General features: G+C 48.2%; 1 protein-coding gene across 3 annotated transcripts; it reads left to right on the top strand.

The window, feature by feature from the left end:
- Positions 1-47,141: 47,141 nt before the first annotated feature.
- On the top strand, positions 47,142-70,006 carry LOC136324842 (NEDD4-binding protein 2-like 2). 3 transcript variants are annotated; one of them, XM_066258264.1, is made up of 6 exons: positions 47,142-47,349; positions 48,538-49,754; positions 58,993-59,117; positions 65,969-66,057; positions 66,431-66,507; positions 69,639-70,006. In XM_066258264.1, the coding sequence occupies exons 2-6, from the start codon at positions 48,538-48,540 to the stop codon at positions 69,838-69,840; spliced, it is 1,710 nt and encodes a 569-aa protein (XP_066114361.1). In that variant the 5' UTR covers positions 47,142-47,349; the 3' UTR covers positions 69,841-70,006. The 3 variants fall into 3 exon arrangements, with proteins under 3 accessions (XP_066114361.1, XP_066114362.1, XP_066114363.1); XM_066258265.1 differs by lacking the exon at positions 47,142-47,349 and adding an exon at positions 47,632-48,051; XM_066258266.1 differs by lacking the exon at positions 47,142-47,349 and having other exon boundaries at positions 49,622-49,754; positions 58,993-59,067.
- Positions 70,007-70,819: the final 813 nt, after the last annotated feature.

Genomic DNA, 70,819 nt, shown 5'->3' with positions numbered 1-70,819 from the left:
GACTGCATTCAGTGCATATTCACATTACATACATAGGGCGTATGCATTCACATATACATGCATATTCATATATGTATTAGATGTACAGCATTGGGGGTCAACTATTTTTAGAGTCTTTTTGCCTGGGAGGGTTCTATGATGACAGCTGGGCAGCCTCATTCTCTGCCTCTTTCACACCCACGGGCAAAAAATGGACTATTACCTGGTAGGCATGGCTTGGCGCACAGTTGTCCCCAGGGACACAGGGTCTGGGAGTCCCTGGGACCTGGTGTTGGCAGTCCAGCAGTCCCAGGTGGGCAGAAATAGCCAGCAGGACATTTCCCCCATACCTGTCCACCTCTAACAGCCATGGAGAGGAAACAAGAATGACAAAACCAGGATGGAGGGCTGATTTGAACCTGGGACCCAGATGGTTTCACTGTGACCCACAGTGTTAAGTACCTTGGACCTGTGTCCCAGCAGAATGCAGCAATATACCAAGGACACAAGAGTACAAGATGAGACACTTCACTCAGTGGTAAAACGAGGCATGAGGCCCAAAGCTCCCCACCTGTGTGCCCTTTAGGAAAAGGTGGGTTCTGGAACTCCTTTTCCCTGAGTTTGTGGAGTTCAGTGGATAAAGAGCAGCCTTGGGGCTGCCAACAGCAGGACACGCCCCTCTGGAGGAGCCCATGGCCCTGCTGCCCCGCTGTGGGAAGGAGGGGAGAGGGGACCACGTTTCCACCTACTCCTGGAATTGCCCCAAGGAATGTCTGCAGCCTGCTGGGCCTGGGCTGTGAGGGCCTCAGTCTGACCCCCAGCTCTGCAGCATGAGAAGGCAAGGTATACTTAAAAGGTTGAACTACCTGAGATGAACCTCTAGGAGATTCCAAAAAACCCTCTGCTATCCCCCCCCCCTTTTTTTTCAGTAAGATACAGACAGACAGGAAGGGAGAGAAATAATAGGCATCAACTCATAGTTGTGGCACTTTTTAGTGTCCATTAGGAGGAGGGGCCTCCAGCTAAGCCAGTGTTTCTTGCTCAAGCCAGCAACCTTGGGCTTCAATCCAGCAACTCTTGGGCTCAATCCAGTGACCATGGGGTCATGTCGATGATCTCACACTTAAGCCAGCCACCCTGCGCTCCAGCCAGGTGAGCCAGCGCTCAAGCCGAAGACCTCAGGGTTTTGAACCTGGGACTTAAGCATACCAGGCCGATGCTCTGTCTACTGTGCCACCTCCAGTCAGGCTGCTATCACTTTTTAAGTAGAAAAGAATCTGCTTTGAAACAGGTTCATCTCTGCAGGAAATGCGAACCAACTTTTCTCTTGATGACTCAGTTCCCAGTCTCAGAAAACTAGTCTCATGTGCCTTCAGCAAGTGTTGGAAGCGTTCCTGCACCAGAGTCCCAGTGCTTTCTTTTTGTCTGGCTACCCTGGAGACTTGGGCCCTAGCCCTGCCCTTGGGCTTGAGAAAGGCAGGAAGCTGGGGAGTCCCCACCTAGCCCTGAAGGCTGTTGAGTCCCTGAATCCCAATTACCCGTGCTGCCTTGAGAACGTCCCCACTGCACAGGTGTGGAAGCAAAGCACAAAGCGCATACTGAGTGAGTGCAGAGTGTTTGGGTAGAATTTGGGTGCCTCAGGTCCTGCTGTCTGATGGTGCTGTTTAAAGGTACCATGTATGGTATCTCCAGCCCAACCCATTACAAAAACTATGTGTACTGTAGAAAATTCAGACATGGAGGTGGAAGGAAGAATGGGCTACCTTTTCTCCTGAGTGTATGTGCAGAACACTGGCATCACAAGGAATTCTGCCTGCTAGGGAATTAGGCTTTTGTAGACAGGGTGTGGCTGCCCAGGGACCCCAGCCCCTGAGGATTGGGGCTGTGTTTTCCCTCCATGACACATGTATGCACACTCCCTGGACACCCACTAGGAACCTGAGGTGAGCAGAAAGGTATAGACACAAGGCTGGTCATGTGAGGGAGGGTGCTGGCGCTGTGGGGGGCGGGTGAAGACGTGGCTCCTCAGCAGAAAAATTTCCATTCATACTGATCCTCCTTCAGTTTGTTAAAAATCTAGGTCTGCACTAACTGTTCTGGCTCTCCACCTCGTTGTCAGGCTTCTTCCTCCTTGTGCAGGCTAGTGTGTCCCGCGGGGCTGAGTTCATATAGCCCGTCCCTCACCCACAAGGTGGGGCCTCTTCTAGCAGAGGACGCAGTCTGACTGCGTCTGCCAGAAATGAATGACTGGGCTGTTACTGACCTGCAGTAATGGCCAGGGGGACAGACAGAGCAGTCCCCCTCTTCCCGGAGGCCCACTGTGTCCTGCGGAGTGAAGGTTCCTGGAGGACATGGTAGAGGGGACCACGTTCCTGTGGGAGAGAGGCAGCTAGTGAAGATGGACAGCCAAGAGCTGGGGTCACATCAGTGCCTGGACCTGCTTGGATGGACTCCCCCACAAAGGGCGTTCTGTCCCAGCTGCTCTGGATGGTGTGTTTTCTGTGTTGGGTTCTCAGAGATGATAGAGTGATAAAATGGTGGTGACCCAGTCTATCTCCTAAGATCATCATCCATTTACAAAAGAATAATCCCCTGGTGGAGGATTTTTGGACAGCAGTGAAGATGTTGGGAGAGGGGCCATCTATGTAGCCAGTGGGCTCAGTGAGGCTCGTACATTGCCAGCTCTCAGGCTGAGTTGGAAACAAGTTGGGTCCCCACTGAGCGCAACTCACTTGAGAGCCACCCTACTACCTGGCCTGGATGGTGGGGATGTGCCGGTGCCTCTTCCTCCAATATGCACCCCCACCCTATCCACTGCTCTGGTCGTCCTGGGGGCCTCAGCATTTCCTGGTGTGCGTGGGCTACAGGTAAGTGCCAGGTACACACCAACCAGTGTGCACACCTTCAGTGAGAAGGGAAGAAATCCGCAACAGGGCAAAGGGTTTAAAGGGAGGAGCTGGATCTACTGAAAAATAAATAAATAAATAAATAAATAAATAAATAAATAAATAAGTGTGAGTGTGTGTGTGTGTGTGTGTGTGTGTGTGTGTGTGTGTGTGTGTATGCCAGTATTAAGAGGCTGAAAGGTGCGAATTTAGTGAGAGGAGGTAGAGTGAGAGTCAGCACCTCAGCAAGGGGGGCCTGGGAGCCCAGGGGAGCAGTGCTTCCCAAAGAGGGGCCATGTGACCAATACAACACATTACCAACCACTGGGTCAACAGGCATAGGCTCTGAATTTGGGATATCTTTAATATTCTGGGGTAAAAGGACACTCATTTAAAAGGGGCACATAGATCTTTGACACCGTAGTCCTGGGAAGAAACATCCCCTGTGGATCAAACACGTGCAAAGGTAATGTACACACACGACCTAAGACAAGACAAAGACTCTGAGCACCTCTGTCTGCTAGGCTGTCTGGGGACCGCATATGTAAGTGTGTGTGTTTCTGTGTGTGCATTTGCCTATTTCTGTGTATAGTGTGAGCATGTTTGCACATCTGTGTGTGTGCACTTGCGAGTTTGTGTGTGAGGTGGGTTCATACCCAGTGTTTTCAGGGTGACTGGACTCAGACTCGTGGACAACAAACTCAGGGTCACAATGATACCACTGCCAGTTCTGACAGTTCTGCCCCTCCCAGTACCCCGATCTTACTACAGAGCCCTTCTCCCTGCAGTGTTCAGGGGTCCACTCCCAACCTGTCAATCCAGATTGCATAGGTAACACCACCTGTGTGCCACCACCTCTGGGGCATGTGTTCACCCTGGGCCTTAGGCTGGGTGTAGGGAAGAGCAGGGCAGTAAGCATGACTCAGAAAAGATGAAGAGAGGAGAAGCAGGGTGGGGTGGGCTGAGACAGGCATGGGGGAGGCGAGAGGTACTCAGAGGTTGTGAGCATGCTCGGCTCTGCTGGGGTTCCCAGTGTGAGCACAGAGCCCAGCATGCAGGAGGCACTCTATGGAGTTTGAATGAAAGGAACAGGGTGGTGTTGGAGAGAAAGAAGAGGGACTCTGGGCATACCAGCTGGGCAGTAGACGTGTGCTGGACAGAGCCTGGGCACTCTTGAGCCAGGATGCGGGCACTGAAAGCCAGGTGGACATGGGAAGCAGGTGTCTGAGCCAACAGAGGGCTGGTACTCCCCTCGGTGGCATGGGGCAGGCCAAGCAGCCCCTGGCTGGCAGAAGTGACCCTGGGCATTGAACACAAAGTGGCACCTCTGAGAGCCAGTCTGGGTGTGGTTGGAGTGATCAGGGGCTTGGGATGGTTGGTGTGTTGTCCTGCCTTCTGGCCGGTCCAGGCCATGGTGACTAGAGTGCAGGAGGCCAGGAGGCCAGGAGGCTGGGTGGGGCTATTAGGGAAAGAGTTGGGGCGGGGGGGGGGGGCGCTCCTGTGGGGCACTGAGAGCCAGCTTGAGACCCACAGCTGGAGGGTCCCGGGAACTGGGTTCCTTCCCACATCTCCTGGAGAAGTACCTCAGGGCAGGGAAGAGAGGCGGGACTGGAGGTAGTGAGGTCCACCGGACATTCAGAGCGCATCACACAGTATCCAGTGGGAGAGCTGAGGCCCAGGCTGGGGCAGAAGGAGCCAGCTGGGCAAGGCTCACAGCTCCCCTGAGAGATGCCACCTGGATGGGGAGGTGGAAGGGCACAGGCTCCATGTCACCACACTGAATTTCAACCCTGAGGCTGGGGATGTTTTCACCGCCTGGCTCACTGCTGTACCCCAGTGTCAGAATAAAGCCTGGGAACTATGTGCCTTGAATGAAGCAGCCACTGGTTAGGGACTCCTCAGGTTGTCTCTGCCTCAGGTTGCTCGGCAGCCTAGCTGGTATTTGCGGGCAGAGCCCTGCTTCTGGACCCGAGTTTACCCCAGTGGGAACCCCAGAAGCACTAACCAACAGAAGTTCCCCCTGTATTATTTGTGTCTATTCCCAGGAGCTGGGGTTGGATTTGAAGGCAGGAGGGGCCCACAGCTGGGAGTAGGGGTAGGCACAGGGCAGAGCCTCACCTGGGCTGCTCCTCATAGTCCCCAGGGGACAGGGCATAGGATGCCGTGTCCCCTGCAGACAGTAGTGGCCAACAGGGCAGGGTCCATTGTTGGGGAAGGCAGAGTTTCTCCTGGGAGTGGGGCTGGCCGCCCCCCCTTCACAATAATACCCAGCTGAGCAGAGTCCTTGGATGTAGAAAGACACAGACTTTCAGGGCAGCTGTCTGCACTGTGGGGACCCCTATCTTGCCCTCTTCTGTACTGTCCCCTAACCCCAGAGAGTCATGGAAATTAAAATAGGAAGAAGGAAAGTCTGGGAAACAAGGAATTCCTGAGCAGCTGGGGTCCATGGTCAGAGCCAGCCACTCCACAAGGAGCCTTGGGTGAGGGCCAGAACTAGCAGAACTCTGGGGGCCCTTTCTGGGCCCTGGGTACTGTTCTCAATCTGCATTCTCCATGGCAACTGTGGAGTTGGGGACTGTCACCACCTCATCTTATAGGGGAAAATTGAGGCTCCAGAGGACATGCAACTTGTTCAGGTCACACCTCTGAAGCTGAGGCCTCTTGGGAACTGTGGAGGACTGGGGTTCCCTGGAGGGAGCGGCAGGAGGCCAGACCAGGACTGGCCTGTGAAAACGGCCCTAGGGAAGCCATGCAGGGAGGCAGGGCAGCTCTGCTGGGTGCTGGTACCTACCCTCAGGCTGCCTATTGCCCTCTCCAGGGCAATAACTCCCTGCAGGGCAGAGTTGGCAAGCCCTGGGGCAGACAGCACCTTCCCGTGGGTTCAGGGTTCCCTCTGGGCAGGGAAGAGCAGAGGGTGACCCTGCTGGGCAGTAGTGACCTGCAATGAAGGCGGGATAGAGGGGCACTGAGCACTGGCTGCCCCTGCTTCTTAGATCCATACTTCCATCATTTATGGCCCAGGTGCCATGGCAGCCCTGAGGGGTGCAGAGGGCACAGCTGGAAGGCAGGGAGGTGGTAGAGGGAGGAGGCAAGGAGGGCTCAGAGTCCAGGACAGTGGAGGTGGGGCCTCCAGGGGAGGTCTGTCAGGGCAGCTGAGGTGTGCCTGTGTGCATGTGCCTGTGCACAGGGTGTCAGCACCGAGGTGGCAGAGTCCTTACTCAGGAGAGGTAAGTGACAGTTGTGCTATGGTTCATGGGGCCTCTGAGGTAGTGCTCTCACAGGTCCTCTGGTCTCGCTTTGTAGACAGGGTGTGGCTGTCCAGGGACCCCAGCCCCTGAGGACTGGGGCTATGTTTTCCCTCCATGACACATGTATGCACACTCCCTGGATGCCCACTAGGAACCTGAGGTGAGCAGAAAGGTATAGACACAAGGCTGGTCGTGTGAGGGAGGGTGCTGGTGCTGTGGGGAGGGGAGGGGCTCCTCAGCTGCTGGCACTGTTCTGGGGGGAGGGACGTGGCTCCTCAGCAGCTCCCCCCCAAACCCTCTGCGGCACAATCAGCTTCACTGCATAGGCAGGTCACGGATCTCGCTGACAGCGTGGAGTTCCAGGATGGAGCCCAGCCCAGGAATAGGCGGTACTGTCTAACCTGAGCCAGGAGGTGCATCACTCTGGTCATGCTTGATGTCCCTGTGCCCCTGAGAGCAAGAGAAAAGGCTGGCTTTCATTACCTTTAGGGCAGGTGGTGGGCTCCGTAGTGGCGGCCTTTGGGCAGTAGGTGCCCTCTGGGCAGGGCAGGCAGGTTTCAGCCCCAGACAATGGGCTGAAGGTGCCAGGCTCACAGGGCAGCTCGCTGTGGGCCCCTGGGGGACAGCGGAAGCCGGGAGGACATCTGTATCCGTGGGTACCATCAGAGGGTGAGGGGATGGTGCTGCCTTGCAGGCAGATGTACCTGAGGACATGAAGAGCTGTGGTAGAGTCTCCATGTGACCATGAGTCCTGGCCAGACAGAAGAAGGCAAGAGAGGGGTAGCTTTGCAGTCTGGTGACCAGAGTGTGCTGAGGGTAAGGCCAGTGTGACCACAGCCACAGGCTGTCCCTGTGATGAAAGGCCCTCAACTCTCAACCTACTTCTGGCCTCTTCAACAGGAAACTAAGTAAGAGGGGCTCAAGAAGACAGTCTGAGAAGGGGCAGTGTTCTCCAGAATAAACATGGCACCCCTCACACCCTCTATGTCCTCAGGGCCCCGGAGCAGATGGGGCAGGTCTTGTTTCACACAGGACCTGGCCGAACTCACTGCCCTTTCAACAATAAGGGAAAATGCAGCTGGTAGGTGGCTGGGATGCCTGCTGGCAGAGACATTGGCCCATGGGATATAGATCAAGGCCTGGCAGGGACTATAGAGGGTACAGAGGCCACCTTGGAGCCAAATGGGACCATGGGCTAGTTGGCACACTCAGAGCTTCTTGGGCTTGGAAGATCAGTGCTGGGAAGTCCTGTGAGGGTGTGTTTAGTTCAGTTCTGTATCAAAAGGATGGCACATGGAAGACCTACATACCTGGGGGTTCAGTCACTTTTGCTTGGGCTCCCTGGGAGTCTGGGAGAGACCCAAGGAGCTTAAGATTAGTCTGTGACTTGGGAACCCTGGTAGGCCTGAGCTAGGGACCCTCCTCTCTCCCCAGACCACCATAGGTCCCCTCACCCTGCATCGCAGAGTCCTGCCTCCAGGGTGTGGGACATTCCAGGGCTGTCGCAGTAGTGCCCTGGGGGGCATGGCTGGCACTGGTCCTCACTGGCCAGGCCTGGGGCAGCGGAGTAAAATCCAGGTCGGCATGGCACTGGGGTGCTTGTTCCCCTGGGGCAGAAGAAGCCAGGAGGGCAGATGTCATTCCCAGAAAGTCCTGAGGCCTCAACCTGTGTAGCCAGAGAGAGAAGAAAGAAAGTGCTTCAAATGAGAACCTCTGGCTGCAGACACTGGGCCTGGCACCTAGAGAGAGGACACAGCACTGATGTAGAATGAGGCTTCTGTGCAAGGAAGAGCAAAACGTGAAAAACTGCTCTGTTAATGTGTGCTCTGAACTGTGCCGCCTTCGGCCGGCAGATGTGGACCCAGTCCCCCCCCCCCCCACCTCTCTGTTTCTCATCTCCTGGCCCACTCTCCTTTGTGGCATCCACGTAGAACTGGTGACTTTCAGAGGAAGGGGCAGCCTCTGTGCTAAAAGGGAAGCTAAAAGGGATAAGAGGGCAAAGAGCATGTAAGTTCGAGCTCACACAGCAAGTCAAAAACAAAACGAGAGAGCCAATCATAAACCAATGCCCATCTGCTCCCCTGTCTGTCCAACACCCGTCTGTGAGTCCATCCACCCCGCTGACTCTCCACCTCCCTGCCCTACAGTATAATGAAGTCAATCTCTTGCCGTGTGAACTCAAGAAAGTTCATTAGCCCACATGTCCCTCAGTGTCTTCTTGTCTACAGTGGGTGGCTGTGGGGATGTTGAGTCAGTGTGCACAACATGATCTGAGTAAAGGCTCTGTGTGTTACCTGCTGTGACTGCCACATGTCATTTATTGAAAGGTACATGATTTCAAAGGAAAATTCACTGCTATTATGATGGCCAGATGCCATGGATTATAAGGTGCTGCCGATTTTAGAGATGTTAAATGTGAAAAAGATTCACACCCTAGAATCACTGAAATAAGCTATCACTGGGCCCCGTGCCAGGCCCTGGAGACACAAAAGTGGGAGGGTCTTGCCCTCAGGTCACTTCAACCCTGGTGATCAGCCCAGTGGGGCTCCAGCCACCTTTGTGCTGCACGTGGTACTGCAGCGCACACTCTTGTCTGGGGTGCCACACCAGCATCACTTACCTTTTGTTTGGTGGGAGTCGGAGACACTGTTCCCCCTGCACTGTAGTGGGTGGTGTGGCAGAGCCCAGATGGCTGAGACAACCCTTCCAGTGAGCAAAACATTCCTAAAGAAGCAGATTCAAGGGACAGGCGGCAGAGGGGCCACTTCACCTCCCTCCTGCTCTAGCACCAGCCCTGCCTCTCCTGGGTTACGTCCCTCCGTGCCTCCCCTCCCCTGGCTCTCAGACTAGCGCAGGGTGCTGGTGTGATGATGGAGTCAGGGAGTGAGGGGCGGGATGATCTACAGGACAGGGAGCTGCTCTGAGAGCAGTGCTCCCTCTCCAGCCACTCCTGCTCCATGAAGAAAACACAGATTTGGTCTTGTCTTGGGCCTCAGAGGTGCATGTGGGGGCCCTGGGACCAGGTGTGAGAGATTGCCAGGCCCTGGCCCCTGTGTGGATCTGACTTTCCTTTCCTTGACCAGCTGTTGAATTTCTTCCCTCATGGACCTGCTTGCTTTTCCTCATTCTCTCCTTAGCCTTCAGCCTAGGCTTCCTGAGGGCCCATGCCCAGAGTCCACAAACCTGCAGGGCATAGCTCACAGTCTAGCTTGTCAGCGCCCCCCCACACACACACCCGGGCCTGGGCCCAAATGTCCCCCGAGGGCATGGGTGGGCGATGGCTGAGTGGGAGCCAAGGGGACAGAAGTATTCCTGGAGACCCAGGCTAAGGTCAGTGGCCTTGGGGCCTAGGGGATAATGGCAGGGTCAGCCCGAGTTGGCAATGGTAGCCCTACCTGGACATCTGGGGGCTCTGAACCTGCCCTGCATCGTGCCTCAGTCAAAATGCTTTATTCTTTGCCTAATTCTGGACATTATGTCGGGAGGGGTCCCTCAATGGCTGACCATCTGCCACTGCAGTGGAAGGTATAATGCCCAGGAAACCTCTATGGCCCCTGTGATCTCCAGCCTCAAGGGCACTGGCTACTGAGCATAAAACTCCCTTCTCTGGGATGTGGCACCGTGCTGACCACACTAGAGCTATCACCTTTGGATTCACTCAGTGGCCTGCCAATCTCTCTTCAAGCCTCTCTGCTGGGATAGTAGAGATGGCCAAGGCCATCACATCTGTACCATGTACCTTGGGGAAACAGAGTCAGGCCACAACCAACTACATACAGGGCTCTGGATCTCAGCCTGTCCTGTCCTGCCCCTGAGCCACCATCTGGGCACTGGGTCCTGATGAGTCATTGTGCAATCCCTTCCTGGCTGAATCCTGACCTGCCCTCCCCTTGTACCTGGCTTGTTTCAGGGTCTCCTCTCTCCACTCTGCTAAGTTGTCAAGGGCTACATGTGTTTCATGACACTGAGGATGACAACCATGCTGCTGGCTTAAGAATTTCTGAGATACATTCTGAAGCCAAATTTAAGTGAATACGTACAGGGACAACAAGGGTCTCGTGTTACCCTGAGCCATCTCCCTGTGCTACCTCAGGGTGCTTTCTTCCCCTTCTCTCTGACAAGGTGGTGTTGCTTCTGCTGGGGACCCAGCACGCTGTGGGAGCCATATGCTCAGCCCCAGTGAGCCCACCTGTGTCCGAGGCTTTGCAGTAGAACCCAGCAGGGCATGGCTCACAGGACCCCTTTGCTTCCTGAGGCTGGAATGTTCCGCTTTCACAGGCCCTTGGCTGGGAAGATCCTTTGGGACAGTAGAAGCCACGGGGACACTGGAAAGATGTGGGGGTGGCTGAGGTCTGGCCAGGTGGGCAGTAATAACCTGCTGCACACGGCCCATCGGGGAAGCGTTTCCCGGTCCCTGTGCAGAGTGGTGGAGACAGTGAGCCTGGCTTCAAATGAGAAGGAAAGGGGGAAGGGGACATGGAAGTGCCTCACACTGTGCCCAAGCTTGGAGGCACAGCGTGGCACGGAGCTCAGAGCACAGGGCTCTGGAGCCAGACTGTGTGTCCCCTCCTGACTCTGCGGCTCACTATGCGGCTGTGTATTGGGCCTCTCTGAACTCAAACTTTTCATCTGTTAACAGTAGCTCTGTTGTGAGGATGAGTGAGTTTAGAGACCTGTCTGTCATAGCCTATGATCACGCAGAGCCAAAGCGAGACAGCACCAGCTTAAGAATCTAAAGACACCGGCCATGCTGTGGTGGTGGCCATGTGCAGGGCTCTGCTGCCCAGCCCGTGCCTCACAGCCCAGCCCTATGCTGGTGACACACATGCTCCTGTGGGGTCCCCGGGCACAGGGGACCATTTGGGGAATTCACACCTCCCCTCTTCTGCTCTCCAGCATCTCACACTGTCGACTCCTACCCAGCTGTATCTTGTTCTAGGTGATTTCCACTGATACGGATCAGGCAACTAAAGCTGGCCAGTGCATGTCCCACTCTCTCCTCTCTTGCATGGTCTCGTCCTTGGGGTCCTTCCTGGCAGCGTACCCTGCTGTCCTGCCCCGGCACCTCTAGATGGAGCTCCTGCTTCCTGTACAAGGCTGGGTACCTTTGAAGCCTGCAGCAAGTGCTCCAAGAAGTGCCCAGTCCACTTCCTAGGCCAGCAGAGACCCTGTCTGCCAGAAATCAGCCTGTGCCTGGCTGAAGCCTTCATGTTCTATCTGTCTTTCTACCCCCTTTCCCACAGTGAACTCACAGGCGTGGGCCAGGTCACCTTTGCTGACCTATATCCCCATGCTCACGCCTCAAGCAGTGTTCCCTATACGAGGTGAGGGACCTCAGATGTCCACCACATGACAAACGAATCAGTTATGCATCCTGCTAAATCCCAGAGAGAGAGGGCTGTTGTCACCTGAATCTGAGCAGAAATGTCCTGCGAGACAGGGCCTGCAATCCTCAGGGCTGTGTGCGCCAGGCCTCTCTCGGAAGGTGCCCCTGGGACACGGGTGCTGCGTGGGGGCCTGGGTACCCAAAGGGCAGTAGTAGCCAGCAGGACAGTCCACTGGCCAAATCAGCTTGGTTCCTGGTCCTTGCATCCCATTGGAACAGAACCTGTGGACACAGCCAGTGGGCGATCGGGACTGAAGGAGTCACTACTCCTCTACCCTCAGGCTTTCTAGAACATGAGGCTCCACCAGATGAAGAAAACTCCTGGGACAATGAGGATTTGGCCAGAAGCAAAACCCTCACAGGACCATGTGAAGTCAGAGGAAATGAATGCCAAGGTGGATAGTGCCCTCCTGTCTCACCGAGTCTTATGCATGATGCCCTCAGCCTCCCAAAGGCCCCTGTGTTGACATGAGCATGTTTGGTACGCTGGGCTCTGCAGGGCAGTGGGGGCCCACAGTGCTATAGTCACTGCTCCCTGCAACATGTCTGAGCCCCTTTGGCTGCAGTGGGGGGTAGGGTGGGCAGGAAAAGTCAGTCACCCAGAGAGAGAAGGTACTCAGCCCCAGCAATAGCTCCTCACTTTCCAGCTGGGCATATCTTGCAGAGAGTCTGTCCAGGTTCATCCTGATACCGACCCGGTGGGCAGAGCTCTGGATCCAGGCTGCCCTGGGGGCAGGAGTGCCCGATGGGACAGAGAGTGCCTGGAACAGCCAAGGGACACAATTTTAATTCCTCCTGGGAGACTCTCCCTCTCCTCCCAGCCAGAGCCCTGGATGACCACTTCTTTCTTCCTCCACATAAATATGACAGCGATAGGCTGTGTAGTTCATGGTGCCTGTGATGGATGACACACCCAGGCTATTTTGTTCTCAGCTTACAGCTGAGAACTGAGGCCCCCAAGACAGAATTGTGCCAGCTTTGCTCAGGGGAGCTCAGATGAACCCTTGTCCTTAGAGTCCGACCTTCTGTAGCTTCTCCCATGGGCCTCGGATTTCACAAGCAGGGTGAAGACCCATCCTGTCCCCTCACTAGGGGGCCTAATGTAGCCTGAGAGTACATTTATTCTCTCCCCTAAAGATCAGATTTTTATCTTTGTCTGGTTTTTTAAATGCTTCTTCTTTTATTCCTCTCACTCATCCCAAGCATTTCTGTCTCCCCTCTGAGCTCTCCACGTCCAAAGAGCCTGCCTTGCTAGCATGGTGTTTCAGCCCCTCCCCCCACCGGTCCAAACCACAAGGAACCCTGTCACAGCCGTAGGGCAACAGGAGCCTGGGTGCAGAGGGAGGGCCCACAGGCATGTCCCCCTCCAGGGCAGCCCACGGGAGGTCCCACAGCATCCATATGGGGAGGAGGGTCTGCCCTTACCTGGACTGTGCCCTGAGACAGAGGCCCTGGGGCAGAACCAGCCTCCTTCACAGGCAGCCTCGGGAGAGCTCAGGCCGGCCCGGGAGCAGAACCAGCCAGCTGGGCAGGGCTGGCAGTCATGCAGCGATGTGGCCCCAGGGATGGGCAGGAGAGACCCTGTAGGTCCATACACTGTGGCCACTGCCAGCAGGCCTCCCAGATAGAGACCCATGGTAGGCCATCTTGGATGGCAGAGCTGTGATCCCGCTCTGCCTGCTCAGCCTCACACGCCACTGACTGCAAGGCTCCGGCCTCCCAGGCCACCCTGTCACCTGGTATGCTGGAGCCAGGACTCAGCTGACTGCTGCGGTGTGTCTCATCCCCTCTCCACTACCAGGCATCACTCACTTCCTGCTGTGCCTCTGCTGTCCACCACCCCACCCCATCCCACCCCCATTTCCACCTCCAGCCTCACAGGACATTAGTGCAGGACGCATGTCAGGAGTTTCTTCTGTGTCCTTCCCTAGGGCTCCCAAGTCCATGCCTCTACTTCCTCCCCTCTCAAGAACCCAGAGCAGACCCTGCACTAGTGCTGCTCACTGATCAGTGAGTGACTCACCTGGGGGACACGGAGTGGGCCTGGAGCTTCCCTGGGGACAGAAGTAGCCTGGAGGACAGAGGTCTCCTGTGACCCCATTGGTGGGATTTGGGACAGACGACCCCTGAGTGCAGTGGAACCCTGCACTGCAGGGCCCAGACACTGCTGCTAGCCCAGGCACGAGACAGTAAGAGCCTGCAGGGGAAAGGAGAGAGAAGCTCTCAGGGCTTTGGGGGGCATGTAGAGGGATGGTAGCACCCCTGCCATCAGCAAATGTGGGTTGATCTGATGGGCACTGTGGGCTGTGGCTCAAGCACCTCCATCAAAGCCAGGCCGGAGTCCTGTCTTCACTGGCCAGGAGGATAAGGCGTAATGTCGCTGGGGCAGGGCTGTGTCCCTGCCCCCTTACCTGGCTCACAGGGAGTACAGTCTGACTGCTGGGCACCGCCACTCTGTGGCTTGTAGGTACCCCTGGGGCAGGGGAACTGAGAAGCAAAGGCGGTGGAGGCAGGGCAGTAGTGGCCAGCTGGACACTCATTCCCCACCACGGACGAGGTATTTGCTGGGCAGAAGAAGCTGCAGGGAAGATGAGTAGGGGAGAGAGGACTCAGAGTGGGGAGGAGATGGGTGCCAGGTCTGCCCTCGATCTCTGGCTCCAGAATTAGGCCAAGCTGGGGACACAGCTCTCCTGCAGCTCAGGCCGAAGGGAGGTTGTGTAAACAAGCTAAACAGCTTATATTGTAGCAAAAGATACCCAGGTTTGAGACTGGGACTGACTCTGAGACATCCAACACAGAGACTGAGAGACATAGAGAAGGGCGGCTGGAGGAAGTGGGGGAAGCTCTTCTGTGTCTTCTCAGTCACAGAAAACTCGGGTAGAAAGGAATCTTAGTGAGCGTCTGCTGTATCACCTCCAACAGCAGGATAGCAAACCTGTGCCCAGCTGGACACAGGGTCCCAATGGCCTCTTAGCACTCACCCCTCAGGACAAGGTTGACAGTGGCTATGGGCAGCCAGGCTGTTGTAGGTGCCTGCTGGGCAGGGCCTGGGGGTGACAGAACCAGGGGGGCAAAAGTGTCCTGAAAGGGAAGAAGACCAGACAGGTCAGGGCCACGGGGAGCCCTCTTCCCTGGCACCCTGAGTGGCCCCATGCTTAACTCAGTTCCTGCAGGGCCCAGGGGACGGCTGAAAACCTTCTGGTGGCCCTCAGCCCCTGGCCTGGTGGCAGCCTTGGAGCTTACTCATGCCCACCTCTTCAGGCTCCTCCTCAGGACACCCCCCGGGGGTACCTGCAGGGCACGGGCCGCTGGTCTGGTCTCCCAGTGATTCATTGGGAACACGGGCTCCACTGAGGCAGAAGAAGCCTGGACTGCAGAGCCCTGAAGGGCTGCTGAGGCCAGGGGAGGCGCAGTAGTGGCCGGGCGGGCATGGGGCGCAGGCAGCCTGCAGGAGACCCCCTGTTAGGGTGCAGCCCTCAGTTCCTGCTAGCACAAGGACGCAGGGCTCACAGCAGGGAAACTAAAAGGACCCCAGAAAGGAGTGTCATCTTAGCTCCTGTCCTTCCATCTACAACAGTGGTCCCCAACCCCCAGTCCGTGAAAATATTTTCTGACATTAAACCAGTCCGTGGCCCAAAAAAGGTTGGGGACCACTGATCTACAACACCTCTGACAGGCCTCACTGCATCTTGCTTGCTCATTCCCCAGGGAGGACGCATACAGCCAACGGGCTCCCAGTGATCAGGATTTGATTCTCCAAACACTCCAACACTTGCTGTTCCACTTGCTTTCCTCTCTTGGCTTCCCTGTCTTTTTGTAGTTTAACTGGTAACACCAGGGGACGCCTGTTATCCTGATTCCCCTCCAGGCAGGGGTGCGGCACCCCAGGCTGGGGCTCCTCTGGGCCTCAACAAGACAGTTTAGGGAATACTTCTTTCCCAGCAAGAGGGCCACTGCTAAGTGCAGCACAAGCCATCATTTGCAGGGGCTTGTGAACAGAAGCAGGTATTAAGCTGCTTTTGGAACCTGGCAGTTCCAACAGGATTTTGTACCGCTCATGGTGGCCCTTTATAAATGATAGATGAATATATATTATAAAGTAATGTCTCCTCACTCTTCTGCTCAGAACCCTCCTTTGGGCTCCATCTCACTCAGGTAGCAGCATCTGGTACCGCATAGCTGGCTCCTGGCTCCCTCTGCCCCAACCTCACACAGCCCCCTCCTTGGGCTCCCCACAGCCCCCAAAGTGCACCTGCTTCAGGAGGGTTTGCTGCCCCTCCAAGGTTCCAAAATCAGCTTGTACTAGTTATGTGTGTGTCCAATAAACACGTGCTGGAAGCCTGCTACGTGTGAGGCACCATTCTGACTTCAGAGAAGTGAGCAAAAACACAAACCCCCTAGCTGAATGTGTTAGGGAGGCATACAGAGTGTAAGTAAGGCCGAGAAGTAAAGCCCTTTGTCAAGCTGTGTTGTGCGCTAAGGAGGCCAGGGAACACCTCCCTTAGAAAGTAACTTTTGAGTCACGACTTGAAGGAAGAGAGGCAGCTGGCCAGGAGGTCTTGTTCTCCAATCCCCATGACAACCTTTGGCCTAGGGGTCTAGATGCAAACAGAGTCTTCTCCACACCCAGCCTTCTCCCTGGGCTGGGGTGTCCCTACCTCTGAGCCAAGCTTGATGTGTGAGCTGAAGGTGCCAGGTGGGCAGGGCTGCGGCAGGGCCGAGCCCCTGGGGCAGTAGTGTCCCTGAGGACATGGGCCAGCTGCCTCTGGAACCAAGAGACAAATTAGTCCTATCACTGGGAAGTCCAGAGTGAGAAGTGGGTGGTCGAGCAATCCCCCGTGTCCCTGTTACAAGCTGTGGGTACAGGAGAATTGGACAGCCAGCTCCCGAAGCACGCCTGTGAGATGCCCCTCCTGCAGCTGCACCCTCTGCTCCCACCCTGCACCACAGCCCATGCCACTGCCACCAATGAAAAGAGGTCAAAGGGAGCTTCTCTTGATGTGGGCAGTGGTAGCTGGAAGTGCCTAAGGAAGGTGCGATCCCTTTGGAAGGCTTAAACCTGGGCATGTAGGGGCAGGGGCTTGATGAGTGAGCCCCACTTTAACTCTTGCTTCAGAGGCCTTTGCAGACCTCCCTGTGCTGGCTCTTGGGCCAGCATCTCTGGAGCTGCTATCTGTGTTGTCTCTCCTGGCTTCCCTCATCTCACATGTGCCCTGCTCCAAGTGGCCTGCCAGCAGGGCTGTTTGGTCACTGAGGATGGGAGCTGGCCACTTCTGGGCTTTGCTGAGCAGATATGACTGTTGGAGCTGCAGTGAGGAGCTGTGCATCAGTGTCCCCACTGGCACCCAGGCCTCCCTGAGGCTGTTGTCACCCTTGGGGCTGAAGGGCAGCTGCAAAGTGACAGAATGCTAGACTGGGGTCAGTGAGCCTGGGCACCCAGTTTGTCTGTTAACTATGTGTCCTTACACAAAGAAGACCCTCTCCCCGAGCCTCAGTTTCCCTTTATGTCAGAGACAGAGGTTGGACTGGATCATGGAATTTTGTCCTTTGGGCCCAGGATTTCAAAAGGAGCTTGACCCTCAAAAGATGAAATCCCCTGGAATGATCCTTCGGCTGGCTATACATGAGAATTACTTGGGAAGATTAACACATTGACCAAAACTGGGCTAGTTCCCACGCCACACTGTCTGATTTCATGGACTGCCCCCTCCCCCAGCATCAGTATGTACCAGAGGACTTGAATGTGTGTTCCAGCCAAGAAATACTTCACTATCACCCCTACTGTCTACGGCCATACCACCCTGAACGCGCCCGATCTCGTCTGATCTCGGAAGCTAAACAGGGTCGGGGCTGGTTAGTGCTTGGAGGGAGACCCCTACTATGAGCTTCCTCAGGTTTGTCCTGAAATATGCCCTCAGCCTGGCCTGTTTTGGGTACAAGGATCCCTGAGAGTTCCACCTGGGATAGACAGTGGGCAGAGTTGACAGATGCCACCACACTGTTCACTGCCAGGCCATGGTGTTCTGCCCACCAAGCCAAGGAGCGCTAGAGCATGGTGGCTCAGAACAGGTGCCCGAGGTATCCCTGAGAAAACAGCTGTATGGGTCTCTCTGGTTGACCAGTGAGTGGTTAGAAGGCCCTGTCTCAGTTCCCCACCTCCCACTCGGGGGTTCAGGAAATGGGTCCAAGTCTCAGTGTGCAGAGGGAGGGAAACAGTACCTTCAGTGCCAGCCTCCGGGTTGGGCCGGGTGGACCCTGTAGAGCAGAAGAAACCCTCCCAGCACTGTCCACCTGCCTCTGTAGCACTGGCCCTGGGGCAGAATTTGCCACCATCACAGGCTCGACATCCCGCCAGGCTGCTCAGGCCAGCCAACTGGCCATAGGTGCCTGGGGGGCAAGGCTGCCATGTGAGACCTGAACCCTCAGGGCAGTAGAAACCTGTGAAGGTGACGGGCAGGGCCAACATTAGAGCCTGAGGAAGTGGGGGTGTGGGGGGAGGCAGAAAGGCCAGAGGCGGGAAGGCAGTGGGTGCTGAGCTAGAGTCTGGCATGGGGCCTTGCCTCTCTACTGCAGGGGCTCCTGCCCAGGGAATGTAAACACTCTGTAATGCAGGGCTACTGACCACAAATCCAAGCAGGCCTTTGAGTAAAGTGGGGGAGATAAGCAGGCCTGTTACCTGCCCTGCAGGTGCCTGTTTCCACCCTATCCGTCAGATCAGGCTGCTGGCAGGACACTAACCTCGTGGACACAGCTGTGGCCTCAGCCCTGGAATACAGTAGTGGCCACTGGGACAGATGTGACATTTTGTGATGTGGGTACTGGAGGTGTAGGAACCAGGCAGACATGGAGGAAGGTCAGCCATTCCCAGAGGATAGAAGTGTCCAGGCGGGCAAGATCTCACAGCGAGTCCTTCCATGGCGGTGGCAGGGACAGTCTCCCCAGGGCAGGAAACACTGGAAAAATGGGAGCCAAGAACAAGAGCCTCAGCTGTGGAGAGTCACTGAGGGACACACAAATGTGGGTAGTGGACAGACATGATGCTTGGGCCAGGGACTATCCCTAGCCCCTCACTCCTGACTCCTCCCACCTCAGGGTCTCCCATCTACCAGCCTGGCCTTGCTCAGGGGTGGGTGGGAGGAGATAATTCTGTCAGGTCTGGACACTGATGTCCTTCCCGTGACCTCTGCTGCAAAGCAGTGAAGTCCTTGCATCCTGCACCCAGCATGGCCCAACCCCTGCGTGTTTGCCAGTGGCCTGCAGATCTGTGGGGGTGGCTCCTCCCTAACAGGCAGGGCTTTCTCCCATTGCTCTCTGGCTGGTTCCAGACTCTGGAGGGGAGCCAGCTCTTCACTCTGTGGCCACCCGCTCCCTGTCCATCAGAAGAAACAAACTGTTTGCCCACCCTGGGGGGCAGGGCGCTGGCCAGATTGGTAGGTGGCTACCAGAGCAGAGCTGCCTTCTAGAGCAACCTTGGCATCCTTCTGGGGTTCTGTTCCCTTCCTCAGACCAGGTGCCAGATGGGCATGGGGCTGGGACAGCAGCTCCTGCAGAAGTCACAGCAATGGACGGAAGTCGCTTGGCAGTCTCGCTGGCTCCCAGGGCCCCAAAGGAGAAGCTGGACTGCACTAGGCTCCTACCCCTAGATCTCTGCCTCCTGCATACCAGATGAGAAGGCTGCCCCCTTTTCTGCTTCCAGAGGGCAGGGACCAGTTCACTTTTGGAATCCTGGGTCCACTTTATTGAACGAATGAAACACTTTACCTCCTGCAAGCAGGGACCAAGGTGGGGGAGGTGTGACCAGCTCTGAGGGGCAAAGGAGGAAGGGGCAGCCCTTCCAGTGAGGTTCCCTGAGGTCCAGGTTGGGAGTGGAGGGGAGGGGTGAAGCCTACTGAGCAGAATGGGCAGGGCATTGAGGGAAGATCCTGAGCTCAGCACCACTGTGGCCTGTGCTGGGAGGTGGACTCAAAGCCTGTGGAGACTCGTGCCTCATGAGGTGTGGCCTGGGAGGGAGTCAGCCTTCTCCTGCCCTACCATGGCTGGAGTGGCCTTGAAGGTGGTGAAGTACCTTTGAGGCAGTAGTGTCCAGCAGGGCAGAGGAAGCCAGGGGGGTCCTTCCTGGTGGCTCCACCCTTGCACCAGTGGCCTGCGGCACAGTCCCCTAGAAGAGAGGACTCTTGTCCAAATTCCTGCCACACCCCTCATTGGAGAGCACAGCGGGAGGCACAGGGCCACACCTTTGTCCCCAACCAGGGCCATGGGAGTCACTGAGCTAAAGCCAGGGAAGGACCCATGCCCTGGGACAAGGGGACCTGATCGGCCCCTCAATTCAGTACCAAGCTCTGGGGCCAAAGGGGCTGTAGGGTCTGGAGCAGTTTGAGGTCTGCCCTCCTCAGAGGCTGTCAGCTGCCAGGCCTGTTTTTCTTATGGATCAAAACATTTGTAGCCATTTCATATGGGAGCCAACCAAACACCCAAAGAAAGCAGCACCCTCCTTCTTTCCCCACCCAAACCAGCTCATGGGGTGGGGTGCAGAGGTGATGTAGACCTTCTGGAAAACTCCAAACCCAGTGCTGTGCAGGTGCGATGGCCTGTGTGCCTAGAACATTGGCTGGGCTATGGTCCCCCTGTGAGGCAGACGTGCCGAGTAAAGGAATTCTTACACTGGGTGATATCAGATCCACATGGACAGCTGGGGTGGGGACACTGTGCTTCAGACATAAAAGGGTCTTATTTCAGAAGGCAGTGGAAAGTCTCCCTGGGATTTCCTGGCTCCTAGCCTGAGCCCCTGCTGCTCTGCTCTGCTCCCATGTCGACTAGTGTCCCAGGTCTATTCACTTTCTTCCTGAAGCAGCTCCTCCTCAGCCTGGCCTGGGACCCACCAGTCAAGCCCACCAGCTGCCTAAGGCCTCTCTGCCCTCCAGGACATACCTGTTGGTGCCTTGAGCCCTGCCAGTGCACAGAATTTCCCAGCAGGGCACAGCTGGCACTCAGCAATGCTCCTCAGTCCCTTTCGAGAGCCGTAAGTGCCCACTGGGCAGCTGTGCTGTGTGGCCACAGCTGTGCCCAGGGGACAGTAATAGCCTTGAGGACAAAGGTACAGACTGAAGTCTTGGATGGGCCCAGCACTGGAGTCGCAGTAATAACCTGTCCAGGAGTGAGGAATGCTCAGGGTTGTCCCCTCCCTGAGTGTTTAGACCTCAGAGTTTCTACTGTGCTGCAAGGGCCCTCACTGGCCACCCGAAGGGGGCAAGTGTCCAGAGACCTGCGCTCCTTTGCCCACATCCTTGGGTCTTTGTTGCCTCTCACCTGCTGGGCACTGCCCACTGGGGGCTTGGAGACCAGCCTCCTTGCAGTAGAAACCACGTGGGCAGGCCTGGCATGCAGAGGGTACAGTCTGCTCTGGGAGGCCAGAGAAGGTGCCGATGGGACACCGCGTGGGCCTGTGTGATGCTGAGGCTGAGGGCACAGGGCAGCCACAAGTCTGGGGAGTGCGCACCTTGTGGGCAGCAGGTTCAGAACCAGCCTCAGAGACAGATGGGGTCATTGCAGCTCTGGCTGTAGGACCCACATCTGCCCCACCTCCCTGGGGACTTGCCCCTTCAAAACATGCAACGCCTGGAGAGATCCCAGACCAACCCACACCTGGAGCATCATCAGGGCTTGTGACACCAAGAGCTAATGAGTCTCTGGTGCAATAAGGCCACTGCCATTACCTCTCAGCTGTCCACACCAAACAACTCATATCGCAGTAGGTACCCCAGTGTATTTTGGCCCTGGCCTTCTGCAGTCCCTCTCAGCCTTTTGGGACCCCAGTGGCACCTCTTTTCCCTCTGGCTTCCTCCCAATCACCCAGGGTCTGAATGCACACTGAGGAATAAGCTTTGTCCCAGCCCAGAACAGGAGGGCAAGGTGGTCTGGGAGTAGGGCCCGAGGAGGCACTCACGGCAGAAAGTTCCCTGGGGGCAGCGGCCCCCTGTCACCCCATCCTCTGGAGTTGGGGACACTGCTCCTTCTGCACAGAAGTAGCCAGCCTGACAGGGTCCGCTGGGTGTAGAGAGGCCTGGAGGGGAGAAGCCAGACTGGGGCTGAGTTGGAGCGGGAAGGTTCATTATGAGAAGAGGTTGGTCCTTCAGGCGGGTGACCCATCATGTCAGGCTTGAAGGCAAGTCAGGAGGAGGTGGCAGTTCTGAGGTCCGAGCACAAGTTCAGGGACTCAGGCTGGGGTCTTGACCTTACACTCCACAGTCAGAAAGGGGGCCGAGAGCATCTCAGGGACGGGAAGAGTCTAGTTCATGTCTCGGACACCAGTGGCCGGTAGTGTCTAGCCACCTAGGTGCTCAGGAGGTATGGTCACAGACATGGGAGCAATGAGAGAGGGTGAGCAAGGGGTCCATGAGCTCTTCCCTCTTCAAAGAGTGTCCTTAACCTCCATATTATTCTGTGGTGGTGACTTACCTGTGTTTCCACTCAACGTGAAGGTGACAGTGCCTGTTTACATAGCACATAGACTGTTTTCAGCCCTGCCCATGAGGGAGCAAGCATACCACCCCTGAGGCAGGGACAGACATCAGATCTCTTTTGGGGGGAAATGGTGGCTGCAAGCCTGCAGTCACACAGCTGGTGCGGGCAGGCTGGGGCTCCCCTCAGTTCTCTCATGGAGCCTCACAGTAGGATGGCTGGAGAAAGCTGTGGTTTTTACCAGAGGAGGTGCAGAAAAAGCCTGGAGGGCAGGGTGTGGGCTCCGGGCTGCCTTTGGGGCAGAAGGAACCAGCTGGGCACTTCCCTCCTGTGGCTGTAGCTGGACACAGGCAGTTAGCGCTGGTGTAGTTGTCCAGGTCGAAGGGTCGGGGGGACCATGCTGCCAGCACGCAGAACCAGCCTGGGGTGGAGAGCAGCAGGGAGGGCTGGCTGGAGGGCTGGCCAGGTGGTTGGGAAGAAAGGCGGGCAGTGATCCCAAGGTCAAAGGCCAAGCTCACCCAGGCTTCAGGACCACCCCTCCCAGGAGACAGTCCAGGTCACCCCAGGTCTAGGCACAGGGGTAGGTGAAAGCCTCTTAGGACACTTTGGGAAACGCACCTGCATCACAGAGCCCAGAGGCCTGGGTCAAATTTTCCTGCCCGCAGTAATGGCCTGGGGGGCATGGCAGGCAGCTATCCAGGCTCTGGCTCAGTGGGTCTGGGTTGTAGTAGCCCCGAGGGCAGGGGAACTGGGTGGCGTACTTAGTGCCTGAGAAGTAAAGTCCAAAGATAGGAGCCCAGCGTGCTGGAGCCCAGCTGGGCAGGATACAGCCCAGCGGGCAGCTCTGGCACCCTCTGGCAGGGCCTGTCCTAGCAAACTTCTGGCCTCAGCCACAGAGCTACCACCTCACAGGTGGCACAGCAGACTTTCCAGCTTGAGTGGCCCTGGGCCTGGAGTCCACAAAGCCACAAAATAGGCAAAACTCATCTTCTGGTGGTCAACTTTACTGACAGGCATTGGGCCCCAGAGTTGCGATGTACTGGTAATTTTAAATCTTTCCCTTTTTCAGTTAATGTGGACATATTGTGGAATAGAAAGTGAAACTCATGAATTTTAAAGACAAAACAAAAGAGTTGTATGAAATTTGGTGCTCACAGCAGGCGGCTCTGGGCTCAGCACCTCTGGAGCCCCCCCCCTCCCCCGGGCCTTTGGAACAGGCGGTGGGAGAGTCTCAGAAGCTAAGGACACCATGCGCTCCTCAGTTGCCACAGCAGCTTGTAGAGCAGCCAGTACTCAGCCCCCAGCAGAGTCTGGAGCTCCTATGCCAGCTCCCATGCCAACCTCACTGCTGGGACTTGCAGCCCAAACACTCACCTCTGGGGCAGTAGAAGCCAGAGGGGCAAGGGTGCCCACTGTAGGTGGTGACAGCCTCAGGGCAATAGTAGCCAGCAGGGCAGGGGAAGCAGGACTCTTGGCCAGTTAGGTTATTATAGGAGCCAGCAGGGCAGGGCTGGGGGAGGCTGGTGCCCCTGGGGCAGAAGCGGCCTTGGGGACAGGGTCCCCCCAGCTCCACATGGCCTGAGGAGAGCAAGAAAGCTGAGTGAGAGGTCCAGTCACAGCAGAGTGTGCTAGAACCAGGGGTGACTTGTGTGGTACCAAAGATCAAATATGGACTTGGGTTTGAGTCAGATATTTGAGGGTTTTAGAAAGAAATAATGCCAATAAGGAACATTTGTATAACACCTTCAAAATCAAAACACATGTGCTCTACACACATGTTATTATTTTATTCGATCCTCAGAAATGATGGCCCAGTGTTACTGGGGATGCTGTCTTGAGACAGCAACGGACACGCCTGCCGGCGCCTCTCTGTGTTCTGCCTGACTCTGAGCCTGCTTATCTGGCATGCCCCCATTGCTTGTTCAAGGCTATGCTCTTTGATGGTTTACTTAATAAAACAAATTTAGATGTATTGCTTCCACGTGTGGCTGTACTGAACCAGGACAGCTGGTCCTACTTTTGGTGGCTTCATCTGGCTGACTAGCCCCTCTGTCTCCTCCTTCTCCCCAGCCCTGCCCTAGGGAAGCAGCTCCCCACCCAAATTTCTAGGACTTAGCCATCCATTTGGGAGCTGGCCTGTTGCCTCAGCATTTTCTGGACAAATATAAGTGTTCAAGAAGAAGAGGGTTTTACAGGCCCCGGCGGAAGCTGCAGCTGAGCACCGTGTGCCCCTAGGACAAGGCCTGCAGTCACTAGAGGGACCAGGACCCTGATGCTGCTCTGCACGGTATGGGGGTACAGGTGGTCTGCCCTGTCAGCATGGCCTTGCACCCTACCTCCCACTCACAAGATGAGGGCCACAATAAGCCTATCTCTGGGTGACCCCCAGGGCACCATTTGGGTACCTATCAGCTGGCCTCCAGAAACCCTGGTCTTCCCTGCTCACCTCCCCACAAATCTATGATGTTCCCATCTTTAGGCCAGTGGGGATCTGATTCAGGCAGGTGGGACTGAGGTGGGTTTGGAACTGCAGGTGTAACAAGAGCCAATGACAACAGTACAAGAGGGCAGTGAGTCACACTGAGGAATGCTGCAAGAGGATGAGAGGTCAGTGTGTCCAGGAACAGCAGTCGGGCCACTAAACACTCTGGGCAAGGATCATCTCCAGGACCCCTTGCTCACACACTTCCCCTCTGTCCTCAAAGTGTCCTACAGCTTGTAATTCCCATCATCAGAAGTCCATCTACCTCTGGCATCTGGCCAGTTCAGGGCCCACTCCTGTACTGAGGCCCCTTACCTGTTGGGGTCGGGGAAGTGACTCCTGCCAGACAGAAGTAGCCAGGGGAGCAGGGTCCGGAGGGGGCAGCGAGGCCAGACGCACCACAGAAATGGCCAGAGGGGCAGGCCAGGCACTCAGCAGCCATGGAGAGAAACATTCTGTGGAGACAGAGAGAAACCAGGGGATTATTGGGACCCGGAGGCTCTGAGGGCAGAGGGACCATGTCCTGACAAGGAACATGTTTTCTGGGGCTGCCTTTTCATTTATCCTGTTCTAGGTCCCCTGGGTTCCTACGGCTCATGCTGAGTCCAAGAAGAGGTGGCAGATAGGCACCTAGTCATAGCCTTTTCATCTTAATCAGTGGTCCCCAAACTATGGCCCGTGGACCGCATGCGGCCCCCCCGCCGCACTTCGGAAGGGGCACCTCTTTCATTGGTGGTCAGTGAGAAGAGCATAGTTCCCATTGAAATACTGGTCAGTTTGTTGATTTAAATTTACTTGTTTTTTATTTTAAATATTGTATTTGTTCCAGTTTTGTTTTTTTACTTTAAAATCAGATATGTGCAGTGTGCATAGGGATTTGTTCATAGTTTTTTTTTATAGTCCAGCCCTCCAATGGTCTGAGGGACAGTGAACTGGCCCCTTGTGTAAAAAGTTTGAGGACCCCTTATCTTAATCTTCAATTCAAACTCAGCTGTCTGGGTCACAGACACCTGGGTTTGGCAACTGCAGTCAACATTTAACAGCTTCATAGCTGTCCCCTTGCTCTGGGGTGTCCTCTTTTTGGAGGTTTCTACAGGTGGGGAGATGGGGCTCTGTTGTCAAATGAGACACAGGCAGACACATGGGATTCTTGATGGCTTTGGTTTCTTGGGCTCCCAGCAGCCCATATGACCTGCCCTTTTCTGGCCAGCTCTCTGCCCTCTCCTTCTACTCTGGTCAGGGGGCTTGTACCCTCACTGGCCAGGCAGGTGTCCTGCTCTCTAGAGCCCATGTTTCTTCATGGCAGTTGGTGATATGGTCAGTGTGGGAAGGAGGACCAAGAGGAAGACAGCTTGGGCTCACCCCAGGGGCCTGGGAACAGTTGTACTCACCGATCTGAGAAGGTTCCCACAGGGCAGGGGACGGGTATCCCAGTGCCCAGAGGACAGAAGTGGCCTGGAGGGCAGGGGCCCCCTGCCATGGCAAGAATCCTTCCATTGGGGTGGGTGGCCTCAGCCCCTGCCCAAAATCAGAAGTATGTGAGATCTCAGAGCAGCCCCTCGCTGGCCCGAAGCCAGCGGCCTCACCTTGCTTACCCTCTGCAGTAGGGCATCTCCCAGAGTAAGAGCTTGAAAGCTGAGTGACAGGGACCTCAACTACCAAGGCAGCTCTCAAGTCTAGGGTCCCATCCTACCCTGACCTCCACTGGGGTGGGGGTGGGACTCAGGGCTAAGGTTGGGCTCTGGAAATGTGTCCCCTTCTGAATTAATTAGAGGTTATCTTTGAAGGACTCTGTTTCGATCCCATGAAGGAGAAAACATGTGGGTGCCAGCTCTGGCCTATCCTGGGTGAGGTGGGCACAGGACAGGAAGGAGAGCTAGGGGCTCCAGGCCCAGCTCAGAAAGGCCTCTGGGATGTTTGTTATGAAAACTAGTTCCCATCTCAGTGAAGCTTGTTTTCTATTTGTTCACATCTCCCTGAAATGAGGCGGGACACAGAATAATTCAGAGAAGGAAGAATGAGTGGTGTGTGATCCATTTTTGTGACTTTTCTCAAAGCTGACATTTGTTTGTGGAAGCATGCATGTGTGCCCATCTGCACACATGTGAGTGTAGGAAATGTGCGAGCATCACACAACTGCGTGTTGTGCTTCCTTCCAAAACAGGCCAGCAGGGTGGAGGAAGAAGGCAAAGCAACACATTTTTTAAACATCTGTGCTTCTATAGCTTGTATGGAAGTCATCTCCACAACTCTAGGGGCACTGGTGTGACAAGAGGGAATATGAAAAGTCACTTCATGTCATGAGGCCTCTTGGGATGAGGAAGGGGGTTGGAAAATAGTTCTGTCAGCCTCTGAGGCAAAAACCTCCTCCCTACCCTGCCCTTATACTTGTCTGAGGGGCACAAATGCCACCTGGATGGCACTGAGGTACCACGGGCAGGACCTTGGGAGACACTGGGCCTTGGTAGGGTCACTCAGCCAGCCGGACGCAGTCTTGTCATTGGGAGAACACGGGGAAGTCCTGTTCCCTAAGGTCCTCCAGCCCAGAGCTTCTCCAGTCCATGATATCATGCTCCCCGCTTGCTTAGCTCTGCACTTAATGGCTCGCCCTCCAGAGAGTCCCCTGATGCTGGCCTGATAAGACCAGCATAGATGGGGGCTAAGGGTGGGTTGGCAATGTCCTCATCCTCTGATGAGGGAGCCAGGTTGCCTGCAGAAAGCCCAGAGTCACTAAGCGTGTGTCCTCAATCACCCAGGTCCATGCTGAGCCCCTTGTCTCCTCTACAGAATCTGTGTATGGCCACTCCTCCACCTCAGTTAGGGCAAGTGTTGATTTATTGTCCTCAATATCACCCACTCCTGTACTCCCAGTGTTCCTATTGGGCACCTGGGGAAACAGAGTGATTCCCCCAGTAGGGAGGGCAGTAATGATGGGGGGGGGCAAGTCCTCTCCTGGTGCCTTTCTTGGCCTGGAAAACAGAGTGGTGTTGGTGCCACTCGGCTTGCCCACCCCATACTCCACAATCTCCACAGCTCTGTTCTGATCTCTGTACCAGCCCAGTACCTGACTTGTTTCTGTGCTGCCCGGCAGGCAGGGCAGGGGCCACCACTGAGCCTTCAGGGCAGGCATGACCCCCAGGACCAACATCTCCCCACGGACCACCTAGGGGTCTCGGGGTTCGTGCTCCTCCTGGGCAGTAAAATCCTGGAGGCAGAGAAAGCACTCAAGCTGGAGCCCAGCTCCCTCCCTCTCTGTCCACAAGGGTCCAGCCACATCAATAAAAACTTTAATGGGAACAGGTTCCATGGGTGTCCCAGAGGGATTAACTTTAAGCCTCTTTGAACCTCATCCAAACTTCACTCCCCACTAACGCCTTGGATATCCAGGACCCTCTCATTCTGGAGGCCAGAAGGGCAAGGTCAGGGAGTTGTCCAATCACAGCCAAGGCAGTGCTCTCTTGTGAGGAGATGAGCCTTTATGGGCTGAGCAAGAGGAGTCTCTTCCTCAGCCTTTGGGACACTACAGCCCTCCCTTGTCCCCTGCCCTCTGCTCCTTCTCCCTCCCCCTCCAATCAGGGGCTGGGATCTTCCAAATGGTTGATGCATCCCCCCAGCACATTTTGAATCCCCACAGTGGCGTCCAACCTGACTCCCTCCTATTTGGACCAAGCCCAACCACACCACGCTGGACACACCTCCTGGGGCTCTCTCTATCGCCTCTCCTGTAAGCCTGAGAAGGTCAGGGCCAGAGCCCAGGTGGTGGATGGGGGAGACTCGGGGGCTCTCACCTGGTGCACAAGGGCCCCTGGGGACAGCCTGGCCCGCTGTGGCACAGAAAAACCCAGGTGGGCAGGGCAGGCACCAGCTCATGTCTGGTGCTCCTCTCTCTGAATTCCAGGTGCCAGCTGGGCAGGGCCTCTGCCTGGGGTCCTCAGTGCCGGCTGGGCAAAAATGGCCAGTGGGGCAGAGGTCACCAAAGGGGAGTCCCTCCTGGAGAGAGAGGGGCTTGTCAAGGTTTAAAAGTCTAAAGTAAGGGGTTCTCTTCACCGGTGCCCTTCCCATCCTCCCTCAATGCCTCCAGGAGGAAGCCTGTCCGGCTCAGCCTGGCCACTCCTGCTCCCTTCAGGCTTGACCTGCACTTGTAGCTCCCTTTGGGAACAGCTCTGGGAGTGTAACTTTTCAGACAAATCAAACAAAATTTAATATTAAGTAGCCAAATCAATCCCAACTCCCTGCCTATTTGCCAGAAATACTGATACACAGCTTTAATTGCAGTAAGGTACATCTATTGTCTATTATCTATTTATCTATCTATCTATCTATCTATCTATCTATCTATCTATCCATCCATATTTGTCATCTATTATCTCTCTGCCTATCTATACATATTTATTATCTAGCTATCTATACATAATTGTCATCTATTATCTATCTATCATCTATCTTCTCTCTCATCTATTGTCTATCAATCATCTATGTATCAGCACATGTATCTACTCGTCATTATTAACAGTTACCTAGCATCCTACTGGATCAACATGACATATTTCTACCTAGAAAGTTTTCTATTACTGGGTCTTTGTGGTGTTTTGTATTTGTTTTGGTGTTGCTATTAAAATTTGTGGTGTTTTGAACATCTTTACATAAGTAACTTTTTCCCAATGTTGTAGTTATTGTGTCAAAGAGCTTGAGCTGCCTGAGGCTCCTACTATGGAGAGACCACCCAGTGGGAATGGACTCTGTCCCCGGGCAGTGCCTTCTCAGGGCTTTCACAGCTGTTTATTCCTGACGTCTATGAGATGTATAGTGAACAAAAATGACTGCTTCACGTGTCCTTCCTTCATTGTCAGCCAAGCTGCACCTTTTCCTAGCTGATAGAAGTTGTATTTTGTCGGCCCTGGCCGGTTGGCTCAGCAGTAGAGCGTCGGCCTGGCATGTGGAAGTACCGGGTTCAATTCCCAGCCAGGCACACAGAAGAAGCGCCCACCTGCTTCTCTACTCTTCCCCTCTACTTCCTCTCTCTCTCTCTCTCTCTCTCTCTCTCTCTCTCTCTCTCTCTCTCTCTTCCCCTCCCACAGCCAGGGCTCCATTGGAGCAAAGTTGGCCCAGGCGCTGAGGATGGCTCCATGGCCTCCACCTCAGGCGCTAGAATGGCTCCATCCCCAATGGAACAATGCCCCAGATGGGCAGAACATCGCCCCCTGGTGGACATGCCAGGTGGATCCCAGTCAGGTGCATGCAGGAATCTAACTGCTTCCCCACTTCTAACTACAGAAAAATACTATAAAAAAAAAGTTGTATTTTGTTAATATATTAAATACTCTGGCCCTTTCTTTACTTGATCATGTTTTTATTGGCCATGTTTAATATTAAGATTCTACCAGCCTATCTCTATAGTATAGTTCAGTGGTAGCCAACCTGATCCCTACCGCCCACTAGTGGGCGTTCAGCTTTCATGGTGGATGGTAGCGGAGCAACCAAAGTATAAATAAAAAGATAGATTTAACTATAGTAAGTTGTTTTATAAAGATTTATTCTGCCAAACGTAGCGAAAATCCGACATAAAGTACTTGTTAGGAATTATTATTATATGCTTTAACTTGCTGTAACTCTGCTTTATAAATTTTATAAAGTAAAGTTACTTCCCTACTTTATAAATCACCATTACTATGGAACTGGTGGGCAGTTAGAAAATTTTACTACTAACAAAGATACAAAAGTGGGTGGTAGGTATAAAAAGGTTGACTACCCCTTATATAGTTCATCCCATCTTTGCTGGGAGTTCTCTGCCATCCCACTAGGCAGTGAGTCCCACAAGCCAGGCTCTGGGCCTTGGCATATCCACGAACACTGTTGTGTTCCTCCGACCCGGCCCAGGCCTCTGGGAGGCCCCGTGGGGCTTGCACTCACTGGGGAGGAAGTGTTGGAGCCAGGCCCACAGTGATGTCCAGCACGGCATAGCCCCTGGGGCTCAGCCAGGCCTTCTCTGCCACAGAAGGTCCCGGGGTGGCACACCTGGCAGTCCTCCACACGGGAAGCCCCTGGGACCTCTCGGAAAGTACCCTGGGCAGAAAGAAGCACATCGCCAAGGTCAAGATCCTGGAGGCCAGAGTGGGGCTCACCAGGAAGGGAACAGAGCTGGGTCCCTCTGCCCTTACCCGGAACAGATGAGCCAGGGAGAAGGAGGCATGTGGCTTGCTCAAGATCTGAGCCTCCAAGACTCTTGCAAGCATGAGTGGGGTTTTCTTTTACAGGTCAGAAGTGTCTGACTCAGAACACTCTCCAAATAAAGAATGTTGGAACTAGAACTTATTCACAGCAGATCTGATAGCAGGTCGGGAGAGAGCATAGAAGCCATCAGGTCATCCACAGAGCTGTGTGTGTATCCTGGGGAGAGGAGGCCAGGGCTGGGGGTGGGGAGAGTGGGAGAGAGGGGTTTCTGGAAGTTGGAGAACAAAGGCTGCACCCAAGCCCAGCCCTGCCTGGAGCTCCCCCTGAACCAGGGTTCCATAGTTCCCCAACTCCTCCTTCCTTCCCCCTGCTTCCCTCCCACCTCTACAAGCCTGGGTTACTTTGTCTCTTGTGGTTTTCTGGTCTAGCACCACTATCAGAAACCAGCTGCGGGGAAGTGGGTGGTCCAGTCCTCATCTGGGTAGGGTAGAAGGTCAAGGGCAGGGTGTGGCCATGTCACCATGAAGAGAGCTCACCCATCCAAACATGCAGGGGGCTGACGGCCCCAGAGCTTTCCTATGCAAAAGTGGGAGATGCCAAAATGATCAAGGGAGCTTCTTACCATGGGGCAGGGGATGGACAACAGGCCCTGGGCTGGGCAGTAGTGCCCGGGTGGACATGCTGTGGGGCTAGCCAGCTTTGTCTGGTTGCAGAGCTTTCCTCCTGGGCACTTCTGGCACCAGAGATGGCCAGGACCCTGGAAAGATGGTTTGTGGTAAGTCTGGTGTCTTTCTGTACCTCTAACATTTGGGTGGGTTTGGTGCACAGCAGGCCCTCAGGAAACACGCTGAATTGACTTGACATGGGAAAGCTGCTGGCCAGGCCCAGGGTCTGTGTGCGCACCTCTCCTCTCAGAAAGGCTAGGTGAGCGAGGGGCTCAGACAAGGCCCAGGCCAAGAGAAGCGAGGCGTTATCTGGCCCTCTGGTCTGGTCCACAGATCGTCAAAACCTGGAGGAAGGGACCTCCCCCCCCCTCCCCCAAGACGTTCTGGGCTCTCTGAGGAATGAAGTCTGCTCTGAGAACACTTACTGAGAAGCTGCCGGTGCCACATGGCCGTGGGGTGATGGTGCCCAGCTCAGGGCAGTGGTAACCAGCAGGGCACTGCACACAGGCCATGGCCAGCCTTGCACCGGGACTCTGGCGGAAGGTTCCCCTGAGGGAGAAGAAGAGTGTAGCATATGTGGAGCAGTGCATCAAAGGAAATTGCAGAAACAGGCTGATGGGGTAATGGTGCCACTTTTTAAAGTTGTCTGTTTCTTCACTTGGCTTATGTTTTTCTGTTGGTTCTCTCTCTCACTCACTCTCATTTTATCTGATGCTAAAATGGCTCTTTATATGAGACAGTAGTAAGTAGATGATGCTTAGCCAGTCATCGGTGTTGAAATTCCCTTCCTTTGCTGTTTGTGTTCCAACTTTGTTCCTGCTGTCTCTCTCTGAAGCACAGAAGTGTGAAACCCTGAGTTCAGATCCTGCTGTCCTTTCCCTGATGACTTCTGCCCTCATGTCATGCTTGGATTCTCCACATTCTCTCTGATTCTATAAATGTCCATTTATATTTTATTTTGTAATTTTATGTTTTAGTTTTTGAAACTGTAACCTGTATTTAATCTGAAATCTCTGTTGAGACCTTGCTGGAATTAGCTTTCAGACACTGGGCCTTCCCGGGGTTGGGGTGGCGGGAGTTACTCTGAAGCAGCTTCTTTCCTGGGGAGAGGGCATCTTCCCCACTGACTACAGCCCAGAGTGAGCTCTCCCTCTTTCAACAGCCAGACCTGTGGCAGGTGGAGGGGGTGCAGCTCCCGAGTGAGCTGCCACCCTGCTGCCCAAACCCTGGCACCTGCCTATTCTGTTTTGCTGTGTCTTTTCTCAAGGCCACCAGGCCCTGGAGGCAGGTCAGCACTTTGTCTCTACTGACCCCTCGGTACCCAGACCAGTGTTGGGTTCCAGCGTGCTCTGGGTAAACATATGGTAGCTTAACTTCAAGAACAGCTACCCCCTCAGCCTCCTTTACCGTGGGCAGAGCACAGGCTTGGGGGACCCACGGGGACAAAAGGTCCCTGCAGGGCAGCGCAGGCAGTCTTCCACCCAGCGGTTGCTTGTCCGAGAGCTGTAGGTACCTGCTGGGCAGGGGAACTGGGTGCCCCACTTTGTACCTGTTGCAGAAAGGAGGGGAAGAGTCTGAGGAGGACAGAGGGATGTCAAAGCCACCTCATCCAGACAGCAGCTTTTCACCCTGTTCCCTGGGAAAGCTCCTCAAGGGAGGTCATGGGGAAGGAGCAGGGAGTGGGGTGCCCCTCCCCCAGAACCCAGGCTTTGTCTGGATGAGGCCCCCGGGTACCCTAGGTAAGGATGTTCAGCAGCTAGCCAGCCCCAGCCCTTCTCTCAGGAAATTCTTCCTGACTTAATCAGGGAAGGCGGACATGGTGGCCCACAGCATTGCCTTGGCACTCACCTGAGATTTGGCCAGGACAGACTCTGTGTCCACTCACCATGTGGGCAGAAATGCCCAGCGTTGCATGTCCCTGAGGGCATCTGGGTTCCACTGACACAGAACCAGCCCTGGGGACAGGGCACACACTCCTTGCTCAAAGTCAATCTGGTTCGGTTACTCCAGGTGCCCGGAGGACACAGGAACTGAGTTGGCTGTTTGGTGCCCGGAGGGCAATAATGGCCAGCTGGGCAGGGGGTGGAGGGCCAGTTTGGACCCCTAGTTTCTGTAAACACAGTCCTGCACTAGACTTTCAGGAGCAGCAGCCTCTCTAGTCACAGTCTCCTGGCAAATGCCAGAAACAAGGCTGGGGCCTGGCACCAGGGAAGGAATCTCTGGGTTAACAGTGGCCCAGAGGCAGCCCCACTGAGGCAGAGTGAGGGTGAGGGTGAGGCCCGCCCCCCAGTTGGGTGCCTAAGGTGAGGTAGATCATGCTCTAGGTGGGGACAGAAGGGACTGTTTTATTGACCTCCCTGCCTTGGAGCAGAGCTGGTTCTTTGCCAGGGGTAGGGTCTGGCAGGCAGCGAGGTTGTCTTTCTGCCTCCGCACTCACCCCGAGGGCAGGCCAGTCCTGCAGGGCAGGTCTCACACTGCGACAGGGTGGAGAGGTTGCTGTGATTGCTGAAGGTCCCAGGTGGGCAAGCATGGGCGGGAGCATGGGGACTGGAGGAGCCCGCAGGACACACGTACCTACAACAACCAGAGTCTGTACCCACAAGGTGGAGCCAATGTCCTGGAAAGTCACAGTGAAATCCCACAGTGTCCAATAGCCCTGGTGGCTTCAGCATGGTATCATGGCCTCTCTGAGCTCCCTGCTCCTCATGGAAAAACCAGGATCTCCCCGCTGACTCTGAGCAAGCTCAGAATCCAGAGCTTCTACAGGGAGGTCCTGAAGCCAAGATAATGTAACACTGAGCCCTAATCTGGAGGCAGGGGCCCTCCCAAGACACTGGTGGGAAGGAGGCAATGCTTGGAGAAAACTCAACTGAACCTGAGGGTCTGACGCTCTACTGGTGGAAGACTCTGAGCCCCCATCCTATTATCTTATCATGGGGAAATAAAAGGTCCTTACCCTGGCGTGCACTCTGCATCTGGCTGAGTTAGCCCGGCCTGGGTGCAGGCCCTGCCTGCCAGGCATGGAATGCAGTCTGTGGCTTCATCCTGGCCTGGGTGGGGGCTGAATGTGCCTGGCCGGCACGGGATGGGGTAGGTGGCTCTGCTGGGGTAGAAGTGTCCCTCTGTGCACTGGAGACACTGGCTGAGAACTGTGGAGAGGACAGCCCACGTCAGTCTAGTTCTCTTTGACCAGCCTAGACTGCTGGCTTCCAAAGAAAAGCCCTTTCCAGGCCCTGGTGCATCTGACCCTGTTGTGGGCCTGGAAATGCAAGGGGCAGGGCCATCAGCACCATTTACCAGGAAGGGAGGCCCCTGAAGTTCAGGGTGGGGGCCTATGCCCTCATGCAGATGCAGCCACCAGTGCCACAGCCAGCAAGGAGAGCAAGTGGCCTCAGCAGCATAGCTCATGGATAGCAGTGACTGGGAGGCTTCCAACTTCTCAAGCCCTCATTTTTCCTTTTGTAAGATGGGGATCATAACAACATCACCCTCCAGGCTTACTGTGAGGACTGAATACAACATTTCCCAGCGTGACAGAGTGCCACACAGAGCCAGGCACATAGCAGCCTACGATGAGGGCTGCCACAGCCCTGGGGAAAGAAGCTTCAGGCCACTTGACCCACACCAGTCTGTGGTCACTGTCCATGGGGCCTGGGTCGCTTCTCAGCTCCTGTGTGTCTGCTGCTCTGGCCCAGCCAGGGAAAGCTGCTGGGCCACTCTGTCTGCAAGTAGGAACTGGCGCTTCTGTGGAGGAGCTAGTGTCACTCCACACGTTTCAACTCCCAGGACCTGTGGAGGTAACAGCTTCTTCCTGTGCACAGCTGTGTCCCGTAAGTGCTCAGCTGGGCCCTGTCCTTCAGGAGTTAGTCTGGTGGGGGCTGGCCTTGGCTACTGCCTGAAAAAGAGATGACTGCCCTCAGTGAAGCTCTGAGGGGCTCAGGGGATTGGTGGCTTCAAAACGAACAAGGAAAAGTAGCTGAGAGAAATCTGTTTCCTTCAACAACTTTCCTGGGACTAGGCCTAAGAATTGGGTAAAATAGAATCTCTGAGGAATTTGTCCCTGGTACCACTTCTGTTCCTTCCAAAGCCAGTCTAACACCTGTCCCCTGTTGGCAGAAGGACTTCAGAGCACATTGGTGTGTTGCAGAGTAATGGGACAGATGTGAATTTGCACTGTGACCTCACACTGTGCAACTCAAGCTCCTTAGTTGACTTCTGGAGCTTGGAGAGGATATGAGCTCCAGCTTCTGGGTGTGAGACAGTTTTACAATACCTAAGATATACTACAGGATTGATACCAGGTGTGGTGTGCAGCCTTATGCCACAGCTGCCTGGGGCCCTGTTCCATGCTCAGGGCTTTTCCTCACCTGCCAGTTCATACCTGTACCAGGTACATGAAGTCAAAGACTCAGCATATCAGAGCTTGGAGGGGCCTCAAAGGCTACCCAGCCCATGGCAGGTAAACTGGGCCTAGACTGTGCTAAGTTGTAGCAAACGAGAGCAGGAAGATGTTCTTGGTTGTTTATGTTTTCCTGGAGGAGCTTAGCCTCTATCAGTGGCCTTCAGAGATTTCACTGAAAGAATAACCTATGTGAAGATTGCAAGCAAGGGAGAGACCTCTTTTGGGCTGGGGGACAAGAACAGGGGCAGTGAGAGCCACTGTGTACAAAGAGCTGAGGCCTTGCACACAATGTCTGCCCAGCATCTGCTGCTGTGACCAAGGGAGGTGGCCTACCTCGAGCCCACAGCTGTATCAGTGGGACAGGTAGGGTCCTCCTGCCCTTCAGCCATGCCCAGAGCTGAGGCCAAGGAGCTCCAACCCTGCTCAGGTCTCAGGTCTTTGTTAACTCAACACCTAGGTTCTGTCCTGGCTTTGCCACCAAGTAGCTATATGATCTGCACAAGCCAGCGAGCTTACGTTTATTTACATGTATAGGGTGGACACCGCCCTCCTCCTCCACTATGGGGCTGCTGTGCTCTCCCAGAAGGTGTTCTGTGATCTTCCATGGGCTGCTGCGTCTGTTATCTCTTAGTGCTGAGACGCAGAGGGGGAGATTCCCTTAAGGAACTGGGTGCTCTCACTGAAGAGCCTCTTTTCCCCAAGACATGTTCTTCCAAGTTGGGAGGGGAAGTTGTGAAGGTGACAGCAGCTCTTCACTGAGCACTTAATATTGAATATATGCTAGGTTCAGTGGGAGCCCTTCACATGGACTGTCTTGTCTGAAGCCACCAGGTCTATGACACTGCTGTTACCACCTTTCTTGTGAAGACAAGGCTCCGAGACAGCAGGAAATTGGTTGGTGTTGCCAACCTGTGAGGAGCAGATCTGGGCCTCGCCTGGCACCAGGTCCTCTGACCCAGGCTCCTGCCCACCCAGGAGAGGCCTCCCTTGTGCTGTCACCACATGCTCTTCACTGCTTATTTGTTTTCCTCCATGTCCTCAGCCACATCACCCTTCTGTCTTTAGCTCTAAGTGGCATAATCCAGCTGCATTTGTACCTCCTGTGCAGATCCTGACTTTCCTTTTCCAGATTCAGAGCTGGGGCCTGAGGGGTCTGCCGCTCCCTGTGTCTACCCCTCATAGTCAGCCTCTGTTAGCCTTTGAATAAGCACCTACTTAACAAAGTTAGTAAAGTCATTCTTCCCATGGCGTTCAGAACTGAACTGCCCAGCAGAAGCTGGTGTGAGGGTGAGATGTTGCCCTTTTGCCCTCTAAGCTCCCTGCAAGGCATGGCCCAGTGGCAGCACTGTCTGGTCAGAAGTGGCCTGCACAGGGAAACTTCTTGATGGGTCCTGCCAGGGTGCAGGCTTCATCTGGGGAGGAGCCTGCAGGCTGAGGGAGGGTGAACTGGGGGCCCAGGACCAGGGCTGGCCTCTGAGGGGGTCTGGACCACCCCTGTAGCTGGACCCCACCCAGGGTCCTCGGGAGGTATCACTGCCAGGAGAGGTCAGAGCTCCAAAGGCTTTGCTCTCTGGTTCTCCAAAAAGCTGCTTCCTCTGCTTGAAGAGTTCTCTCTGCTATCCTGGCTTGACTGATGAAATGCTAGCATCTTCTAGGCCCATTTCCCAAATCTACTCAGAGAATACTTTATCTGACTGTAATGAAGTTAAAATACAAATCAGTAAGACAGCTAGAAAAGCCCCTAAATGTTTGAAAATTAAACAACAGATTTCTAAACAAACTATTGGTCAAAAATGTCACAAAATGAATTGGAAAATCTTTCAACTTGAATGATACTGAAAACCCAACATCATAAAATTAGTGGGATGTAACAAAAGAGTGCATAGATTCAAATTTACAGGTTTAAATTCCTATAAATATTAAATGCCTATTTTAGTAAAGGAGAAAGGTGTAAAATCAATAATCTGTTTCCACCTTAGGAAGCCAGAAAAAGAAAATCAAATTAAAGCCAAGCCAAGTAAAAGAAAGGATATAGTACTAGAAAGAATCGATAAAAGAAAAGAAGGGAAAAATCAATAAAACCAAAAGGTAGCTTCTAACTATATTGATCAAGAAAAGAGGAAAGAGCCTGACCAGGCAGTGGTGCAGTGGCTACAGTGTCAGACTGGGATGTGGAAGACCCAGGTTCAAAACTCTGAGATCGCCAGCTTGAGCATGGGATCATAGATATGAACTCATGGTCGCTGACTTGAGCAAGGGGTCATTCGCTCTGCTGTAGCACCCCAGTCAAGACATATATATGAGAAAGCAATCAATGAACAACTAAGGAGACTAAGGAGTTGTAAAGAAGAATTGATGTTTTTCATCTCCCTTCCTGCTTGTCTGTTCCTATCTGTCCCTCTCTCTGTCTCTGTCACTAAAAAGAGAGAGAGAGAGAGAGAGAGAGAGAGAGAGAGAAAGAAAGAAAGAAAGAAAGAAAGAAAGAAAGAAAGAAAGAAAGAAAGAAAGAAGCACATACAGTACCCAAGTCAGGAATAAAAAAGAAAAGTCACTACAGATGAGACAGTAAAATGATAGTAAAGGAATAGTATGAGGACACTGTTGAGAGTTGGGACCTCAGCTCAGGTGCTTCCTTAGCCAAATAGAGGCCCTAACCCAGGGGTCTCCAAACTACGGCCCACCGGCCTCATGCGGCCCCCTGAGGCCATTTATCTGGCCCCCGCCGCACTTCCAGAGGGGCATCTCTTTCATTGGTGGTCAGTGAGAGGAGTACAGGATGCATCTGCGCTTTGCGGCGCCGCCACGTACAGTACTACTTCCGTGATGCGGGACGCATGCGTCACGGCTCCGGAAGCACGTCACATCACTTGTTAGGGCTAGCAGTGACAAATATGGAACTGGACCTTGACCATCTCATTAGCCAAAAGCAGGCCCATAGTTCCCATTGAAATACTGGTCAGTTTGTTGATTTAAATTTACTTGTTCTTTATTTTAAATATTGTATTTGTTCCCGTTTTGTTTTTTTACTTTAAAATAAGATATGTGCAGTGTGCTTAGGGATTTGTTCATAGTTTTTTTTATAGTCCGGCCCTCCAACAGTCTGAGGGACAGTGAACTGGCCCCCTGTGTAAAAAGTTTGGAGACCCCTGCCCTAACCTCTGTCTCTCCAATTTCCTCTGTAAAAGAAAATCACACAGGCATTGCCTCCATGCTTTGTGGTGAGAAGGAATTAATCCTTATGATCCAGAGAGCTTCATGAGGGAAGGTCTGGCCTCTTCCTCCTCTGACTCTTGGTAGCACCTTAAGCTGTGGCTGTGGCTAGGGCACAACTCTGAAGGATGGCAGGCTCCTGGGAGACAGAGCCCTGCTTGATCCAGTCCTCCGTACTTTGGTGACACATGGTGGTACTGTGGCTGTTTGCTTCACAGTTCCATGGTTTCTACCTTAAATGCACATCATGCAGGAATAGTGCTTCTGAACCTCCCAACACTTTACATGCACTACCTCATATGATTCCCACAGTATTCTAGAGGTGGGTTATACTTGTTTCCAGGCTTGACTGGCTATGTCCATAAGGATGAGGCTTGTTTCTGACCTGATATAAGTGGCCTCTTCTGAAGATTTCCTGATAACCTGCACAAAACCCCTACCCAGGAATAGTTGAAAAAAGGAATGGTCCTCTCCCAGGCGTCACCTGGGAGTCTGCTTTCTGAGAGCCCTGGGAGCACATTTTAGGTCCTGTTGGGGTCTGGCTGCAGAGCTGTCCTGATATCCAGGTGGCTACAAATGCCAAAGGAAGCTGAGCAACTGAGAGTAGGCCCCACATGCCAGGGAGGTGCCCAGCTAGGGGACAGGTGGACCTCAATGGCAGCAGACAGTGCAGACCTTCACCCCTGGCCTGGGAAGGTGCCAGCCTCCCTCAGTGCTGCCCTTCCAGCTCTTTCCCTCCTCTCTTCCTGGGGTTCAAGTGTGTCTACTCCTTGCTAAAAGCCTGTGGGACACTGCAGGCAGCTCCAGCCACACAGTGCTGGTCTGGCAAGCAAATAACAAGGGACAGAAGGTAGCAATGGGCCCCACTGCAGGGAGAGAGGGTAGTTGTCCCTGCAGAGAGCAAAGGAGGAGAGGGTGGGGTAGGCATGAGAGTCCTGCTCCTATGGTCTCTGGCGAGCCCTCTGGAGCTGGGCCTCCTCGTGCAATGACGTCACTTCAGTAAAAGCCTACAATTACTAACAAACTCATGACAAACTTTGGTTACAAATGGGTCTTCACTGAGAACTGTGGGCATGGCAGCTGGTGCTGAGGATGATGATTCTTCTGAACACAGACAGTATGAGACATGGAAAGAGAAAAGCACAAAGACTATAACAGGGGCTGCAGGTTGCTGAGAGTCCCTGCCCACTGACCCCAGAAACCTGATGCTATGAAGAAGCCTCATGATTCTGTGGCCACCTTCACCTGCTAGAATTTCCAATCACTCAGAGTGTCCTGCCATCAGAATCATAGAAGAGCAGGGCTGACATTTCATCTGGTCAACCCTCTCATTTTACAGGTGGAGAAAGAAGCTAGGACTCAAGCAGGTTGCAGGACTGACCACTCCAATGCCCTGGGGGAGGCTGGTGTGGGCTGGTGAGTGGCAAGCTCCTGCCTGTGCCCCATTTGCAGATTCACAAGCTTGATGCGTGGCTTCTCCCTGTATTCTCTCCCCCCCCAAAGAAAACCCTGCTGGGCTAAAAACCCAAGGAAGGGTTTCCAGAGCTTTACCTCAAAACTGCTCAGCAAACTCTGATGGGGACCCCAAAAGGTGCCAGTGGGGAAGACACAGGCCTGGGGGACAGACAGACCTGGTTCATATCCCAGCTCATCCACCCACTACCAGTACGCAATATTTCTCCACCTCAGTTTTATCCTATTTTATTTTGACACAATAGCTACTTCAGAGAATTTTGGACAATAAGTGAAAGAGATTTGATATATGAGATTTATATATTAAATAAATAAATATACATATCTTGGATAAAGCGTCAACCTGGAAATGCTGAGGTCGCCGGTTCGAAACCCTGGGCTTGCCTGGTCAAGGCACATATATGGGAGTTGATGCTTCCAGCTCCTCCCCCCGTCTCTCTCTCCTCTCTGTCTCTCTCTCTCCCTCTCTCTCTCCTCTCTAAAATGAATTAAAAAAAAAACTCGCCCAAGATAAAACAGCTATGAGAATAAATATACATATCTTTATATATAAGAAATAAGATTATTTGATTTATATTTTAAACAAATATGTAAAAGATGTAAGACTATATATATACTGCCTGACCAGGTGGTGGCACAGTAGATAGAGCGTTGGACTGGGACGTGGAGGACCCAGGTTTAAAACCCCGAGAACGGCCTGACCTGCGGTGGTGCAGTGGATAAAGTGTTGACCTGGAAATGCTGAGGTTGCCGGTTCAAAACCCTGGGCTTGCCTGGTCAAGGCACATATGGGAGTTGATGCTTCCTGCTCCTCCCTCCCCCTTCTCTCTCTCTCTCTCTCCTCTCTAAAAAAATTAATAAAAAAAAGAAGGAAATCTTATCTTTAAAAATAAATAAATAAATAAATAAATAAATAAATAAATAAATAAAACCCCGAGAACGCCAGCTTGAGCGCGGGCTCATCTGGTTTGAGCAAGGGGTCACTCGGTCTGCTGTAGCCCCCTGGTCAAGGCACAAATGAGAAAGCAATCAATGAACAACGAAGAATTGATGCTTCTCATTTCTTTCCCTTCTTGTCTGTCTGTCCCTATCTCTCTCTCTCTATATATATACACACACACACATACACACACACACCTTTCACTTGATACAGCCAACTATAAGTACTCTGTGAGCCCCACTGTCCTTACCTGAAAAGCTAGTGTTAATTTTATATGTAAAGAGTTAACAAGAGGTCTAATAGGTAGAGGCCATGGGTCCCAGCACAAAACATGTACTCGATGCCATCATGGCTGTTATTTACTGATCTTGTTGTTGACTCACCTGCATTGATGGCGGCCAGTAGAGGGGCCAAGGTCACCCAGAACCCAGGCTGTGGCATGCTGGAGAAGTAAAGAATGACAAGGAAAGACTGGGCCAGAGAATATGCTGAATCCTTGGCCTGTCGAGGCTGGAGCATGTGACCCACGCTGCTGTAACCAGACTCTCTGCTGGTCCCCTGGGACACATAACCTCCCTGAAAGCATCAAATGAAGACAGGAGGGACATGCTCTTTGTCCAGCTTTCCTGCCTCTCTCCTTCCCAGTGGCAACAAGAAGAGCCTCATTGCCAGGCTCTGTGCTCTCATGAGACTTACCAGCTCTGAGATCATGGAAAAAATGTATTCTTTTTCCGACTCAACTTCCCTGTCTGTAGAACAGAGGTAGCGTGAGTTACCCAGGATTTCATTAGGGCTGAGGAGTCTCAGGGCATCCTCCGAGCAGTGCCTGTACACATGCTCCACATCATCAGTAATTCCTTTGAAATTCTGTGCATCTATTGAACAGTCACTGCTTCCCAGGAGCATACAAGGGGCAGAGAAGTGTAAATCCTGACTCCTGGCCCCAGGGCTTCACCTAAAGCTATGGGACTGGCCCACAGGAAGCAATCATAAACACAATCACTACAAACCAGTTAGCATTATATGGCCAGGTTTTGTTTTCTTTTCTCAGTAATCCTGCTACTGGGTGCAATGTTTACGGCTGTGATGGGAACAGTGATTTGCCTGAGGCGACCCACTCCAAAAATATGTGCTGTGTACAGTGATCTTCTTTCAAGGAAAGAAGTGTGTAAAGGAGGGAGAGGGTGGGAAGAATAACTTCTCACAGTGAGAAACCTGACAACAAAAACTTTAGCAAGTGATCAATGTCAATATAAACAGTGATAAATTATGTTGGTAGTATGCACTCTTGTAGTGATGTGATAAAAATGACACTTTGTCTTTGTGGTCTTCCTCTAAAAAAACCCATAATCTGCCTGACCAGGGGTGATGCAGTAGATAGAGCAGTGGACTGGGATGTGGAGGACCCAAGTTTGAAGCCCCGATGTAGCCAGCTTGAGCATGGGTTCATCTGGCTTCAGCACAGGCTCACACAGCTTGAGCTTGGGGTCACTGGCTTGAGTGTGGGATCATAGACATGACTCCATGATCGCTGGCTTGGGCCCAAGGTCTCTGACCTATAGCAAGAGATCACTCGCTCTGCTATAGCCACCACCCTCACCCCCCCCCCCCATCAATGCCCATATGAGAAAACAATCAATGAACAACTAAGGAGACTAAGGAGCCGCAAAGAAGAATTTTTTGTTTCTCATCTCTCTTCCTTCCTGCCTATTTGTCCCTATCTGTCCTTCTCTCTGTCTCTCCCTCTGACTCTGACACACACACACACACACACACCCCAAAAAACATAACCTCCATCTAATCATGAGAAAAGCATCAGATAAATTCTTCTAGGATGGCATTTTACCTGACCAGTTTTCCTAAAAAGTGTCAAGTTCATCAAAGACAAGTAGAGTCTGACACTGTCACAACCAAGAAGAGCTTAAGGAGAAATGATAACTACATGTAATTGGGATCCTGGAACAAAAAGGACATTAGGTAAAAACTAAGAAGTCTGAATAACTAGAGATTGTAGTTGATGTTAACATTATTAATATTGATTCATTAATCGTAACAGTGTATCATAATAATGTAAGATGTTAGTAATAAGGAAAAATATGTGGTGTGTGTGTATTTGCAGGGTTAAATGGGAATGCGCTGTACTATCTACTCAATTTTTCTGTGACTCTAAAACTGTTTTTAAAAAAGCCTAAAAAGAAATACGAACAGATAGCAATGGAGTAAAACTTCTTGAACAGAAATACATGAATTCATATTGATACTAAAGAAACAAATAAAGAGGATTATTTATAGCAATATGAAGACTAGTAAATGTGAAGGGCTTGAATGAATTAACGAAAAAAATCAATACTTTGTAACCATCAAGGTAAATATATTTTTTTAATATTTTATTTATTGACTTTAGAGGGGTAGGGGGAAAAACAAGAAGAATCAACTTCGGTTTATCTCACTTTAGTTGTTCATTGATTGCTTGTCTTGTCATCTGTGCCTTGACTGGGCAGGCCCAGGGTTTCAAATCACTGGTCTCAGCATTCCAGGTTGATACTTTATCCACTGTGCCACCATAGGCCAGGCCACCCTGGTAAATATTGGTTGTAGCAAGAATCATCAATGGAGGCTGCACCATAAGGAAGAGTTTGATCAGGTGCAAGATATTTTTGCTTGGTCTCAAAGTATCTCCTCACAGATCGCTCTTTAGCTGCAAGGAGGAAAATATACAGTGGAGAAACTGTTACTGGAACAAGTCCAAATTCATGCTGCCCTTTTAGCCAATTCACAAGAGACAGGAACTGAGTAGGTGTAAAAGTGCCTTTAATTCAAATTACCAGCAACCTGAGAAGGCAGGGGATTCATGTCCAGGTGAATTGCCTTTACAGTGTTGGCTGACTGGCCAGTTTATATATCTTGGGGAAGTTAGTAATTTATTACTGAGCATGCAGTTAGTCACACAGAGTGCAGGCAGCTGGGAACTGGTGTGCAGGAATGTCCTCCAGGCCTCTTGCTTACTTTGTCTCCAGGGTACTGGTGTCTTGAGTCCTTGGGAACCTATTTGAAACACAACTCCCTATGTTCCTTGGAAGGACAAAAGCAAAGATTATACGTTCATGAGATAGGCTATTTATTCTTGCTAAGAATTATTACTACTGAACCCTTTAAGACTTTACATTCCCCACTGTTAGTCATAGCTACATTATATCTATAAGATTAGTTTTACATGAAAGTAATTATTTTTCTGCTTTTCTGAGCCTGAGGCTGAAACACAACTGAGGCCTCGATGTTATTTCTAGGGGTTCAGGCTTAAGCCTGAAGGTTATTTTCTAACCTTGTGGTTTATTTTCCTTCCAAGAGCTGTTAGGCTTAAGTTGGCCCCTTTAATTTCACAGTTCCTGTAAAATTTAAATTCCCCTCACTCAACTTCTCACCAGGGCTCAAAACAGAACATTCTCATGCTCCACTGTAAGGTTGTAGTTAACTTGCTTGCTATTCTCTCTCTAAATGGCTTCCTAGTCTTCACTTTGAAATGTACCAAAAAGTTTACCTTCATAGGAATATCAGAGAAAGCTTGCACTGAGGAAGGACGTGACCCTTAGAGGAGTTTAAATCACAATAGCTGTTTGTGAAAGCCTCGTTAGAGGCTCAGGTCTCAGCTATTCCTGGGAGATTTTTGACCTCTTGGCTGTCTTCAAAATTTACCAAGGACACCAGAAAGAAAAAGAACTTGTGTTTCTGCAGCAGAATTTCCCTCCTGCTGATCATCAAATCAGTGGCCAAGGCCATAAACCCCAATATGCTAATCTGAGCATGGCCAGTTGCAGGAACCCCCATGCCAGCAAGTGCTCGCAGTAACCCCTGTATCTAATGCTTTCTTCCAGAGCTCAGGGCTGACACCCCTTTGCTGGTCTCAGTCTGCTTACCCCTAAGCACTTTTTTAAAAAAAATTTTTTTTATTCATTTTAGAGAGGAGAGGGATAGACAGAGAGAGAGAGAGAGAGAGAGAGAGAGAGAGAGAGAAGGGGGGGAGGAGCTGGGAGCATCAACTCCCATATGTGCCTTGACTAGGCAAGCCCAGGATTTTGAACCGGCGACCTCAGCATTTTCCAGGTCGATGCTTTATCCACTGCGCCACCACAGGTCAGGCACCACCCAAGCACTTTTAAAATTTAAACTTTCCTTTTGGAACACACTAGCCTCGTGTTCTCGGTTTGTCCCATGGTTTCTGCCTTCCAAGAGCTTTGACCTGTATAACTAGGAATATACTAGTGGAGGAAGGTGTACTTTGGGGACAAGGTTTTTGTCTTCCTAGTTTTGCCTACCGCTAGACACTTGGGACTTTTTGACTTGGTGATCTCCTATGCCTGGCCAAAAGTTCTTACTCTACTACAAAACTGGATAACACCTTGATCAGGTGATAAGAGATTAAGATCGCCTTTATAATGGACATCCTGTGCCTCCAGATGTAATATCCTGCATTTCATTTATGCAGCTGTTTCAAGGAAGAATGCATAACTTGAATCTAATCAGGTGGAAATGTCAGACGAATGTCAATGCGGGAATTTGTATTTCAGGAAAATTCTTTGTAAAAGAATGTATTGCTTTGCTGAGCCCTCTTGGTCATAAGGCTGTTAAATAATCAAATGCAAACATTCCATACTGTGATTTTAATTATTATAAATTAAAATACTACTTCAACAAAGATTTAACTATAAAGAGATTAGCAGTTTCCTTGGGAGCAACAGGAAAGAATGAGGGACAGGGAACAGGGACCCTGCATTGACAGTATTTCGAATTTAACAAACAGCCCTTATTTTTTCCCGGGCGCTGTTCACATACTGACTTTTAATGGGAAAATTCAGTAATGTCTTCATGTCCCAAAACAAAGCACAGGTATGACACTACGTAATTCTCTCATACACATTTTTATATTGTCAAGGTTCTGCGGAAGCAATTTTTTCCTTCGGCGGGATAACATGAACTTATAATTACTGAGTGGTTTTTCGTAAAAACATGGGCAGCCCTACTTTGGATTACCAAACATTGAGTTCCATGTGAAAAACCAGATTCTTTGTTAAAAAACCTTTAAAGCACCGAGAACTACTTGCGTATATTTTGGGGGTACCTTCTTCTTTCCTCTAGGTCAGGGGTCCCCAAACTACGGCCTCCTGAGGCCAGCTATCCGCCCCCTCCGCACCTCCGGTAGGGGCACCTCTTTCATTGGTGGTCAGTGAGAGGAGCACAGGATGTGGATGCTAGAGTACTGTATGTGGCGGCGCCGCAAAGCGCGGTGTTGCCACGTGCAGTACTCCGGTGACGCCGGACGCATGCACCACGGCTCCGGAAGCGCATCATATCACTTGTTATGGCTAGCAGTGACAAATATGGAACCAGACATTGGCCATCTCATTAGCCAAAAGCAGGCCCATAGTTCCCATTGAAATATTGGTCAGTTTGTTGATTTAAATTTACTTGTTCTTTATTTTAAATATTGTACTTGCTCCCATTTTATTTTTTTACTTTAAGATAAGATATATGCAGTGTGCATAGGGATCTGTTCATAGTTTTTTTATAGTCCGGCCCTCCAACAGTCTGAGGGACAGTGAACTGGCCCCCTGTGTAAAAAGTTTGGGGACCCCTGATCTAGGTGTTAATCCCAGAAAACCGCGCTGCCAAAGTTAAAGTCTAAACAACGGCCCCCACTGCAATTCTAAGAACCAATTCCGGGTAAAGTTTGTTGTTAAATCAGTGCGTCTATGAGGCAATGGATTCTGGGAGACCAGTCCTGGTCTACAGAGAGAGGAGATCAGCGAGAGGTCGGACTTCAATTCCCACAATCCCCGGCGCGAATTAGCAACTTTTCCCGGGTTAGCGTGAGGTGGCCGCCATCTTGTGCCGAGGTGGCTCATCTCCTGGATCCTGAGGGCGGGTGCTTCATTCTCTCCAGGTCTCTGCTTTGGGCCCGCGTTTCCGCGTTTCTTTCATCGTATTACAGGCCTGTGTCTGTCAGAAAACGGTTTTATTAGGAGGCGAAGGTCAATGCAGAGCTGTCGGGTAAGGTGAGTAAACACCTCATTTCAAGTGTGTGTTTATATGTGTGCGTTTAGCGGAGTGGTGGTGAGTTTTCCGGTTTCTGCCTTTTTCCGTCGGCGACTGGGATTCTCGCCGGCACTTGATCTGACCCTCCCGTTAGCCATAAACGAAGTCTCAGTAGGACCCCAACGGGACAGAGGAACAGAGAAAGCCGGGATGCGTATCTGCGCGACTGGGAGGTCTGGGGCTCTGGTGGCGGGCGTGACCACGCCCCCAGCCTTTTCCGGCTTTTCTTGAAGTTTCCGGTCAAGAAGCATGCCGGGTGGTGGCCGGGTTGGGGCTGTTTCCCGAGTTTGGCGTTCTTCTGGGTTGTCTTCCTCGGCCTCTTTGCTGTTTCCTTTTTCTTCGTGTCGGAGAACACCAGAGCGGAAGGACGAAGACCGAACAAAGCTGGCTTCCGATCGTGTTTCTGAAGGCCCCTCGGAAGTGCTGGGCGAGCAGAGGCACCCACAGTCTGGAAAAGAGGAACGCTTTGATTTGGGGAGTTGCCACAGGCTCTTTGCTAAGGAAAAATGATCTGTTTGCGTCATGTACAGAAAAGCTGAAGCATTTTTTTTTCCTCTAAATGAGTGCAGAACAAACGTTTGGAAACCACTTTTACACTGCCCGCAGGATAGGAGCCCACGAAGACGGGCGTTTCCGTGAACCGGTCGTCGGATGGCTGAGTTGTGCGTGTCTGAGGTCGGAGAGCCGATCCATTCACTCTGAAGGACATGGTGGTTTTGTATAGAAGACGTCCGTGATTCAATTTATTGTAGCCAGTTTGGATATGTGTCAGTTTGGTTGACAGATTTACTCTCGTTAGTATACAGTAGTGTGTATCATCAAAATGAATATTATTAACTCACTTTCCTGACTTACTAAGTTTTTAAAGTTTTCTTAATTCAAAGTGCATCATTTAGAGTGAAGGTGAGGTGTATCTTTTTTGATAATGACATTTCAGTGAAACCTCTCTCGTAAATTATAACAATACTTAAATATATAGTAAGTGGCTATAAAATTACAATTATATAATTTCTGTATTTTTGGAAAAATGTTACTGTTTGTTGTCACAAACAAATGTGGGTTTTTTGGTTTGTTTTCTTTTTTCTGCAGAAACTTGTCCATCTTTTTTAAATATTAGCTATTAATTGTGTGATTAATGTGCTCCTCAGATGCCTTATGGTGAAATTGAAGCTATATCCTTGGGACATGAGGAACTAACAAGTGAACCGTGCTATAAAAAATTGAAGTCAACTGAAGAGTCTCTTGTTTTCCCCCAGCATGGTATTTCTGATTTTCACAGAGTCCCAGAGAAAACTGGAAATGATTGGGTCCCTGTGACCATCATTGATGTCAAAAGACATAGGTCTCAGGACAACAAAGCCAAGACTACAAATTTGCTGAAACCTGTGCCTAATGAGATGCTTGCTAATAGACCAGCTGTTATTGAGTCCGTTGATTCACAAATCTTACAGGCTGCAAGTCTTCCTTTGGTATCCACAGATGATGAGATATATAGCACAAGTAAAGCATTTATAGGACCCATTTACAAGCCTACTGAGAAGAAGAAATGTAGTGAAAGGAGGAATCCGGCAGACACTGTCAGTAATATAGATGGCAAAGGAGGACGAGAAGAGAAACAGAAACTTAACTGCAAAAAATCAGAGATTGATAATGAATTATTCCAGTTTTACAAAGAAATTGAAGAGCTTGAAAATAATGATATGGAAGGCAGTTGTAAGGAACTCAAACCCTCTGAAGAACAATTTATTTCATATTATCAGAGCCATAATAATGATCTCAAATATGAAGAAGAAAAGAAACAAGATCTCAGTAATGCCCTTCAGTTACATTGTGGTTATCAGCAGTACTTGGGGAATGAGCCCGGCAAATATCCTTGTCACAGACAAGTAATACCTACATTTTGTGACTGGTCCTTTACTTTCAGGCCTGAATGGCAATCAATGCATTCTTTTATAGTACCCCGAAGCCCTCTTCCCATTTCGAACTATCATTTAGATATTCAAAGATTCAATGCTCTACCAAGTCCACCATCAAGTATTTTCCATGCTCAAGCTAGCTCTCAGATTCGAAATGGATATTATGTAAATAGTTTGACTTTTGATCAGAACAATGAATATACTGACAGTAGTGAAAATATCAGTAGTGATTTTCCCTATGGACATGGCTACACTGTACAAGATGGATATGTGAGTCAAGGTTTCTGTGAAACCAGTGAAGGATGCTGGAAAGATCCTTTTATGGACAAGCATAATAGAACAGAGAGGTTTATGAACCAGCAGTTTCAAGAAGAAAAGTTAAATAAATTACAGAAGTTACTTATTCTTTTAAGAGGCTTGCCTGGTTCTGGGAAAACAACTTTATCTCGGTAAGGAAAGGATACCAAGTAAATACTTGATAATTCATTACTTTAAAATCATAATTACTAGTTGTAATCAGTGGCAAATGCTTTCATGTTTTTAGTAGAAATTTTTTGTTAATAGTTGAGAACGGCATCTGACAGTGTAAATATTTGAAAAGATGTTTTCTGATAAAGGGAGGGTGAACTGGCATATCTGCATTAAGAATTTGCTAAGGCCTTTAAAAATAGCTACAGCATGTATTATTAAGACAGTGGTGAAAGAAAATGCTATTTGAGAATTGTGCTGGTCTTTTAAGTCAACAGTTTAAGAGGAGTTGGGCTCTGACTCAAATTATTTGTTTAAGACATTGGACAGGTTTTGTTGTCTGTTAGTAGAGTAATACTTGAGAAGCAAATGAGATAACCCAAAAAAGGAATTTTGAGCATATTTTAAGCATTGTGCCTTGTTCATAACATTGACTGGCAGAATGAAACCTTTTTTAGGGTCTTTAAGTGAGGAGTTGAGCAATGCGAATGTTTATTCTTGCATTAATATTTGTTAATTATTGTATTATTATCCACAAACAACTGTAAACCTACTTTTGCGAACCCCATATGAATTAATGGAGTTAGAACTGGTTATGTTTTCTTTATGATAAAATATTTCAAATTCATGGTTTCGTTTACATTTTTTAAAAAGAATATTGTTGCATGTAAATATATTCGGGCAGTTGTGAAAAATATCACAAAGAAAGGCAATACAAATTCTTTGCAGTTTATGTAGGATAATAGAAGATCTATGCTAGATACAGAGTAGAAGAAACTTTATGTGGTATTTTTGGGTGAGGATAAAAAATTCCAAGGAACAATTTTGTAAATGTTTTATATTTACCTGCAAAGCAATCTAAGCAAAAGTTTCATTAGAAGCAAGAAATTAGAGAAAGATTAAATTTATTATACAGACATTTTAAACTAAGCTATGATTGTTTTAAATTAATTTAGTTTAGGTCATTGTATTTTGATTCCATCTACTTTAGTGAAGATTTTGTAAAGATGATGAAATTTCAGCTCTTTGGAAAGGGTAGAAATAAGAGTGAAGTCACAAACAGGTAATTTTCTAGATTAGAATACAATATCGAAGTACTAGTTGAAACTTGGAAATTTGATCAAGTGATTGCCTAGCTAGGAACAGCTGATTAAGATTTAAAATAACCAGCCTGACCAGGCAGTGGCGCAGTGGATAGGGCCGTTGGACGCGGAGGACTCAGGCTCAAAACCTGGAGGTCACCAACTTAAGCCCGGGCTCATCTGGTTTGAGCAAGATGCACCAGCTTGACTCCAAGGTCGCTGGCTTGAGCAAGGGGTCACTTGATCTGTTGTAGCCATCAAATGAGTGTCTCTCTCTCTCTCTCTCTCTCTCTCTCTCACACACACACACACACACACACACACACACAAGATTTAAAATAACCATTAGAAAGAAAGATTAGGTTTGGAATAACAGATTGGAGTATGCTGAAACAAGTTGAATGGAGTAGTGGTAATTCAGTATAACTCTAGGGAGATTGTTGTCATGGGAGATGATAGAAGGGGTAATATGTCATATATACGTATCTTTTTTATTTGAGGGATTAGGTATATAAGAATGGAAGTTATAGTAGCAATCATCATTTATGTCCCAATTTGCATAGTACTTTTATATATAAAAATCTTGTGAGATGGGTTGTATTCTTTTCATTTTATAGAAGAAGCAGAGGCTAAAGAGAATAAATTCAGCTTAAGGGATTTGGGAGATTTTCTAAAACTGATAAAAGAGCAAACTAGGGATATATGATATAGTGTTTCTTCCCTGCTCTTTCATTTTACTGTATAATGTGTGAGTTGCCCTGTGCATGACACCTGCCTTGGAGGAGCTTGGTTAAAGTAGCAGGAGTATCTTTGGGTCACCAGTTTTTGAATGAAGTAGGATTGTTTGTTGGGATTGGATATAAAGCCACATACTCTCTGGTGAGGGATGGTTTCACATGGGAGTTAGCTTTCAAAATGAGCATTGAAGAAAGAAAGGAAGCAAAGGTTTGGTAGATCAGAGTTGAGCTGATTTGGGGCACCAAATTAAAAAATAGTATTGTTTCATATTCATTATGAGTGTAAGGAGTTAAAGTTAGGATTCTTTGGGGTATATTTGTCAAGCCCTCTTCTTCCTTAAATTTAGTCCTTACCACCCTCTTGTCTTCTTACCTGCTCTCCATTGCAGGAGATGATACTTGTCCATTCATTGTTCTTAGGATTTTGCTTAGTCAAAGGTTCCCTTAAATGCGTCCACTTTGAGAGGTTTTGGCTTATCTCAGCCCACAGTAATCCTGAACTCTCAGTATTTGCCTTTACCCCTCTGCATTTAGCATAAGCTGCACAATACCATCTTTCTGTTAGTTGATAATCGGCCAAAGCCACTTGATTATACGTGGCTGAAGCTTAATCATTTATCCACAACTTTGCTAACACATTTTAATGAAAACAGTTTTAGATTAAATTCTAACACAAGTACATACTTTAAATATTCATGAGTAAGCTACTGCAAAATAGTTCACACAATCTTTTTTTTTATTTATTTTTGTATTTTTCTGAAGCTGGAAACGGGGAGAGACAGTCAGACAGACTCCCGCATGCTCCCGACCGGGATCTACCCGGCACGCCCACCAGGGGGTGACGCTCTGCCCCTCCAGGGCGTCGCTCTGTTGCAACCAGAGCCACTCTAGCACCTGGGGCAGAGGCCAAGGAGCCATCCCCAGCGCCCGGGCCATCTTTGCTCCAATGGAGCCTCCGCTGTGGGAGGGGAAGAGAGAGACAGAGAGGAAGGAGAGGGGTAGGGGTGGAGAAGCAGATGGGCGCTTCTCCTGTGTGCCCTGGCCGGGAATCAAACCTGGGACTTCCGCATGCCTGGCCGATGCTCTACCACTGAGCCAACCGGCCAGGGCCCACACAAACTTTATAGGTAAGATAAAGTGCCAGTTTTGTCCATTTAGGTAAACTGACAGCACTTTAATGAAAGGTTCGTTTGAGTTGATTTTAGCAATATTTTAGAGCTAGAATTATTTTACAATAGTAGTTGGCAACAGCCAAGCAGAATCTTATGACTCAGCAGATAGACACATGACCATTTAGGGATCAGTCGTTGAGAGTCATTTCCAGGGGTATGGGCTCTAGATTTTGCTAGCTTCTTATTATCCTGTTCATGCAAGGAGGAGGGATGAACCTAAAATATTTTAGCTAACCTACATATTTTATTCTCTACTCATTTCACCAATAAGAGTGTATTTTCACAAGCAAGGCACTAATTTAATTATAAATATATTAACAAAATGTCTAGAATTGATCAGAGAAAAAAGATAGTTGAATATTTGTCAGAGAAGACAAGAGATGTTACACTGCTGCCTTTGAAGATGGAAGAAGGGCTTTGATCCAAGATACTTAAGGTGGACTTTTGGAGCTGGGAAGAGCAAGAAAACAGATCCTCTTTGAAGGCCTCCAGGAGAATGCCAGCCTGCCACACCTTTATTTTATCCTAGTGAAACTGATTTCGGACTTCTGACCTTCAGCACTATAAGATAGATCTCTCTTGTTTTAAGCCACTAGATACATGGTGAATTGTTATAGCAGTGTGGGAAACTACTACATTTATTGTAGTTCAAAGAGAGATGGAGTTTTTGTTACCTTGCTGCTTGGGGGCGAGGCCTTGGTTTAAACTCTAGAGGAAAGATTGATCTTTCCTTATGTAGGTCTCTATTCAAGGAGTGTGAAGTCCCAAGTAAAGTGGTCTTTGTAAGGCCACTCAGTAGATAAGGAGGTAAAGGGTTCATGAAGTGTCAGCTTTACTCAGATTTTTCTGGAAAAAACGCTTTTATTTTTAAATGTGCATGGGTATATCTTAAGAAAATAACATACAGCCTGACCAGGTGGTGGCACAGTGGATAGAGCATCAGTCTGTGACATTGACCCAGATTCCAAACCCTGGGGTTGCTGGCTTGAGCACAGGTTTATCAAGCTTGAGCATGGGGTCACAAGCTTGAGTCCAAGGTCACTGGATTGAGCCTTCCAGTCAAGGCACATATGAGAAAGCAATCAATGAACAACTAAGGTGCCCCAACAAAGAATTGATGCTTCTCATTTTCTCCCTTCTTTCTGTCTGTTCCTCTATCTCAGGGATCCCCAAACTTTTTACACAGGGGGCCAGTTCACTGTCCCTCAGACCATTGGAGGGCCAGACTATAAAAAAAACTGAACAAATCCCTATGCACACTGCACAGATCTTATTTTAAAGTAAAAAAAAACAAAACAAAATGGGAACAAATACAATATTTAAAATAAAGAACAAGTAAATTTAAATCAACCAACTGACCAGTATTTCAATGGGAACTATGCTCCTCTCACTGACCACCAATGAAAGAGGTGCCCCTTCTGGAAGTGCGGCGGGGGCCTGATAAATGGCCTCAGGGGGCCGCATGTGGCCCAGGGGCCATAGTTTGGGGACCCCTGCTCTATCTGTTTCTGTCTGTATCTTGCTAAATAAATAATTTTAAAAAGAAAAAGAAAATAACATACAGTTCTTAGAAATTTCAAAAATAAACCATGAAACAGCTCTAATGGTAGGCCATTTTGGAGAATGGGTTCCCAAAACAGGGTTCAAGGAACAGTATTGTTCTTAAGTGGAGAAATATAAGCACTTAGTGCATTAGTTATCTATGGCTGTGTAACACATTTTTCTAAAACTGAGTTAAAGCAACAACCATTTATTGTCTCATAGTTTCTGAAGGACAGGAATCTGTGTGCAGTTATCTGGGGGCCTCTGGTTCATGGTCTTTAATATGCTGTGATCAAGATGTTGGCTAGGGCTGTGTGCTGGTCTGAAGGCTTATCTTGGGAAGAATCTGCATGGACAGGCTCTCACGAGGTTGTTGACAAGACTCAGTTCCTTGTGAGCTTTTGGATTGACGGCCTCAGTTCCTTATTGGAAGTAGGCTGGAAACTCTGGTCTCTTCATTCACAGCTTGATGAAAGAAAGTGAGCCAGACTTGAGCCCAAGACAGAAACTATTTTTCTTGAGTAACCTAACCTCCAAAGTGACATTTCACCACCTCTGCCATATTCTGTTAGAAGCTCTAGTCACTGACAGCAACCTACACTCAAGGAGAGGATTATACCAGGGTGTGAATACCAGGAGGCAGGGATAATTGCGAGCCAAATGGTTTGGCTCTCCCACCACCATTTTTGTAACTCTTGTGGCCTGGTTTCTGAAATTCTTTTTTTTTTTTTTTTTGGTGACAGGGACAGAGAGAGACAGAGAGAGAGACAGATAGGGACAGACAGACAGGAAGGGAGAGAGATGAGAAACATCAATTCTTTGTTGTGGCCTCTTAGTTGTTCATTGATTGCTTTCTCATATGTGCCTTGACCGTGGGGCTACAGCAGACTGAGTGACACCTTGCTCAAGCCAGCGACCTTGGGCTTAAGCTGGTGAGCTGTGCTCAAACCAGATGAGCCCACGCTCAAGCTGGCGACCTTGGGGTCTTGAACCTGGGTTCTCTACATCCCAGTCCGACACTCTATCCAGTGCGCCACCACCTGGTCAGGCTGAAATTATTTTCTTTTCTGATTTGTTTCGTATCAAATTAGCAAGGTTATTGTGAGAAGTGAATGAGGTCATGTGTGTGTGTGTGTGTGTGTATATATATATATATATATATAGAGAGAGAGAGAGAGAGAGAGAGAGAGATAAGTAAAGTGTTTGGCACATTGTCTCAAAGGCTTTTTTGAAAAAATATAAATTGGCCCTGGCCGGTTGGCTCAGTGGTAGAGTATCGGCCTGGCGTGCGGGAGTCCTGGGTTCGATTACCGGCCAGGGCACTCAGGAGAGCCAGGGCACACAAGAGAAGCGCCCATCTCCTTCCGCTCTGTCTCTCTCTTCCCCTCCTGCAGCCAAGGCTCCATTGGAGCAAAGTTGGCCCGGGCGCTGAGGATGGCTCTGTGGTGTCTGCCTCAGACGCTAGAATGGCTCTGATTGCAGCAGAGCGACGCCCCCTGGTGGGCAGGCCGGGTGGATCTCGGTCAGGTGCATGCGGGAGTCTGTCTGATTGCCTCCCCGTTTCCAACTTCAGAAAAATACAAAAAAAAAAAAAATACAAATTGAGTGGCCATTGGGCCCACATCTGATTTTTTTCTTAATTATTTGATTTTTCAGAGTTCTAAATTTTGACATGCCAAGGATTTTAGTATTTGACTTGTAAGAATTCTGATAGAATCTGACTATAAGAATTTTGAAAATACTAATATTCTTAAATAATTTATTTTTTGTTCAAATGGTTGACATGACATCTGATATATTCAGATTGATTTAGGCATTTTTGAAATAGAAGTCCCCAAAATAAGCTTCATAATTTAAGATAATTCAGGGAATTTTAAAAGGATGTACATATGAGCAGTCTACACTGGGAAGAAGTTTTTCCAGGCTGAAATTATTTGCTATAATTATGATTTAGATATTTAAGATGTTCTGCATAAAGGTTTATTCATGTTTGATATATTGATTTCATTTAATGATGTAAAATAATTTACTGTATCCCCCTTCTTTTTAATTTGGGAGAGGTTAAAACATTTCTTGGACACAAAAGCCACGATACTCTCGTAGTATGGTATTAAGTATTAACATCTGAAAAATCACTTGCTAATCAAGTCATAGAACAGAAAAAAATAAGTAAAATTAGGTATTATATAGTTGCTCAAAATCTTTTTAGAAGCCCTGGCCGGTTGGCTCAGTGGTAGAGCATCGGCCTGGCGTGCAGGAGTCCCGGGTTCGATTCCCGGCCAGGGCACACAGGAGAAGCGCCCATCTGCTTCTCCACCTCTCCCCCTCTCCTTCCTCTCTTGTCTCTCTCTTCCCCTCCTGCAGCCAAGGCTCCACTGGAGCAAAGTTTGCCCGGGTGCTGAGGATGGCTCTGTGGCCTCTGCCTCAGGCGGGAGAATGGCTCTGATTGCAGATGCCCCAAAATGGGCAGAGCATTGCCCCCTGGTGGGCATGCCAGGTGGATCCCGGTCGGGCGCATGCAGGAGTCTGTCTGACTGCCTCCCCGTTTCCAGTTTCGGAAAGATAAAAAAAAAAAAAATCTTTTTAGAAGATTGAGCTTTGGTTGGAATGCTAATATTGTAGCATTTTTATGTTTCCAGTTATCTGTATAAGCAAATAAGATGCCATATATCTTCTTTAGGAAAAATTATGGTTGCTTAAAAAATCCAATACCAGCTTCCCAAACAAATTCAATCCATGTACTTTCATTTGGTTTGTTTGAAGTAATTTGAACTATAATTCTATGAGTGAAAATGCATATTTAAAAATTATTTATTTTTGATGTATGCAATCCTTTTTTATTATAAAATATATACAATTTTACTATACACTGAGGAAAGGAGAGATGACATGTTTATCATAATAGTTGAAACCTTTTCTTACTTTTTATTAGGACACACATATTCTCAAATCATCCCAGGACAATATTATTTACTCTCAATCCCTTCTACCACTTTCTATTTCCTTCTTCCTTCCTCTCAGAAAATTATAGAACTATATCCAGTTGCTTAATGGTTGAGGGAGAGGATAGAAATATCAAAATACTTTTGTTATTGTTGGATCCTAATCATTTTCTTATGGTGTGTTCCCTTTTCTCAGCATATCCCATCTTTTTCATGAGTCACTAGTTATGGAAATTTTCTGATACTCTTTTTTTTTTTTTTTTTTTTTTGTATTTTTCTGAAGCTGGAAACGGGGACAGACAGACAGACAGACTCCCGCATGCCCACCAGGGGCCACACTCTGCCCACCAAGGAGCGATGCTCTGCCCCTCCTGGGCGTCACTATGTTGCGACCAGAGCCCCTCTAGCGCCTGAGGCAGAGGCCACAGAGCCATCCCCAGCGCCCGGGCCATCTTTGCTCCAATGGAGCCTTAGCTGCGGGAGGGGAAGAGAGAGACAGAGAGGAAGGAGAGGGGGAGGGGTGGAGAAGTAGATGGGCGCCTCTCCTGTGTGCCCTGGCCGGAAATCGAACCCGGGACTTCTGCACGCCAGTCTGATGCTCTACCACTGAGCCAACCGGCCAGGGCCATTCTGATACTCTTAAATGCTTATTAATCTTGCTGCTCAGAAATTTAAGGTGATAATACAGGGTGGAGCAAAAGTAGGTTCAGCTGTTTGTATGGAAAAAACAGTAATTAATAGATAATACAAGCATAAATTCTATGTTTTGCATAAAACTTACAACTGTAAACCTACTTTTGCCCAGCCCTGTATTGTGAGAACAGCTCAATTGCCATGGACTTTTTCTGAGAGTGTGTTGTTTTTTAAGTGAGAGGAGACGAGATAGAGAGATAGACTCCAGCCTGCCCCCTAACTGGGATGCATTCGGCGATCCCCACCTGGAGCAGATGTTTGAATCAACCGAGCTATCCTCCGCACATGGGGCCTATGCTGGGACCAGTTGAGCCACTGGCTGAGAGAAGGGAAGAGAGAGAGGAGGAGGAAGGGGATGATATGGTTGCTTCTCATGTATGCCCTGACAGGGGATTGAACCTGGGGCGTCTGCATGCCTGGCAGATGCTTCTATCCACTGAGCCAACCAGACAGGGCCAAGAATGTGTTCTTTATTTAGTGTTGTTATTTAGTTTAGTAATTTAATCTCTTAAAAGTCTCAAATTCGATTATACTGTGGAGGATCACAGGTTGTTTCACTTCCTGAATCCTCAAGCTATTTCTGACTCCTGCTTGCTGATTTTAGGTTTGTGCTTTATGGAAATGAGTTTATCCAAGCCTCTTGTTTTAAATATAGTTTTCCACCAGTGGATAGCTTGCTTAGGCTTTCTTTCCTTTTAGGTTACCTGCTGCACTAAATGTAGTAGACAATTTTAGACACCAAATATACATTCACAAACTTAAAACATGGACAGCAGTTGACATAATTTTGGGATTCGTTTCAAGAGTGTTTTGACAGTTTTAATACAAATGTCGCTTTAAAAATGTTCTTGATACTGGCTATAACTGAAGATTTAAGTGTGAACTGATATTAGAAATCTGAAAACTTGTTAAGCTTTAGCTCCTCTGCTATTCTATTTGCAATATACTTAAAATATGTACTTGAAATTCATTCAATAAGCTTTCCTGTGTGGCTTATTTCTGATGGCGATAGATTTTATAAATAGCACTTTATGATTTCTTTTATTAACAGAATTCTGCTTGGTCAGAGTCGTGATGGCATTGTGTTCAGCACTGATGACTATTTTCACCATCAAGATGGGTACAGGTATAATGTTAATCAACTTGGTGATGCCCATGACTGGAACCAGAACAGAGGTTTGTTTTGGGCCAAGTCTCCTGGGATAGAATATCTGACAGGGAATCAGAGGACCTGGGTTTTTATTCTCAACTTGACTCTTACCAACTGGACAACTTTCACAAGTCATTTCAACAGCTTTGAGATCCATTTTTTTTCCATCTGTTAGAAGCAGTGATACTTGCAAGTTTGTTGTGAAAATCAGAGAATTTAGGTAGAATATTTTATGAACTATAAATAATGTACCAATATAAACTGGTAAAATAGAGAGGTGGGATATTTTGGTAGGTTTTATACTGTATCTTGAATAAATTCAGAGAACTCTGATAGTATTGTTATGTATTCCTAAAAGTTATGTCTTTTAAGCATAATGGTAATGCTTTCTAAGGCTTAATATAATGCCTGTGAGTATTAAAATTTTTTCTCATATGAAAAATCTGTTTAATACATTTTTTTAGAGTCACATGGGTCAGTTTCACCTTGGAATAATAGTTCTCAATCTTGGCTGCCCATTTGAATTACTTGCAAATTAAAAAGAAAAAAATTTATGCCTGAGTCAGCCCCAAAGATTCTGGTTTTGCTGGTCTGTGGTGGACCTAAGCATTGGTATTTTTCTTGAAAGTTACACAGATATTCTCATGTTGCAGTCAGATTGAAACTTGTTCTAGAACTTGTAAGTAAAAATGCATATAGTATGTTAATTTCTTTTTTAACAGGTGAATGCATTGATGATTAAATTTTATTAAGAAAAAATTTAAACTTAGATTATAGTGAACCCCATACACTCATCATTCACAATTATCAGTTACCGAGATTTTGCCATCTTGGTGTTATCCTTTTTTCACTCCTCCTGTTTTCTAATTACAAAAGTATTTTAAAATAATTCTAGACATTACATTTTATGCATTTCATATGAACTGCCTTGTTACTTAATATTTTAACTATAGTGCCTCAATTTCTTGGCATTATGTAATACCCACTCTGTATTGAATTTCTCCTGTCTTATTAACTATTTACCTACTTATTTATTTATTTATTTTTACAAAGTTAGAAGCGAGGAGGCAATCAGACAGACTCCGCATGCTCCCAACCGGATTCACCCAGCATGCCCACCAGGGGGTGATGCTCTGCCCATCTGGGGCAATTATTTATTTACAGTTTTGTTTGAATCAGGATACAAAGTCCTTACAATATATTTGGTTTTATGTTTCTTTTCATTGTTTATCTAGCAATTTCCCCCTTTTCATCCTCATACCATTAACTTGTTGATGAAACTTGGTCGTTTGTCCTATAGAATATCCCATATCCTGTAGTTACCTGTTTGCTTACTCATAACCACGTAAGAAATGTCCAGACCTGTAAGAATTTTTATATTTGAGCCAAACTAATGACAATTGCCAGGAAGAAAAATCTCAATAGATTGAGAAAATGCTTCAGAAAATGGCAGTTTTACCCCCTACTTTATACATCATAATCAAAGAGGAAGGAAGAAGGGGGTTACATGAAATTCATTGGTGATAGATTAGGGAGGTTAGAGAAAGCAAAGCGTGGATATATCTGAGGTTGAGTAAAATATAAATTGATAGACACACTTCTTTGACATTGGTGGGTATATAATAGTTAACAATGAACATTCACAGCACATAGAGCTGATGTGTGGGAAAGGAAGATAATGAGGGTGTTGGGCAGATAAAATGTATTATGCTCACTTTGTTAAAGAGGCCGTTGCCCAGGTGATATTAATGTGTGTTGAGAATCGTTGTAGCCTGAGGCTTGGTTTTGGGATTAAGCCTGTCCCACCCTTTTTGGTGTGAGGTGGTACAATCCTATCATGCCTCAGAGAAGTGACTTTGTATTAGAGACTTCCCTATTATGTATATTGGATTAAGGGTTTGGATTTCTACACTATAAAATGGAGGCAGAACGGGACTTGGCGCTTGGTTTCTAAGATCATCATTAGAAGAGAGAGCAGAGGAGAGCAGAGAAAGGCCACGTGGAGGAGGCCAGGAGAAGCAGCCAAGATGGTGGAGTGCTGAGTGAGATGCCAGTTTGTATAGAGTTTGTATTTGGGATAAGGAAGGAGATGGGGAACTGAGGAGAATAAAGCTGGTGAGCTAGAAACCTTTGATTCTAGGAAACTCGGATAAGTCAGTGGCTTTGTGAGCACTGAATGTGATTGGGTTTTGGAGCCCAGTGTGTATTTTTACTTGCCCGCCGGGTGCAAGCTAGGATTAAAGACTATGGCCCACCAGTTTGTGGCTCAGCTGTTTCTTTACCGACTGTCCGAATCCAATTCGAACCTGCATGGGTCAGAAGGCTGCTGTGATGGTGGCCCTGGCCGTGCCATCTGGCTTTACAGAGGGGTTCTCTGCTCTGAGAGAGGTTGTGCTTTAGGGGATCTAGAAAAGGATTACTGTGATATTCCCAAGGTATATTATCTTAGATGCAAAAGACAATAGGCTCAGCTAAGGTAAAGATTGACTTTTGTCAATGAAAATCCCAGCCTAGGACATGACTAACCTCTATGACTTGCTTTTAGTTAGAAACTTTAATTTTAGACCATTCTACATGATTACTTTAGGTCTCTGAGTTTGTAAGGCCTGCCATGCATGCTTCCCCTGAGCTTGGCAGGCTAGTATGCGGGCCCTTTTTTGTCCACCTGTGGTAACCATTTAACTTGTTCCTCTTTCTCCTGTATTGCCTTAAATGGTAGTTAGCTCTAAACTGGAGGAATTATTAGGTTCAAGTTTGTTTTTTTTGCAAGGAGTAAGCAAAATCTGACTATCCCATTTTTAGTGATACTAAGAATGATCAGAAGCATCTAAGGGACAACCTGCTCCCTCCGTCATCAAGATCCCCATCAACCTTTATCTAATGGTTTTATTCAACAATGAAGTGTTTCCTGAATCAATTATTTCATTAAGGGTTGGTTGCAAAACGGTGATATTTCTTCTTCTTCTTTTTTTTTTTTTTTTTTGTATTTTTCTGAAGCTGGAAACGGGGAGAGACAGACAGACTCCCGCATGCACCCGACCGGGATCCACCCGACACGCCCATTAGGGGCGCCGCTCTGCCCACCAGGGGGCGATGCTCTGCCCCTCCGGGGCTTTGCTCTGCCGCCACCAGAGCCACTCTAGCGCCTGGGGCAGAGGCCAAGGAGCCATCCCCAGCGCCCGGGCCATCCTTGCTCCAATGGAGCCTTGGCTACGGGAGGGGAAGAGAGAGACAGAGAGGAAGGGGGGGGGTGGAGAAGCAAATGGGTGCTTCTCCTATGTGCCCTGGTCGGGAATCGAACCCGGGTCCCCCACACGCCAGGCTGACGCTCTACCGCTGAGCCAACCGGCCAGGGCTCGGTGAATTTCTAGATCTATTGTTCCTACTGTGTTTAGTAGCTAGAATTCTTAATGAGAATTTCCTCTCAACTAGACCTAGCAACTAGGGTCTGTATACAGAAAAAACAGAGCAAATGCTTTTCTTTTTAAGTGTTAATTTTCAGAGTAAAATATTTCAGGGAGGATTTTTTATTTTTTTTTAAGGTGAGAGGAGGGGAGATAGTTAGGCAGACTCCCTCATGCGCCCTGACCGAGATCCACCCAGTAACCCCACCTGGAATGGATGCTCAAGTGCCCAGCTATTTTTAGTGCAGGAAGTTGATGCACTCCACCGGAACTATGCTCAGCGCCTGGGGCTGCACTTGAACAAATGGAGCTCTGGCTTCAGGAGGGGAAGAGGGAGAGAAGGGGCTGGAGAAGCAGATGTTCCCTTCTCCTGTGTGCCCTGACCAGAAATCAAACCCAGGACATCCATATGCTGGGCCGATGCTTTATCCACTGAGCCACCGGGCAGGGCTGGGAAGATATTTCTGAGTAAAAAGTTTCACTCTGTTACAATCCATTGTTTCACAGGAAAGTTTAAATGTCAGATTAAGTTTGATTATAAGACTATTTCCTAGTATTGGTTCTATGATGTTCTAGAATTCCTTCAAATATATTCCAGTAGCACAATAATCTAAAAAAAATACTATTTTTTATTTTTAAAAATTCTATAGGACATTATTATCTAAATAAGGTAATGTTGGTATTGCAATTCCAAAAAAATGTTTGGTGTCACTGGCCTAAAGTCAAAAGAATAGGCGTAGGTAATAAGTGGAATGAATAAAGGCAGTAGGCAGAGGCCCTGGCTGGTTGGCTCAGTGGTAGAGCATCTGCCCGGTGTGTAGAAGTCCCGAGTTTGATTCCCAGTCAGGGCACGTAGGAGAAGCGACCATCTGCTTTTCCACCCCTCCCCCTTTTCTCTTTCTCTTTTTCTTTCGCTTACTCTTTATTTTTCTCTTTCTCTCTTCCCCTTCTGCAATCATAGCTCAAATGATTTGAGCAAGTTGGCCCCAGGTGCTGAGGATGGCTCCATGGCTTCACCTCAGGTGCTAAAACTAGCTTGGTTGCCAAGCAATGGAGCAATGGCCTTAGATGGTCAGAGCATTGCCGGGTAACGGGTTTGCCAAGTGGATTCTGGTCAGGACACATATGGGTGTATGTATGTCTCTGCCTCCCTGCCTCTCATTTAATAATTTTTTTTATAAAATAAAGGCAGTGAGCAGAGCCAGTACACCTGATAAGCTCTTCTTCTGGAACATAACTTCTTGGAGGTATAGGCCTGAATGTCAGACATTAGAAGAATTACTTTGATATGGTTTTTTTTTTTTAATGAAAGATTTGATAACTTGATGATTGAGGGGATGGAGCAGTGAGAGGTGGATAGCATTTTGGTGTACTGTTTATGACCCAAATTTCTTTCGGTATTTTTAGAGACATCGTCTTCCAAATGTGTTCTTAGCCGTAGTTATTACTACTTAACTCTAACCTTTAGAATTCTGTCTGGGACCTCTGTTTAAATGTTTTCATTATGTATATCTTACTGGTTTAAATTCTAAACCCCAAGAAAACTTTTGTGTCATTGCATTTTGCCTCAGCCTTTTAACTTTTATTATGGGTTCTTAATTATATTTCTTACCTGTTTACACTTAAGAGATACACACTCTTATCATAACAGTGGTTCATTGTGGCATTGATTCTCAACTAATAGGAAAAGAGATGGGGTAAGGATAGGGAGATAAAGTTTTTAATGGGTCTGTTCTATCATAGCTCCCAGTTTGAGTCCTAGTCCTAAGAAGTAACCACTTTGTTGGGTAGAGTAACCTTTTTTGTAGGTCCTTGTTTTTCATCACAATATTTCTTGCCACTCCATTCTGGCCTGCCAAGTTTCTATTGAGAAATCAACTGACAGTCTTATGTGAGCTCCTTTGTAGGTAAATAACTGCTTTTCTCTTGCTGCTTTTAAGATTCTCTCTTTGTCTATAACCTTTGGCATTTTAATTTGATGTGTCTTGGTGTGGGCTTCTTTGGGTTCATTTGTATAGGACTCTGAGCTTCCTGGACTTGAATCTAAAAAACAAAATAAAGGAACAAGCAGAACAGAAAGAGACTCATAGATAGAACATTTTGAACTGTTGCCAGATGGGAGGGGGGTTTGGAGGAATGGATGAGAAAGATTAAGGGGTTAAGAAGTTGAAATTGGTAGTTACAAGATAGTCATAGGGAATATAATCAGTAATATTCTAATAACTTGGGTGTCAGATGGGCATGAGATTTATTGGGATGATCACTAAATTCTAATCACCAGGGTGTACACCTGAAACTCATAGCGAAACCAGTGAAAGTATACAGACGTTCTCCACACCAAAATTCAAATTTAAAGAAGTCTTTATTCAAAGCTGGTGACTGCACTGCACAGAGACCTAAGTCACTCAAATTATGCGGCCCCAACACAGTTTCAAGTCAGCTTTTAAAGACAAAATTACACATTGATCGGGGTATGGGGAGGAGGGGAAGCCTAGCAGTAAAACAAAGCAGTGGAACAAGTTCATTTCTGATGCTTACCTATAGGATTAATTCAGGGAGAAATATTTTGGGAACACCTGTAACCTTGCAGAGCTAGCCCAAGGCTGCAGCCCGGGAAACCAGCCTCAAGGCTGGGGTAGGGAGTCTTTTAGAAAAAAGTAAGTTCTGCTGAAAGTCTCTTTGTTTTAGAGAAAGTAAGTTCTACTGAAAGTTACTTATGCTAAGAACCTTTCTTTTCTACATTTCAGAACTAATATATGTCAACTGTAATTAAAATATAAAAAATGATTAAAAAAATAATGTCAGTTGAATATACAATATAAGTTTTGCTGGTAAATCAATGATAAATCTATAGCACTTTTTTTTAACGTAAATCTTATTTCAAAAGCATTGTTGGTAATTGTAAAACATTGGAAAATATAGATAAGTACAAAAAGGTAAATTTTCTCACTACCTACAGATGACCACGTTTGTTATCTAAGTAACTCTTCTCAGATCTTTATATTTTGACCAAAGTAAGATTAAACTTATATATTGTCTTGTCTTGCAACTTGCCATTTTCAGTTAGCAAATCTCCATCTTGCTATGTCAATAAATGTTCACCCCTTTTCACAATCAGACCATATTCAAATGTAACTTATTCCTATATTTCCTTAAATGAAAGTTAGCTCTAGACTAAACTCTTCATAAGCTGTAATTGCAACAAAATACTTTCCCCAAAATGTCCGTTACAGTTAGTCAAAACCAGCATCTGGTCTGCAGAATACACACAGCGTGTGGTTATGTCTCCCAATTCCTTTTTAATCTAGTGGAGTTTTTTTCCCATGGCACTGACTCAAGAAATTGTATAGCTTTGGTTTTCAGTACAGAGATGTAGAAAATTTCTTAGTAATGAAAGTTTAAATTTTGTGTATTTTAATCTAATAGTTCTCTATTTTTGTTATTTTTGTTTTTTAAATTTCTTTTTATTTCAGCCAAACAAGCTATCAATCAGGGAAGATCTCCCGTTATAATAGACAACACTAATACGCAAGCTTGGGAAATGAAACCATATGTGGAAATGGTAAATATGCGATATGGGAGAGTTTTGGTATTTTATTCTTGTCAATACTTTTATATTCTGGAATTTTGGTTACTTTGATTTTTATTTTTAAAACATTTTCCTTGTTTTTTAAAGAGGTTTGTTTACTTAGTTAAAAAATATGGGAATGGTATTAAGAAATATACTTCTTGTTAGTTTTGCCTGGACTTGAGGATGGATAGGAATTTGACAACTAGTTAAGCGGTCTTAAAATTTTTGTAAACCGTAATATTTTAAAAGTAAATTTTTTCTTGATGGAGCAAATTTAGAAGTATTGTCTAAATGAAATTTATATCTGCCTTTTTACTTTTTAAGTATTCTCTGGGTTTATGTTTTCTTCCTTTCTTTTGTGTAGGCCATAGGAAAAGGATACAGAGTAGAGTTTCATGAACCTGAAACTTGGTGGAAATTTGACCCTGAAGAATTAGAAAAGTAAGGCATCCAAATTTATTTTGAATCTTTTTCTGTTTTTCTTTCTTTTTTTCTTGTACGTGGTCAGTGTCTTAATAACTTTGCTTGTCATATCTTTGCTGCTTACGATTAGAGACGACTACTTCTTTCTGTTAAGAGAAACACTGACTTTAATTCAGTGTTTCTGAAGAACCTTGCTTGTTAAATTTTATTACATTTTTCTTGTTAAGTGTGTTTGAGGGGAAAAGTAGGACTTCTCCCTCTGGTTTTTAGCTAGGCCACTTCCTGCATATTCCTTCCAGCTTCACTGCCTCCCGTTTTAGGTTCCATCGCCTCTTTACCTGGTGCTTTCTCTTGCTCCCTCTTTTCTATCTTTGCTACTACAGCTCCGTAATCCCATAACCAAGATCCTGGGAACCATTGTGTTTTGGAATTCAGATTTGTTTGGATGTGAGAAAGGTAATATTAGTGTGTGTAACTAATCATAACACCCCCTAGCAGCTTTCATAATCCAACATCTTACTATTTTTGTGGCAAATCATGACTAAGTAGGCTAAAATAAGAGTCTACATACATAATCTGTTGTCAGTGCAAGTAGATTGTGTTGACAAATATAGATAGGTCTGTTATATTTTACTGTCATATGAGTTAACAGAAAACTGGGTTTTCAACGTATTTCAGGTTTCAGATTTGTGGTGAGGGATTGTGGATTTGTATAATCTTGAACCCTGCTCTTCTGTTTGTTTACCTTTATCCCTTTTTCCTCACAGCACTGGTTTTCCTGACTATGACTTTTTTCCTTCATTTTTACCTCTCTCCCCTTTTGTAACAACTTTGAGATACAATTCACATACTTTACCCATTAAAAGTATACAGTTCAGTGGTTTTCAGTATATTCAGAGTTGTACAACCATCATTTCTCTTTTTATTTCTCCCAACTCAGTTTGCCCTCTTTCAACTTACAGTTACTTGGTTATTCTGTGTGGTGTCCAACTAATTTAATTCTTTCCCCCTTTTCTTTGATTCCTTTGGTCACCTTACTTTCCCTTTCTGATTTATATGCCAGATGTTCATATATGAATAAATTTATAAATTTACTAATATCTGGTATTGTTTACTGCCTTGCTTGTATTGCACCTCAGAAGAGACAAGGTTAAAAACTAAAGATATTTTGGTTATGATGAACAAATGAATTGATGAAATATAGTTAGGCTTTGTTTATTGACTTTAAAAGCAAAAATCATTTTAACTGATGTCTAGTATAATTTTTGTTGTTGTTGTTGTTTTGTGACAGAGACAGAGAAAGGGACAGATAGGAACAGATAGGCTGGAAGGAGAGAGATGAGAAGCATCAATTCTCCATCGTGGCTCCTTAGTCTTCTTAGTTGTTCATTGATTACTCTTTCATATGTTCCTTGACGGGGAGAGGGCTACAGCAGAGCAGATGACCCCTTGCTCAAGCCAGCAACCTTGGGCTTCAAGCCAGTGACCTTTGGGCCCAAGCCAGCAACCATGGGGTCATGTCTATGATCCCATGCTCAGGCCAGCGACCTCGGGGTTCCGAACCTGGGTCCTCCGTATCCCAGTCCGACACTCTATCCACTGCACCACTGCCTGGTCAGGCTGTTGTTGTTTTTTTAACGACTTGGTTGACTCATCAAATTTGGCATCTTGTGAATTTAGTTATCTCTCCAATTTTCAACCTGAGATTTTTTTTTGACTTTTCATTTTCTCTCTCTTTTACTTTTTTTTCTTCTCACCTTCAACATAAGCATCAATAGTTTTGAAAAGTAAACATCCCCTGGCTGGTTGGCTCAGTGGTAGAGAGTGTTGGCCCGGTTTGTGGAAGTTCCAGTTTCGATTTCTGGTCAGGGCAGAGGAGAAGTGGCCATCTGCTTCTTCCCCACTCACCCTTTCTCTCTCTCTCTTTCTCTCTCATTTCCCCTCCCAAAGCCATGGCTCGATTGATTCAAACACATAGCCCTGGCATTGAGGATGGTTCCTTGGAGCCTCCAGCCTCAGGCACTAAAAATAGCTTGATTGCTAGTGGCCACAGATGGGCAGAGCATTGGTCCCCCAGACAAGGGTTCCAGGTGGATCCTGGCCAGGTCATGTGAGTCTGTCTGTGTATATCCCCTATTCTCACTTTAAAAAAGAAACAAACAAAAAACAAAAAAAGGTAAACATTTCTTTCATGTCCTTTTTCTGGGAAAAATTAATTAGTAAATCTAGTACTAAAACATTAAATGTATAATATGTTTCTGTGTTTTTTGCCATGTCTGAGTCAAGTAATGGAAAACAGTGAGGGTTTAAATAGTAGTAAAAAGTTTTTTGAGAGTCAAGAATAATTTTTAAACCACTTTTTGTTTTCATAAACTTACAGAAAAATACATAAAATATAAATACATGACTTACCAAATTGCTTATAAGGCAGATATTCATTTAATTATTACCCATGTTATGAGACCTTTATCAACACCTCAGAAGTTCTTCCAAGTCTTTTCCCAGTAACAATTTCTTGGCAGTTACTTTCTTTAAAGTGTCTTTTTTTTCCCTAAACCACCTTTTGCCATAACACCATAGTTTAATTTTGATTTTTTTCAGACTTCGTATAAGTAGAATTAAATAATATGTTTTATGTCTAGTTTCTTTCACTTAATGTTTTTGACATATGTCCAAATTGTTGTAGCTCTGATAATTTGTATTAATAAAATTTTAAAATGTAATATGGTTGTATCCTAAAATAACTTAAAAAGTGATAAATATTTGATACGACTTTTGTAAGTCCTACAGAAATTTACTCAGTTCTTTAATTCTCAAAACAGTCTCTTATATCTTTGATTTTGTTATTAAAAAAGAGGGGAGATTAACTCAGTGGTTCAATGAATTGGTAGTTCTATGTGGTGAAGGAGATAACTAGTTAACATTTTGCTCTGATTTATAGTATCTTTAAACCTTTTACAGTTAATTTAAAATTTGTGAAAGATCCAGTATAAATTTTTTTTGTATAAAATGTGAATAAATGAGATGTATCTTCTAGTATTTATTTGCAAAATATAATTTAGAATCTGTAGTGTATTACTTTAGAACAACTTACTCTCTAAGCCTCTAAATTCTTTAAAAAGAATTAAAATCCTTTTCTTTTTTGTTAGGAGGAATAAACACGGTGTGTCTCGAAAGAAGATTGCTCAGATGTTGGATCGTTATGAATACCAAATGTCCATCTCTACTGTAATGAATTCAGTGGAACCAGTGCACAAAAGTACACAAAGACTTCCTCCTTTAGAGGAGAGACAGAGGTGGGGAGGCTCTCTAGGCTCACACAGTCAAGTTTGTGTCACATCCAATCATTAAGGTGGCTATTTTCAGCTAACACATTTGTTGCCCTTGAAATAAAATTAGTGAACCTTTCTTGAAGTTTAAGTAGTTTTAAATAAAAAGGGATTACATTGCCTCCCAGAGGATGCTCCCAGAAGTTGTTTAAATTCTAAAGTATAAATAAAAGTCACACAAAATTGTATTTTGAATACAATTGTTTTTATAATCTTTTTATAATTGTTTTTATAATCTTTTGTAATACTTTTGGTTATTATGAAGACACCTGAGTGGGTAAGAAGTAGATTGTTTTCTACAATTAAATTTTAAAATAATTTTACCTATTTTGTAGATAATGTTTAACATTTTTTAAAATTTTTATTTAGAAATTAATGGGGTGACAATGGTCAATAAGAGGACACAGGTTTCAGGTGAACATTTCTATAGCATTTGAACTGTTGATTGTGTTGTGTGCCCATCACCCAAGGTCAAATCCTGTTCCAACACTGTATATTTATCCCTCTTTTCTCACCTACCCCTGAGCCTCAAACCCCCTCCCGACCCTTTCCCCCAACCCCCCTAATTCCTTCCCCCTGGCTGAACAATTTTATAGTTTATACCTAAAACTAACTTTTGATAAAACTTTAGTATTTTTCCTTAAGTGCCTTAAATATACAAGAAACTCTACTTGTTATAGGCACTGTAGTTGATTCTCCTGTTTATTACATAGGTAAAATTAATGTTTATGCTAATTCATCTATGTGAAAAAAATATTTCTAACTTAACATATCAGTTAGTTAAAACAAAATTCTTTGTCAAATGCCATACAGTAAGTGTAGCAGTCACCTGGAGAGCCTTTTTTATTTTTTATTTTTTTTATTTTTCTTAAGTGAGAAGCTGAGAGGCAGAGAGACTCCCACATGTGCCAGACTGGGATCCACCCGGCAAGCCCACTAGGTGGCGATGCTCTGCCTATCTGGGGCTGTTACTCTGTTGCAACTGAAGCCATTTTAGCACC

The sequence above is a fragment of the Saccopteryx bilineata genome, chromosome 2 (assembly GCF_036850765.1).
Source record: "Saccopteryx bilineata isolate mSacBil1 chromosome 2, mSacBil1_pri_phased_curated, whole genome shotgun sequence".
Classification (NCBI taxonomy): Eukaryota; Metazoa; Chordata; class Mammalia; order Chiroptera; family Emballonuridae; genus Saccopteryx; species Saccopteryx bilineata.
The sequence above is the reverse complement of the archived record's forward strand: the minus strand, read 5'-3'. Positions and strand labels throughout refer to the sequence as shown.

Excerpts from the sequence above, each read along its gene's own strand:
- LOC136324842 (XM_066258264.1), top strand. The coding sequence starts at position 48,538 with ATGCCTTATGGTGAAATTGAAGCTATATCCTTGGGACATGAGGAACTA. Across the intron at positions 59,118-65,968 it reads TGACTGGAACCAGAACAGAG|CCAAACAAGCTATCAATCAG; the intron begins GTTTGTTTTGGG and ends TTTTTATTTCAG. Across the intron at positions 66,058-66,430 it reads TGAAACCATATGTGGAAATG|GCCATAGGAAAAGGATACAG; the intron begins GTAAATATGCGA and ends TCTTTTGTGTAG.